General features: G+C 39.6%; 1 protein-coding gene across 3 annotated transcripts; it reads right to left on the reverse strand.

The window, feature by feature from the left end:
* Positions 1-775: 775 nt before the first annotated feature.
* EGFL6 (EGF like domain multiple 6) lies at positions 776-41970 on the reverse strand. Of its 3 annotated transcripts, none has more exons than XM_086740403.1 (12): positions 41832-41970; positions 35872-35984; positions 33633-33725; positions 30606-30725; positions 26749-26868; positions 25494-25628; positions 23636-23758; positions 14480-14809; positions 5547-5627; positions 4315-4401; positions 2655-2920; positions 776-1424 (listed from the first exon to the last, which is right to left on the reverse strand). In XM_086740403.1, exons 1-12 carry the CDS (start codon positions 41897-41899, stop codon positions 1326-1328), a joined length of 1635 nt encoding a protein of 544 aa, XP_086596529.1. In that variant the 5' UTR covers positions 41900-41970; the 3' UTR covers positions 776-1325. The 3 variants fall into 3 exon arrangements, with proteins under 3 accessions (XP_086596529.1, XP_086596519.1, XP_086596537.1); XM_086740393.1 differs by having other exon boundaries at positions 5547-5651; XM_086740411.1 differs by lacking the exon at positions 30606-30725 and having other exon boundaries at positions 5547-5651.
* Between the last annotated feature and the right edge of the window lie 30119 nt (positions 41971-72089).

The raw sequence follows: 72089 nt of genomic DNA on the forward strand, positions 1-72089 counted from the left end.
GTCTAGAAAAATACTTGTTTCACTTTTCATCTCTGACCAGATCCTTCAGGCATCCTGAGATCACAGTCACCATTCAATCCACCACTGAGAGAACTTTCACCTTGCTTTGAAACTCCTCAATTGTATTTTGCATCACTTTTTTTTGTGTGTATGCTTTTATCATAATCTTTATTATTATTCCCTTAGTTTTCTGTCCTATTAAACTTTCTTTATCTCAACACACGAGTTTTACATTTTTTCCGATTCTCTCCCTCATCGCACCAGGGCCAGAGGGTGAGCAAACGACTGTGTGGTGTTTAACTGCCTGCCAAGTTAAACAATAACAATGGGCAAGCGTGGCAGGGGGTGGCAGGGTGGCAACTCCTAGTTTGTGGGAGAGGTTCTGCTCACCTCCCTGCTTCTGGTGGTGGCAGATAGTCTTCATCCCTTTTGCTGAAATTTGAAGGGGCAAGGAGGGACTCTCAGCAAAAATCTTTTTGCTTCAGTTGTGTAAGGAGGAGCATTATTGTCTGGCCACTAGACTATACTGTCCGCTGGAAAATGAAAACCATTCTTTCACACCTCTGTGGGGTAGAGTATACCTGCAATCTAACAGGAATGAATTTGTCCCTGAAGGGTTAGTACATAATGCGAAGTTTCTTAAGTGCTAATGATTTTTTCAGTGCCAGTTGGCAACATGATCTGTTAATGATGAACATTGCATGCTTATAAAACTATAAAGGGATAATTTCTAAACAGCGATTTGTGTGACTTAAAGATACTGATGACAAAGAAGGTATTTTACAGACTTTATTAGTAATGAAAATATTCCTCAAAGACATGACTCCACTTACAATTTGCATAGCTCCATCAAGATGGAAATGTTCTCTCACTTGTTGAAGAGATTGAATATCTACACGCTAAGTACAAAGTTAAAATTATGTCACCAGAAGTAGTAAAATAATCTTAAATACTGCATTATGTTCTTGTAGTGTGTAAGAAATGACAAAGAATACTTAAGAATAGCCTTGAATAGGACTTCAGGGAATAAGCACATGTAGAATTTGTAAAAAAGTTAGACAAATAATACTATAGAAACCCTGACCTTGAATTATAAAATACAGTAGTGCTACACTCAAAGCATGTATTAGAATTACAGTAACTCATAGAAACTTGTACTCTGCATCTTGCACATGTCAGTTTTTCTGTCTGCATTGCTGCATTAAGTTCAAGGCACAGTTTTTATGATTTGGGTTTTTTTTTAATGAACAAAATGATATAAAAATACACTATTAGTAAGGCAAATATTAAAAAGTAGGATTAAATACAGTACGCTCAAATATCCATTATCGGATATCTTCTGGGCATAGACCAGAAATTAGTATAACATTGTCTACTCCAGTTTCTCCAGTTTTGCCCTTCCCACGTTCTGATTCAAAAGTGACCTGCCATAAGAAAAGAGATGTATTAACAGTGAAAATGTAGTTTATGCAACCATTTAGCAACTCTTAATGTTCTTTAGTTATAATGGTATATCTGAGGAGTGTTTTGTCATAATAGAGGACTTAATTACTTAAATCTTTGCAGTTTTTTGAGTTTCTGTGTATTATTTGAACTAAACTGATAATCCTCTGCACAGATTTACCATACCAAATGGATTCCTTTAATAAGATTACTTATTTTTATTGTACAAAGAAAATGCAAATTGAGTGAAATCCTATTATAATAATATAGTTTTATCACACTATGTGATGTTATTGCACTCCTTTTCTTGAAGGCATTACAACTGTTCATATTAAATCTATTTGGATCCTTAGTTTTGGGCTATATGTACTACATATGTAGTGTATATACTATATACATTTACTCTTTCTATATATAGTATGTGTATGTATATATAGTATGGTATGTATACTACATATAGAGAGTAGGTTCATTTTTATGAATATGATGTCTGGGTTTTTATTTTATAATCTGACTTTCATTTATGTAAGGGCTTTTCTACATCATTCCGGCAGTGCAAAGAACCTTGAAAAGAGCTTGCATTTCATTCATACTCAGAGTATTCAGTTATACAATAAAAGCCTTTACATAGCACTGAAAACAGTCACATAAATGAAAACTAGGCCCTCAAACTTCAAGGAGAAAGATGCTGAAGCCCTGATTCAGGTGGTTTTCAGACATACCTCACTGCACAGTGTTCCCTGTTGGCTAGCACGTCCTGCTCCTAGATGGATTGCCTGTCCTTGATTATACATGATGTCTCGTTTTTTACTAATTATCTGATTTAGTTTGGTTTGAGAGCATCCTCTTCTATGAAACAGGGATCATTTTCATTTTTTTTTCCAGCAATATATATGTATGCTTCCGTTGCATGAGATATTAAGCTGAGATCTTAATTGTTTGTGTTAATTTATGATCTGATGCAGTTTTTACAAAGTGACAGCATTACTGGAGTCAGTGTTCTTACCAACTGGGGTAATTCAGTTCTGAAATTACAACCAGATAGAACTTTTCTGCCTCCTGAAATCTGTGCTCCTGTTTCCCATTTCAGATAAGCCTTTCAATTGCCAGTAGGCAATGCCTATAAAACAGCTGGTGGAGTACTTGAGTATTAGGAAATTAAGCTGTTATGTTGATTATGGTAGTTGGCTTATAAATTGTCTTGTACTTACACTGTTGGTTGTTTCAGCCCCTTGAAATATATCTATTTTTCCAGTTCTCCACCTTTCATCTCTTCCTTTGTTCTGCTCCCAGACAGGAGTGTTTTTTTTGTTTGCCAGGAACACTCTAAGTTTCCCCACTCTCTCGCCAGCAAGTCGATAACTGAAAATCAAGCAGTAGCTGCTCTTTGGTTTGAGGTCGGTGAGGAGAAGTTTTAGACGCCCCATATCCTTCTTGTGCCCCACAAAAGCTGGAACTGCCATGTAGTACCCATCGCCTTGTGATAAAAAAAGAAAATGCATCTTTGAGTGTTGACTAAGCAGGTGGCTTTTGCTAAATGCGTATCTCAATTTTTGAAGGTTCCACCACCCATTGCTCTCAGATACCGTGTTATTTATTACCAAATTGAATACATATTTGCTAAGAAAATATGTGGAAGCTATGTTACTTGAATAATTTAAAATCAAGCCGGAGAAAAGCAGCAGGGAGTATGCTTTATAAGGAATAAGCTTGTGCTGTTGGAAGTCAGTTTATAGAGGAGATGAGTTCATATTTCACTGGCAATTACAGTCATTCTTCAGGTTTTCAAATGCAAGTCTGAAACATGCTGCTGTGCTTCTATGGTCAGATCGTTTCTGGTACTAGAGCTAGCTCAATACTCTCTTCGCTGTTCTTGCAGTGATGACAAACTCATAAAGAAACTGATAGCTTATTTCCCAAATACTGGAGGACCAATGTAAATGACAGAGACGCACAAAGTGATAAAGGGATAAAACATCAGGGCCCATAAATAAAGTTGTAATCAGCAGATATAAGTTCGGGGAGATGGGGTAAGGTTGGGATAAAGTCTTCCTGGAAGTGACATCACAGAGAAGTGACTTGGGGAAAAGGAAATATATGGAGCAGAGGAGGAAGGATTGGTGAAGAAAGACTGGGACAGAAAGACTGTGAGGGAAGAGGGAGAGAATGTGTGTGTAGGAACTTGAGCAAGTGTCCTGCAGGATCTGCAGGATCCACTGGTCCATACTGCAGCAGCTTCTGCAACATTTGCTGTGCCACAGGGGAAGAGACATCCTTTCAAACAAGTTTCTTCAGCCACACCTTTTGATATACACCAGCACAGCAGTCACACATTGCACTCATGGAGCTCTTTCTCAGGTTTTAGCAGGCCTGCCATTGGTACCAAGTCAGGTATCGGTTGTTCCTGAATAGCTCCCTGCCCTTGGCTCGTTCTGAGGAATGCCGTCACTAGTTTGTCTGGCAGAGTTTGAGATTTCTAAGCAGTTGTCACAGTGCTGTCTAAGCCATGTGAGTGACTACGTTGCCACATCCATTTAGACGGCAGATGTGTGGTTAAATGCTCTACCAATAAGTAACTAATAAGATTTCCATTGCCTTGTACCTTGCCATTCTGAACAGTTATATTCTAATCCTTTCTCTCATCTTTTCATTTGTCTGTGTTGAAATATGGTGCTGATTACCAGTTGCTACTGGATATTTCAAAGAAACAATTTCCACTCCCAGCATTGTCTGCCTTCTTTTTTCTTTTATAAAAATAACCCACTGATAGAAAAGTTAATTCTTGACTGTATTTTCCCCTTGGTGGCCCTTTTTTTTGAGGGAGTGAGCCATCAAATCAAAGCATAGCTAGAAGACAGGTTATTTAAATACCTCTATCTCGATCAGCAGGATTCCAGTCAAAGTCATCATCAGCATCTTGTTTCCAGACGCAGACCCCTCGACTGAAGCTACAATCAACTGGAAAAAAACATTGGCAATGGAGACTCAGCGATAAGAGAAGCACTATATCATAAATACTGATAAAAAATTTGTTCTTTATTCACCTATTTATGAATGCATAGGTCACTCTAAAATTATGTACAATCTGAGTTCAGATACTGTTGATTAAATTGCAAAAAAAAAGCAAACCATTAGAATTTATGTAGTAATTCTTTCTTTAACTCACAGGAAAATCTGTTATGTCTTTTTACTGCCAATTTCCCATCTGCAGATGAGTTTATATGCTGTAACTTCTGTATAGTGAGTGCCTGCTGATCACCACATATAGTTGGAAGTGTTAGTTTTGAACTCTAGCATTGTAACTGGTTTGGATCTACCAACTTTAGAGCTTTCCTCTCTCCATTTGTTGTACTGCTTGATATTCATGCTCCAGTTCTATCCATTTAAAGAGGGAAGCTGGCCTCCCATGGAAGGAATCCTTTATGTCAGCACTTGATACTTATGCTACATAGGGCTGGGAATAGCCCAAATCAGTTGACCTTTAGAGCACACTGAGAAAGTGTGTCACCCAGAGCACACCACAATTTTCAGGACTGTGCAGGTGAAAAGCATTACATACACAAAGAAACAAAGACTGTGCAATGCGTGACAGACCAGATTAGGAATAATATGTCAGCCATCTGAATTTGCTCTGAAAGAGGCATCCTTCTTGTTCTTTTCATGTATTTTGTCATGAGACAGAGGAGCGCAGTACATGGCACTTAGAGAGCTTTACTCTATAAATCCATTGTTTCCAAGAGTACTGCTTTCTGAATTGGAAAACTCCAATCTCTGTTTATTTTGTTTTGTTTTGTTTTCTTTAAGATTTGGAAACATTTGTGGATTGTTTGTGGGTGAAACCCACATTGTTGTTAAAATAATCTCAGCTAGAGCCAATCCCAGCATTTCAGCCCCTGCCCACTTGGCTGGTGACTCCTCAGGAGGATGCTGCTGCCCTGTAAATGCATCAGCTCAATACAATCTCTCAGTTCCCCACATTTGGATTCTGCTTTTTTCTATGGCTGTCATAAGCAGGTCCTTATAGTCAGCCTCATGATTCTGTCCATCACAGGGAAGTTGTTTTGCACCAGGAAAATAAACATTATAGAATAAAAATAATCTACCTTCTTGCTCTGGTCTCGACACTGGAACTTTCCTCTGTGCCAGGAGAGGGCCAAAGGCAGCAGCTTCTTTCACCATGGGAACTAGGGAGAACAACTTGTCAAGTGCTGACTCATCAGGGGAACAGAAAATGGAACTTTATTCCTTTATACCAGTTGCCATCATTCATTTAAATAACTCAATGTATGTGTTTTCCACTCCACCACCAAACTCACATTCCTAACCCCAGTTAGATACTAACTCTGAATTTTAAAACTTTGTTTAAATTGCTCTTTTCCACAGCACTGGGCCTTCTGAGCTGTGGGCAATAGAGCTGCAAGATTCATTAGGTCATAAAATGCTGAACATAATCTTTCTTTGGCATAGTGATCTGCTTTCTTGCTACAAAACTTCAACTAATCATCGGAGTACCTGAACTCTACCAGACAGAGAAGACAGCAACTCAGCAGCTTGGCAGCACTTCGCCAACAGCAGCCTCAAAAAAGGGGTCATGTCAGAGACTTTGTAAAAGCCATAAACTTTGGGGGATCAAAGGCCCACAGCTCTGTAGTTAGGTAAGTAATAGCTGGTGCTGCTGTAACAGAAGCCCCAGGAAATCATTTTTCTGAAGCCATACTCTCTGCTGGGGTACATGTTCTCCTGCAAACCTGATCAGCTCTGCTGTCTGTTGGGAGGGAAGGGCACAGCGACTGCCCTGCCTCTTCCTCACCCTCCTTGCAACAGCCGGCAAGCAAAGCCTGATGATTTGATAACCAGTCCCAAACAAATTATTTCGTAAACATTTTTTGACATGTATTGTGCCGAATTGGAAGAGTCAGTACAGCAGCACAGTCAATGAACGTTAGGTGCATTCTCCAAGATACTGGCCTAAAGGGGGCAGTTACTCAAGAAGCACTATTTTTCAGCAGCAGCTTGAAGAGACCAAGGCAAAACCTCTCCTGTCTGATAAGCTACAAAGATACAGAAGCTTGCAAACTCTTATTTACTCTAAGTAATACTCTAAAATTCTCTAGGTATTTTTCAAGTTCTGTGGTTAAGCTTCTTTTGTACTATTTTAAGTGATTAATAGAGAAAATGCACTCGCTAAAAAAAAATTATAGTCTGAACTTCTTTGTTCAGAGCCAGTGTAAGTAACTAATCACACATGAGATAAGGGGAAGATCTGCTTTCACTGGCAGATGATTCTATCCTTTGCAAACATATATGCAGATGATACCTATGAAATATACATACACAGCTATGAAAACAGGAGGATCTTAAATGTGCCATTTTAGAGGAGGAGGGAGGATCCTTTGGATTAACTGCTTACAGAAATCATCAGTGGAAAGCCTGACAGACTGAAGTTCACTTTTCAGCCACACCACGCAGGCAGCAGCGCTAAGAAAAGCTCAGACTTCCTCAACAGTGCCAGATGATAGGAGCTATGGAAATGGGAATTACTTTTCCTTACTCAACATTGTTTCATACATGTTATTAGAAAGTCGAAATATTTTAAGAGTCATTACTTTCACATGCACACACGTTTATTCACAGAGGACATTGTTCCCATGAGTTCCAATGAGCTAGGGCTTTCCATTAAAATACTCCAGCACACTCACAGGCATAAACACATACTCAATTTTAAGAATATACTTACAACCCACTGCAATCCAGAGCCTCCTAGCACCATAAAGACCATGCCATCTACTTAACCTTTCTTTTCCTTCAAAACTGGCAAAAATTGCCCTGTGTGTACTCCAGGGGAAACATACACTAATGAAGAGGCCCTGGAGGCACTTCTAGAGGTGCTGAATTGAGCCAAGAAAGGAGACTCATGCAATCTTACGAGCTTTCTGATGAATTGCCAGGAGCGTGTCCTCTCTTGTTGCCCTTGCAGCCTTCTCCTCACCCAGAGCATTGCTTAAATAACTTGGATAATATTCTTACTTAAGGCAAGGATTAATATATCTTTCTCCAAATTAATGTATGTATACTTATACACATTTACGAACAGGCACATAGAGATTAGGTGTTAAGTTTACTGTCATGGCATAAACTTGGCCTTGTACTTAGTGAAAGAGGCTCAGACTGTGAAAACCCTTGCCAAAAATGAAGAGAGCAATTAAATATGATCAGTTCTGGAAAGGCTGGAGTGATTTAACAAAAGACAACAGCTGCCAGAATGATTTATTTACCCAGTTATTGAATTACACTTGAATTCACTTGAGGGCTATACATGCAGGTGTAGCTGTGTGCTGCAGATGCTTCAAGTGAAGAACTGTCATGCACATAAAAATAGCCAAATTTTGTATCCAAATCTATTTTTGTTTTCAGTGTCAGGCATTACATTCAGGTTCTCCACTTATTGGAAGGTATTACTTGCGTATTATGAGAAACTGTAAGCTTCAGCTTACAAAAAGGTTTCCAAGAAACCGTACTTCTTGGAATGTGCCTACATTTTACATCAGACCATCACTGGACATAGCCAGGATCCAAAGTTTACCCCTTCCTAAGTACTAAGCAGGAGTCAGGATTGCTCTTTTCAGCTCTTACTGCTGTCAAGTGGTGCTTGCAGAAAGGCAGTCCTTGTCTCAGCTGTTCCCTAAGAACACACTGTCACCAACAAAAGCCACACACGTCCCACTTCAGGCACAGCAGAGTCAACCCTTCTTTCTGTACGGCTGGTGTCCACCCATATACTTATCTGCAGCACTAGCTACTGTATAATCTCTGCATATGAAACCCTTCAGATCATGGTGCCACACATTGATAACTGTTGATGTCATCATGATACTCTCATGAGGTAAGATGGGTTGATCTTACAAGCAGGAATTAGTGGCAGACAGAACTAATGCCCAGGTCTTCAGAGGTACCTATGTAACTAACTATCACCAATTTCCACAGGAGTTGTGTCTGTGAATGTCTGTGATGAGCTGGGCGTAAGTAACTTAGTGACATTCTGGTCCTGAGAACAGCCATCTTGTTGCTGATACAGGTTCTTGCATCTGCAAGAAATTCGGTGTTTCTGTTTGTGACATGTATCTGAGTATCGCCCCTGTTCTGAGGAGGGGGAATCTCTCTGAGTCATGTTAGATGCAGTTTGTCAATTGTATTCTACATTGGGAACTGCAGCAAGGAAAAAGACCTTCTGCAAAACAGAATAGCCCCAGGCAGCTCTATCTGGCTGAAAGTACTTCCCTGAAAAATAACAGGACTCACATAAAACAACTCTGAAACTACTGAGGATGTCTGCGATCACAGAAACGCTTCTTAGCAATAACCTCAGAAAATTAGAAAGTCATGCTGAAAAGAAGCATCGAGACATTGTTTTAGTATACACGTGCCTAAATAGAGTGCCATGAAAGGGATTTAGAATCAAGTTTATATAGGGAACACTTTAAAAACACGAGGCTTGCGGGAGGTGCTGCACATAATGAAATAGATGAGGGTTGAGAGCCACCTCCTAGCCATCCCCCTGTCCGGGGACCTTTAGCTAAGTAGAAAGATAACAGACTGCCACTAGGAGCTATAGCAAAAAAGCTAGTTAGCTTCAGGCATATCCTTTCATACAGTGCAGAGCAGTATTGTCCTAGAAGTGCAGGCAGACAGCAGTTCACTCTGTCTGTCAAACAGGTGTATTAGCACTGATCTGCCAGTTGCCCCAGCTCCGACTACATTACTTCTTGGTTGGAGCTGGTTTGCGCTTGGCTTGCTTGCAGCACAACTGAAGTCAGCTCAGGTCTGCCTGAAGAAGTATCATGCAGACAGACCCTCAAGTCAGTCTGTAATTCAAAAAAGGGGCAACGAGATCACAAAAGCAATAGGGAGCTTCAGGGGTACTTCTGGAAAAGCACTGCTTGGACTAAGCTGCAATATTAAAAGGTTCAAAGTGAAAAAAGGAAAAAAAGAAAAAAACAGAGAAGCCAAACACCCAAACCTAACAAGCAGAAGCTCAGTAGAATAGGTCTGTGGAGCACTTTTTTATGGGTACCCTTCAGAAACAGTACAAAAGCACAGGTAAGTGACTGGTAAGTGAGTCCATGGTGCTAAAAGAGCTTACCGAAAACACTGACAGATTTTCCTTTATGTGCACTTGGTTTTACCCCTCTGCTTTGCCAACTGCTGTATATAAAATTACTTATAGTGCATTTGGAAATGACTTTTTTGTCTGAAAAAATATGGCTTGGTTTATAGCTTGGAAGAAATTTTCTATGTGTCTGCAGTAATGCATGTGCCATCCTTAAAGCTTTAATTCCTTTTTTTTTTTTCTGGTTAATGAGACTGTATTTCTTATAAATCATCTGTGGCATCACATTGAGCTCTTGCTGAGGCAGCTGTAATGGAGGAACATATATATATATATATATCTCAGAGTTGAAGCACCCATGTATTTAATGTGCTAGTTGTGGGCAACGTAGTATATTTTTATTTCTTGTTATGGCCATTTGATTTTTCTGTCCTCTGGAAAATGCCTATGTCTAGTTTTGCCTAGGTAGTCTAGTTAGTCTAAAAGTAGAATTAACACACAAAATTTGGGAAAAGTAAGTCACTGTTGGTAACAGTGCCTGAAACTGCAGCAAGTGGGAAATCTCACAAAAATGGTACTTGCTGTCTTTCTGACATTGCTCTGTGATGTTCAAAGCCCATTAAAAAAAAACCCAGAAAACCATAGCAGGCACTGTAAAAAAAATCAAGCAGAATATAAGAGGTAGTAAAATGGAGACTAGCTTCCTATATATACAGTATATCACTATGTCGGACTGAAATGAATACGCCACAGCTCTGCTACCACATCCTCCTCTGAACGAATGACATGCGCCAGATGTCTGACATCTCTTGCCTTTTATCTATAGCTGTGGTGTGAGCTGTGATCTCAGCATTATTTGCTCACCAAGTGGCCGAATTATCAGAAAAGAGTAAGATTAAGAGCAAACATCCTGATTAACTGAGAGAGTGCTCTTTTTCAGAATTAAGAGCCCAGAACCCATAAGGGAAACAGCCCACTTTTCATATTGCCAAACCAACCAGAAAACCAAAACCTCTATCATTCTTGGTGCTATCAAAGGAAGCGGCTCTGTAATTAACACAGCTGGCAACATGATACTATGGGAGTGTATTAAGCATTATATGAGTTTCATAAATTCCTAAAGTACAGAATATGGAATTTAGTTGCTGGTAGCAATACCATTCTGGATGATGAATGGTACATGAAAAGCATTGAAACGTTAGAAAATTACAGAATTAAGGTTGGGCACTAGAAGTTCACCTCTAGCTTGAGTGTAGCATCTGTAGAGTCATTGCTTATACAAACAAGCACTTTGGTCTGCCTCTCTCTAGTTTTCAAGAAGGTCTTGTATTTTGATATTTGGCCTATTTTAATACTTTCAATCTCCATATACTGTCCTGGTTTTGGCAGGGATGGAGTTAATTTTTCCTCTCAGTAGCTGGTATGTTTTGGATTTTGTGTGTGAAGAATGTTCATAAACACCCTGATGATACCAGTTGTTGTGAATGAGACCAAGGACACCGTCCTGCTTTCCGAGTCTCGCTAATGTGCAGATGCAGGAAGCTGGGAGAAAGACAGACAGCATAATTGATCCAAACAGGCCAAAGAGAGTATTCCATGCCATAAACGTCATGCTCAGTATATAAGTGGGGGCAGGCGAGGGTGGGTATCTGCCTTCCTGGCATCCATCCTTCCTGCTTGTTTTGGCTGGCATCGTTCCCCCTACCTTGCTGGCTCCCTTTTGCTCCTTTGCTTGCTGCTCGGGTTTGTTTCCGTGATCGCTGCTCGGGACGGGCTGTATCGGTCATTGGGACATCGGGTGGTGAGAAAACACATATTGTTCACTTTGTATATTTTTTAATATCCTTATATTCTGTTATTATTGTAGTTTTCCCTTTTATTTTAGTAAATTGTCTTCATCTCAACCCACGAGTTCTCCTTCCTTCCCAATTCTCTCCCCCATCCCCCTGGGGAGGGGGAGAGTGAGCGAGAAGCTGTGTGGTGATTTGGGCTAAACCATCACAGTCATTTTGGCGCCCAACGTGGGGCTCGAAGGGTTGAGGTAAGGACAGATCTGACTAGAGTGTGTGAAAGTTGTTACAAGTGCTCATTATTTTATTTGAATCCCTGGTCACAATGTTGTACTACGTGTTCACATGGTTGTGTTATGTCTGTCCTAAGTTGCATCACATATTTCCTTTGGTGCTGTTTATCATTTCTCGGAAATGGATGAGAATTCTCATTTTGATTTACTGGGCTCTACTGGCTTATGATATGGTATCATCACTGGTCATTAAACTAATCTGGTCCTTGTTTTCGGCATTGCTGGCAACTCCGTACTTTGGATGCCATTTGGTAAGAATTATTAATAATCACACATTTTTCTTTTTCTCCCTGGAGAACCAATCTATGGGGAAGTCAGAGGAGGGTACCTTCCCATACTCCTTTACCTTCCCTTTTTCTTTTGAGCGAGTCACATCAGCTCTCGAGAATTTTGAATATCCTTGGGATGTGCAAGCCAGCATACTCCTATTGCTCTGTGTCCTAAATGGGTTTCAGATGTTGTTTAGGATTAAACAATTATTTACAAAATTCACCCGGAGATCTACCTTGAGGTTGGAGGGGCAGGGGTGGCATGGTATGTGGGAGAAGACAGGCAGGTACCTAGAAAACTTCTCACCTCCAATGGTCTGGAACTTCACTCCCGAACAACTACAGAATCCAGATGAAGTGATTGAATATTTGAAAGAAAAATGCCATAGCTATTCTAAAGAGGCAAAGCTTACCGCTTTGTGCTGGGCACTGGCTAGTATCTACCAAACACTGCTTAACGTGCAGCACCCTCAGGAAGAAGGGAGAAAAAATCAACCGACCGATACCCTGGCTACTCCAGCCCCGGCTACCGGCCCTGCGGCTACTCCCTGCCCCTACCGGCCCCTACCGGCCGATACCCTGCCCCTACTCCGGCCCCTACCGGCCCTGCGGCTACTCCCTGCCAAAACCAGGACAATATAGTAGTTCCTTTTTTTCCCTACAGTATTTTTCTGTGTCTCCCTCTCTCTCTCTATATATATATTATGTAGTAAAACTACTATGATAAAATAATACATATATTTTAAAATAACAATTACGATCTCTGAAAAGTGTGACCTGCCCAGTTTTCCTGATTAAATCCTCTTCCTGGAAGACAAACAATACTAATATTAATAATACAAAAGGCAGATGCAATGTGAATACTTGAGGGGATTATATGGAGGAACTTAATGTGGTAGTAAAAGAATCACTGCTGAATAGACATCAGCAGAGGAGGAAAAAAAAATGTGTAAATTTACCAGCTTTAATTTTGAGCTAATCATGTACTCCAAAGGGTCATTCAATATCATTAAAAATGAAAATGTTTTTAAAGCCAAAATTTCAAACAGTTAAGTGCCTGAATCATGACTGAGTTTTTATAACAAAGATCAAGTATAGCACATGAAAATGTAAAAGGAAAGGAAACACAGTTAACATATGCAACCCATCCTGAAAGAAAAATGCAAATCGCACAATGCCTTAAGTCCTGTACCTAGTTGGTATCAAACGAGAAAGCCATAAATATTACAAGTTCACATCCTTAATGAAACTACATCTTGGGCATACTAGTGTCCCTGTATAAAGAGGCACACCAACCTTTGGCCAGCATCCTCTGGCAAAATAAAATCTCTCTCGCATGTTCAGCATATAAATCCCTTATAATAATAATGGAAAATTCCAGCCAAATTGGACTGGAACAAAGACAATATAGGCAAAAATACAGATAAAACAGTGCTTTAATAATTTCAAGCAATAATATTCATCGTCACTGCTGTCAGTTGTAGTGGCAATTTTGTAGAGATAAGGAGTCTCTGCCTAGCCAGGTTTATGGTGTTCAAATGTCCTGGTTTGGTTGAGAAAGCTTTTGAAAATGAATCTCACCAAACATCACAACAAAAATATATTGCGTATTATTTTGACTTCGCTTTTCCTGTGGACAAAGGATCTTCCGTGTGTGCCCTCACTCAAACTGAAATCTGAGAAATGAGTCTATTCCAAATAGTGTAGCATCGAGTACTCAACAGGAAGAGTTGAGTTACACGATCCACCCTTTGCAACTGCATCAAGTCACGTAGCCCAGTACAGGAGAGCCCTTGTAACACCAGGCACAGAGAACAGAGCCCTTTGTCATTTTAACCAAAAAAGATGGTGACCCTACCCTGGGACACTGCTTCTGGCAATCCTTCCTGACCTGTCCAAGCAGGTTACAGAAGAAACTTGCTGAGATGTCTGAGCTATCTCCCCCAATCCATGAATCCTTGCAGGGAGGCTGGACTACATGACCTTTAAAGGTCCCTTCCAACCCTAACTACTCTATGATTCTATGAAATGCTTTGTCTTAATTCAGATAAACTATCACATTTAAACAAAAGGGATAAAAAAACCCCTCTGTGAATCACGTTGTTACTTTTCTGTTGGGAATGACATGAGCAACAGTTGTGCCTATTATATGGTCTATATTATGTGAAACACAAGGACACCAAAGTCTATGTTTTTCCTCTGAACAATGCACACTACCTAGGATGTAGTGAATCAAAACTAATTATTGTGTTACTTGTAATGAAGCAGCACACTATCTTGTTTTGCTGGGGCTTCTGTGAAGAAAATGGGGAAAAACTATGTGCTATGTCTAAACTTCTTGGAAAGCCCAGCCTGCAGAGCGGCTTTCAGGACAGCGCACTCCTCCTCTGCTCACATTGGCTGCAAACAGATTCCCCTAAAAGGGTACCTTAACCTCACCAGTAGGTATGTTAGGTTGCTTTTCATTTTCCACAGGTAGATTTGATAAAATGGCTGTAATTTTTCACCATGTTTTTGTTAGTGTTTATATATATTTTTACATTGAAACCAGATATTTTAAAAAATGAATAAACTTACAAAAGACATCTCCTCTAAGGCTTCGCTCATAGTCAATTTGATTCTCAAAATCATCCTTCTCCTCTTCCTCTGACTCTTCTGCCTCCTCTTCTGCAGTAGCTTCAGTTTCTTTCTCTTCCTCAGTGTAGCTCCCACCAAGATGAATGCCACCTTCATGGTCCAGTAACTGCAAGTGAGTCTTAGAAGTCGGTGTCATGGCTGCTTCTGGGATCGCATTCCTGATCGTTTCATGCTTTTTAACACTTTTTTTATGTGCAAGGAGTTTCTTAATCGTGTCCTTAGATGTTCCAGAGATTCTTGCAATTTCCTTCACTGACTTTTCAGGGATAACTAGAACCAAGAAGAAAATATTAAACACTAATGTAAGGAATCATTCAGCAATGACAACATTTACAAATGACACCATGGTGTCCTTTACAATATCCAGAGGCCCATACAGCCAAATACTCTACTGTGAGATATAAATTCAGCTCTACACAGAACTGAATTCACATACACGTTTTTATCTCTGTTGTATAGACAACCCTCTGTTTGCATTACAGTGAAAAGACCAAAACAACCCTCTGTCACAAACTCTTTTGGACTCCTGTGTAACACAGGTCATATAGCTCCTTACATTAATTATTTTTACACTGGAATTTGGCTTAAAAAAATTACCCTTCTTCAATTTGTGGACTACTAAAAATTGTCCAATCATGCAGGTTAATTCCCTGCATAGCAAATGTCAGCCTACTAGCAATGAACATTTTTCTTAGTTATCTTTTGTGAACTTCTCTGGCCTAACTTTTCTTGGACCAGAGGCTGAAAGGCACTGAAATTGAATGTATTTTGAGAGGAGCTATATCAAGCTGCTCTGTCCCATTTAATTTAGCTCTAAGGGATATTTAGTTCTAAGGGGTAAACCCCAAAACTTCAGAGAGGCAGCCAAGAATGCCAAATTATTATCTGCTTGCAATTACAAGGTGGACTAGAACATAAATGTAAAATTTCCTGAGATTTTTACTATTTTATGATTCCTCTTGGTCACAAAATATTAAAAGGCTAACTAGCCTTGTAGTATCTTGCAACTTTAGATCTGATCAGAAATACAAAGGCTGCCAGAAGTGAAAAACTTAAAACTGGAGTAAAAGTCAATTGGCATTGTTCAAGTCTGGAAAAAAAAAAAAAAGAATTTGGGGTTTTCCCTATTACGAGGTATAATAAAGTTAAATATCCTCTATATACAGGTAAAAACTTCAAAACATTCATTGGTAAGAGGATATTTTTACATTTACATGGCAGCCCCAATTTTCAAATCATGCTTTCCTTGTCAATGTATTGAGTTTCAAGACACAAGCCTTTTATTTCTTTCAAAATCTAATTTTTCTTGCTCTACAATCATCAAACTATGATTGGATGCTTGAATGAGGGACATTTTTCATAGAAACCCATTTGAAGGTGCATTTCTAGGGATGTGGGGAGGCAGAATTGATTTTCCAACAGTGGTGGGATCCAGCAGCAGCACAAAGGGCTCCTGTGAGACAATATGTTGGCCAGCTGTCCTCCATGTTCTCTTAAGATAGGAAAATTATCAGGTTACATAAAATGAGGAGAGATTTTAGTTATACGTTATGAAAAACTTGCTTATTATCCTTGCTATAGGATAGTAAACCACAGGGGCAAGCCACTTAGATTATTTGAACTGTATCACTAGAAGTTTTAAAAAATTGTTAGGCTACGATCTGTCATTAATATGCTGGACATGATCCGCCTCAGAGCAAAAGAACAGACTAACAACTGATCTTTTTTAGTCCCTTCCAGATGTACTCTTCTGTCATCTGACAAAGACTGATGGCTCTTTGTGCTGATGGTCAAGCCATAAGTGAGGGTTAAAGCCAGGACTACTTTGGATCAGTTTGTTTAAGGTATGTGTACAGTACAAAGCAAATTGAAAGGAAAAATTACGGCAATATTGTGGTTGTTGCTTTTTATCCGCAACATCAGTCAAGGAACACCACTGTGCCAAAACGAGGTCTGGAATGGTTTGTGTGACAAACATGCATGTCTTAGAGAAGACACAAATCTGAGGAGTTCTAGTTTATGAGATGATCCCATCACACCGTAAGGATTCCACTAGAGTTAATCAAGTCCCTGCCTATCGTGGTACCAGAGCTACTGAGGAAGAGAGTGACCTTGGGATTTAAAGTCCATAGCAATGGACTTTGAGGTTTGAGACAATGAGGCTTTTGAATCAACTCAGGATTTCATGACTGCTATGACATGACCAGTCAGTATGCAATTATATACTCAGCCCTCTAGTATTGGCCACAGCCTTAATCTGTGTGGGTGAGGAAGGAGGACTGGTAAGTAGGATGGCACAACCACATAAAAAGCTGACAGCCTTCTGCAGTTTGAGTCCTTTATTTAAAGTACTGAGGAAATAATGAGAGCTCAGCAGTATCAGCGTGCCGTAGATGGAGACTATTTCCACCAATGGCTCCGAATAGCCTTATATACTGCTTCCTATCTTTGATTCTCCATCAGTATTTATGCTGTAGTGCCTACAGTCTTTTGGGACTGCAAATGGTGGGGAAGTCGGCTATTTTTATCTCCCTCTGCTTTTTCTGTCTAGTGATTGCATTATCAGGGAATGAATATGTTCCTATTTTGCTCCTCACTTTGTAATAATAAAAACTTTATAGTAGTATTTTGGGATAGATGGATTGGACTTGTAACCTTGGGTAGTATTTTTTTCTGTGTGCTTCTTTTCACAGCAACATAGCAGAAGAAAGAAACACCAGTTAATAAAATAGAACTGTAGTCTAGTAGGAAAAGGGGAAAGTTCCCTGAATTTATATTCACTCGTGGAAAATACAATCCTATCACTGTGAATTCATCACATTTTATTTATGGCAAATGCAACTACATGCTATTTGGTATCCCAGGAATAAAATCAAACTCTCGTGTGCTCACTGGAGCATTCAGATTTTCTGAAGCTGCAGCTGGAGTAAATGGATGCCAATAAAAAATAAATCAAAATTGAGGATTTTGTTTGTCTTTTCCTTTGGATAAAACTTGTAGTCTTGCTTGTCAGATACTTGCAAGTTAACTCTTTACTAATACTAAGTGAGCATTTCCTCTGGAGGATGATGTCATGAAGTATCTAAGGTTCTCTGGGTCTAAACTCAGAATGCAACAATAAAAATTAACAGGAAAACTTAATTCCAAACAAATTTCCTCTTGACAGTCAGTAACAAGAAACTTCAGACTGTTAATAAAGAGGCTATGGAGGTTTTCAAGCCAGGACTGACTGCTCAGCAAACCTGAACATCTGCTTTTAGTTTCTGCTTTGAAGTCTTCCTAGTGAAATGAAAACTTCTTACAGCTCAACATAACAACTTCTGTGGTGTCAGAAAACCAATCTCCTTGTATGTGCAAAACTAAGCAGTGCAGAAAATCAACTGACAGGAATGACAAAAGTAGGAGGATAAAAATGCATAATCCCCACGTGCTTGCGGACTCCAGTTTGCTGCTGCAGTATGAAAATCTGCATGCTCATGGGGACAAAGAGGGACTAGAGACCAAGGATATTTTAGGATATATCACTGGTATCCCTCTAATCTGCATTGAGCTTTAGAGTAACCGGAGGTGTGGATTTAAGGCTTTTTATGTCTACCCACAAATTGCAGGAGGAATAATCCAGTGTAAGGATAGACCACCTTAAACTCAGGCTGTTCTGTTGAATCCACTGCCTGTGGACTTGCCTGAATGAACAGCTCACCTTCTGTAACAATCTGGGGTGCTACCACTGAGGCAGTGATTTTTCAGGACCCTTCGCCCCAAGACATATCTATAAATGTACAGGTGTTGCTCACAAACATTAGTGCATCTATCCATCCACGTGACTGCATAGAGAATTTTAGAAAGTGAAAATAAATGGAGTGCATTTCATCCCAGCTCTTCTATATGCACCTTCCATCAAGAAGCATGTTAACGCGTCCTGCCCTTATACCGTTTGTGTTTATTGCCTGAGTATGAAAATATCTCAACTTTCAAAGGTATTTTATTTCTTTGAATTAGAAAGAATTAAAGCAAGAAGTGGAAAAACAAAGGCAAACAGTGGCTGAGGGCTAAAAGTAAATCTTTTCTGTCAACAGTTGCTGTACAAGATTATAAGACCACAGAAATGGCTTGGTGTAGAATGTCTTAATGACCAAGCTGTGAAAGTTGCGTTGGAAAAAATACAGAGACCAGATGCTGACCTCCTGTCTCTGTGCTGTGTTGTGTAGAGGGAAGTACTCTGGGGATGATACAGGAGAGGGACAGACAGTCATCCATTTTCCTCCCACATACCCTGTCACCGCAGCTGGTGCTGGCTGGGGCTCTGAACATAAGAAGGCGACAGCTTGTCCTGCACTCCAGCAGGCACCACACTGCTTCCACCTTCACACCTAGCAATATATTTAAAACCTGGTGGGAGACAAGCCTAGGAGATTGCCTTACAAGTCCTTTGGTATCTCCCTTTGTGGCTTCTGCATATAAAAGTTAGAGAGGAGATGAGGAATACAGACAACAATTTACCATGTTTAAGGGGAGTCTGTAGATGTGGGTAAGGATTAGATCAGCAGGACATGGTTCCAGAAAGAATTGTAAAAGTTTTCAACCTCTGTTGAATAGTCTTAAGAGAGTCTGAAAGCTTTCATAGTAGGCTAAAAGACAGATTCTAGACTATTAGTCTCGTTTACGCACCAGGGAATATAATGTAGCAATATGTATTTCTAGCCTGCTTCGTTTCTAAAATTCTTACCATCTTATTTAGAGAAGGATGCTTTGAGAAATCAGGGCAAGGTCATCATGCTGGACTGTGCTTAATACAGAACTAAACCAGCCAGCAATGCTTCCAGTAGTATGTGGTATGACAAAAGCTTAAGTGTTATTCATTAAAGAATGACAGCAGTATTTGGCTCCACACCGAACTGCATTGTAAGCATCTCACCAGTGGTATGACCAGAATTGCTTTATAAGCTTTGAAATTTTATTTTGCCAAATCCAACTTTTCTCAGGCCTGGCAAGTTAATAAGAAAGCAAATTCATATATGGGTTTTAGGGGTTAGCCTACATGCAAAAAAAAAAAGAAACCTGAGTAATACAAGAGGGACAAAGGGAGTTGTCATGACTCTGTATTGCCATTTGGATACCCAGTAAAGCATAATGAAGAATAGTAACCTCTGCCTCCAGCCAGGCAAAAACAAGAGTGCCATTGTTGAGCTCCGTAAAGTGACATCTGAAGGTTGTAGGCTTTACATTGGTATTGCTTTTTCCTGTTATTTCATAGTTTCCTACCAAAAAAAAGTGAATTTAAAATAGGTTCATTTTCCCCCCAGGAACCTTAATTGCTTGTGGAACCTCTGAGACTCTATTCTTAAATAAAAGCTGAAATACACATAGAAGCATGTGGTGAGGGAAATGTGGTTTTTCAATGTACAATAGGAAATCAGGAAACACATGAACCCGAGACCAGCAACAGATTGCAGCACGACAGAGGCCAGATGTGGAAATGGCTAGGACCCTTTTAGGGAGCATTTGAAAGGCTACACCTCTATGGATTCTCAAATGAAATGTATGCTAGAGATAGTTCAGAAGCAGCCTCCAACATTTCATGCGTATAGGAGTGTTGAATGGCAAAAGGGTGCCTGAACAACCACAGGTCATATCCTTAAAAGCAGCACTGTTTGCAGTCTCATGTTTCAGCAGGTTTCTCCTAAGTTAGTATCTTGGCATACAAACTAAAATGAAAGATTTTCCCCCACCTTCTGTGCAAAGGTGAATTTTACATTACCTCAATTACTAGGTTTTTTGGTAGCATGAGGAGATGTAGCCATAGAAGTTTCATTATAAACAATGTGCTTAGTTACTCTTATTTCATTAAGCTCATTAAGCTAGATATTAAAATGTTTTTCATTTGTTATAAAAAGCTAGTACTGCTGCCATGGTAGCCAGTTTGTTATATACGAGAGACAATTGCTATAAAGAATTAATGCTTCCCTGTGAAAACGAGATTCTCACCCTATGGGAATAATTATGTGGAGTACTGAGGACATATTTAAGAAGTCTTTTGTTTAGCTGCAGGTCCATCTGTTGGGAGCTGGGATGGCTGCAGGAGCTGCAGCCACTGCTGCCAAAAGAAATGTGAAGCCACAGCCTCCAGCCCTCAAATTCCCAGGATGGTGTTGTCATTCTATTAAACGCAATAGCAAAACTTTCCCAGGTTTCAGTAAAGCCAAAGTTTTTCCACAACTGCCATATGACATGGAGAACACTTAGTGTTTCAGTGTAGGCTAGTACATCTAATTGGTGTTTGTGTCAGTGTTTGAAAACACATTTTCCCAAATAGGAAAACACGTGTCCTGCCCCCATCAGTTACGCTGATCAGACTTTTTTGAGGATTGCAGAAAAATCAACTACTGAAACATTCAAGGTTAAAATAACTGCCTCTTCTTCCCTTAAAAAAAAAAGGAGCTGTATGTGTGGGAATTACCACCAGAGAAACTCGTCTGTTTTCAGCACAGCTGCTTTTCAAGTTTTACCTATCACTGACTCTGTTCCCCCCCACCCCCGCCTTTATTGTTGTATACATCTTTCAAGAGAGACCCTTGCCTTTTGCCCATCTGCCTATGGCTCTGATTTCTCTCATTACTGTGTGTTATTCCTCTATCCTCTCTTGCATTAAATCTTTTTTCCATTTAGTGTGTTCTACTAAGTTTATGAAAGCACAGCTTCTGCCTCTCCTAAAAAACTAATGGACTTCAGTAACTGGAAATGACATGAGGAGATACGCAGAGAGAGAGCAAACAATTTAATAGAAACACCAGTGAAAAGATAGAAATAATCTATCTTCAACATGGATTTTTTTTCACATTAGACATTAAAAAATGTGTCATAGCCTCTCCACAAGCAAACATATTTCCTTTGTTCATATTTAAGAAAGCATTCCTGTTGAATTATTTCTGCTTGAGGAAAGAATATTTTATACATAGACTTGGTCAAAAAGAGATTTTCCTTTGAAATTTTCAGCTTCTTGTTAGAAAGAAAAAAAAAACAAACCCAGATCCTTTTGATCAGAAATGTATTTGTTTAACATTTCATCTGTGGAACATTTTGTTTTAACAGACCCATATCAAGATGTGTCAAGTCAGTCTGCTTTGATATTCAGTCAGGTCTCCAGCCCCGTTGCATCTTTCCATTGGAGTAAGCTGCAGTGACATATCACAAGGGATAGGTCTAGCAGGGAAACTGGCTCCTAACATTGAATTTGAGCATAAAGAACCTTCCAAACAGCTCTGCTTAGGCAATCGGTGTCCAAATCAACCCTTTCAGTACCAGTCAGGTTTTTTTTTGTGTGTTTAGTTCTTCTCATTAAAAGTCAACATTTTTCACTGGAAGTAACAAAAGTTTAACTTAGGAGAAATCATGTGGTTTTTTATTTCACTAAGTATAGTTTTAACCCTACTAATGTATTGAGTTGCTTTGGCTTTGTATTTAAGGTATTTTAACATGCCTGGATTATAGTTATAGGTATAGTAATAATTTCAGATTATAATGTTGAAAACTCTTCACTGGGTTTATTATTCGGTCTGCTTTTCACTGGAATATCCCTTTCTTTAGAACAAATTTGCGCTTGAAAAGCGACATTTGCATAACTCCAGAAAAATTTATGTAACATTTAAGTTGTGTTTCAATGCTTCACCAAAGGCATGACAATGCACAGGAGATATTATAACAAAGCCACCATGCTTTGAATGAATAATAAATTAATAATACTTTTATGTCTGGAAGAGTGCAATATATTTTGCTACGAGTTCCAGCAGTATAGAGTATGAGAAACATCATACATATACATGCATTTATGTCATATATATACACAAACACACATATATATACATATATTTGTATGTATACATACAATTTTAGCATAGCACTGCTACATTCTTAACAACCTGACTGAAATCAGATGTTTGGGGTTGACCCTGGCAAGGATCTTAATGAGTTTTAGATATTAAGTACATTCTTGGAGTATAAAAACATTAAATGTTGTAAAATAAAAATAACTCGTATCTGAGATCCAAAGGGTACAAATGGCTTTGGAGTTCGAACCATTGATTTCAAACCAGTGCCTGTACTGAGTGAATATATTTAATATTAAGTGCAGACAGGATAATGGCTGATAAACTATCATACAGATAAGCACTATTCCAAATGCAGTAAGTGTCAATATCGATGTGATATTGAAGGTTTCAATTACCATTATAATGGGAGTAGGAATATGAATAATACAGAACATATCATGGAACTCATAGAACATCTGCAACCATGAAGTATAATCATAATACATATCTGATCAAGGATAACTTGAAAAATACTCAGGAGAAAAGGTTAATCTGCTATGTAGACTTAATCTGCTATGGACAAGAACTTTTAAAATGTTTTCACAATGTCTTTTGTTCAAAAAATTTGAGCAGGACTCAGATGCCCTTCTGAGGAAAACATCTCTAATAACATTGTGGGGGAAATCCCTGCCAGGTTTAATAAAGGAATTAAATACAAAAGGTTCATTTTAAATATAAAAACAAGAGCAACCTTTTCTTTCTTTTTTCTTGGAGCTTCATATTCAGTTACAACCGGGCAGTGACATCTTTATAGGAAGACTTTAATATTCAATAGACAAACAAAAGCAAAACTGTAAGTGAAAAAGGTTTAGCACAAAAGTTACAGCTTTGCTCCCTTCTCTCACTTTTTGCTAAGTTTGCTTAAAACTCTTCTGGAAGGGACTGCACAGCCCTCTAAGGGGCTAGTCATGGGAGCTCAAGGAAAATACACAGTAGACAATTTAAAGCTCTTTTATCTCTTTCTTCAGGCCAAATTATCTTCTCTCTTCTACTTGTGATTCCTACTGTTACTATGAGACTTGAGGACTCATAGGTGAAATTAATTTGAGCTAATAATACTTGTATCAACCATGCAATGACTTATATAATAAATATATTATTTCATGGAGAGATTTGCCTTGGTTGGTATTGCAGCACAGGTCAGCAAAATCTTTCCTAGAAAATGCCTTATAACCATCAATTATTGGAGAAAAATAATACAGCACTATTCATGACATCCAATGGCACTCACCAGCACAATCGAATCCATTTCCTCGGTAGCCCTGTTTACATTTGCATTTGAAGGATCCTTTGGTGTTGAGGCACTCTGCATGGAGGTTACACCTGTGTGTATCTGTCACACATTCATTTACATCTAGAGAAAGATATAAATGGTTTATATGAAAACTGTGTTGAAACTCAAGCTTCATGACAGCCTGTTTGTGCTGGCCACCTGTTTCCAGGTATTGTAACCACCAGTATTAGACCACAACGGTCCAGAGACCACTGGAGGCAGAAGAATTCACACTAAAGTCAACTCCAACTGCACAACCACTGGCATATACATCCACAGAAAACAGCATTCCAGTAAAGACAAAGTGAATGTAGTGATTTTCTGACTGAGAACAGGATTCAACCTACAGGTTGTACACATGGTTCTATTAACAAAATGCAAAAGGCACCAAGAGAATGTGTGACATCAACAACAACAACAAAAAATCACCACATCTTCCCCACTCTTTCACTCACTCTAGAAGAAATGTAACTGAAAGCAAAACTGAGCATGCCAAGATGTTGAGATCTTCTATCTACCTCTAACATTCCAGCATACACATCATGCTGTATGGGAAAAATATAATTAGGAAAAATTTAGTAGAAAATACTATGTTCAACTGACAGCAAAACGTACAGGCATCAAGTAACTGATTTTACTCTCTTTTTCCATTATGTTACTACATCACAAAGGTGTTCCTGACTTCTCCCACGTGAGGGAGCCAACTTATTGCACACATTTTTGCACCACTTGCATTTTATCCAGACTGCTTAGTTTTTAGCAGCTGACAGGTCCTCTCATAATGTAGGTCAGCTAGGAGATAAGTAGCAGGAAGACTGATTAAAAAATATGGTATGTCTGAGAGTGAGATTCAGGTTTGCAGATAGAATCCTGACTACTGAGACCTCTCCAGTTTTTCACCCGTGTACACATAATTTATGAAAAAAGTAATTTTTTTCCACTTTAAAACTCCCAGGGTTTGCATACAAGAAGAAATATAAACTTCAATCTCCAAAATTTTCCTTATGATCTGCCTCCCACCCCTAACTCCCAATCGCAAGCAAACAAAAGAAAAAAAACTTGAATTCTCTTCTGTATGCACTTGTTGTAGTAGTTCCAGCCCTTCTCAGTAGTCAACTTCTTGAACAATACTGCTGAAGTGCCTGCTGCAGTAAGTGAAACTTTGCTGTTATTCCACCATTCAGCTAATGGATTGAAACAGAAGACAAGGTGTTTTGACACTTGCTTTAACACCTGGACATGCCAAGAAATTTTTTGCCTGTATTTATTTTTGTTTGGGAGAAACTTAGACACGCAAGAGAGACCTGAAAAGTAATTAAAACCTACCACTTTGATACTTTTATGTTCTGAACTGTCCATCCAAACAACTGCTTTTACAGTCGTGAAGGCACTTGATTCACATTGTTCATTAATGACATTAAAAAAGGAAAGAAAAAAAAAGATGGTGGAACTGCTTGTTCACCAGTTTGAAAGGCAAGAGGACAAAAAAAATGGCTCTTTAACTAAAGCTGTACCAGAATTAGCACTTATTTGTAGTCAACTGTTGCTAACATACTACAAGCCCTTCTACATCTTGACTGAGTGCAATGAGGCAATTTAATTTGCAAGTGCCAGTAATTAAGTTTTTCATAAGGCCACAGAGAAAACTCAAAGAAAAGTTCAAAGTGTCACCAAGAATATTCTAAGTGACATCTTTTATCCATTTCTAAGGCAATATCCCCAAACCAGGCCAACATGCTTCAGGCAATGACAGGAAAGATGCATGGTGTGGGAATGAAAAAGAATTAAGGAGAAAAATTCATGGGCTAAATCTTACCTACACAGTCATAATGGCCATTGATGTATTTCAGTTCATAACCAAGCTGGCACTTGCAGTAGTAGCTTCCAAACGTGTTGACGCATCTGCGGTTGTAAGAGCAAACAGCTTTGCCAGTGGAGCATTCATCAACGTCTAGAGCAGGAGAAGGGATGCTAGTCAGATCCATGAGAAGGTAAAATGGAAAAATAAGAACTAGTTGGGATCTGCACGGGAATGATTTAGTCTTGACAATCACAAGTTGATTAATAAACAAGTCCTATAATTTCACACTTGCAGATGGTTTTCGCATGTGCTCATATGAATGAAGCAGCAAAATGTAAACTAACTTTATGGAAGATTTAAGACCTGGCATGGTAAAAGCAAGGGTAACTGGCAGTGGGGGTCCTTGCTACTGGGGACAATGATTTGCCCTAAGGTCATGGAGCAGGGTCGGGAGGAACTCCACAAATTCCATTCTTTCCCTGAGAAAGGAAATGTCAGAAAACAGTTTAAGAGAAATCCCCAGAAACAGGAAACAGAGAGCAGCAAGGAGCAGCAGCAGCTCTTCTGCTGAGCTTTCCTAGCACCTCCTCTTGCTGGGCTAAGTCAAGACATAGCAGAGAGAGAGCACTATTATGTTTTTCCTTCACCTATGCACGTGCAGAAGAGGAAAAGTGAAGCCCATCAATGTGCTGCTTAGGAGGATTAAGCTAAGACTAATAGCCAGGGATCTTCAAATGCTTACCTGTTTATAGTGTTTCTGTGAGTAATACCAGACTATTAGAGTATCTTACAACACCAAGTGTTGTAAGTAATGCTTTCTTCATCACACAGGAAACCTCCAGGTAAAGTGATGTTGAGACTTCCAGAGAAAAATCCAGAAGTTTATATTGTGGGTCATCATAATAAAAGAAAAATCTATCCACACATAAACCCCAAATCCTCTAATGCAATATATCAGTAGGACAGCTTCCTGAAGGCAAAACATTGTAGATCTCAGAGCAACACGGAGAAACTGAATCTGTTACTGACTCCAAATTATATCAAAACACTTAATTATTTATTGGGGATGGGACTTACCCAAAGAATTATATGGCAAATATTATGAGAACAGTTTTTAAAAAAGCATGCAAGCTTTACATCACACTGCAAGTAACAAGAAGCGTTATTCAAGACAGTGAAGAGAGCTAAGTACTTATTAACCTTTCTCCGCACTCTTAAGTTTTTTGGGATCAAACAGAAAAGAAGTTGAGAGTGAGCTCTCTAACCATACCAATGCACGTCCTTCCATTCGGTCCCAACTGAAGGCCACCTGATGGACAAAGACACTGTACCTCTCCTTTGACTTCTTCACACCCATACTGGCAATTCACCATGGCACATGTCCTAGAACCTGGAAACAGTATTTAAAATAACAAAAAGAGCAAAATTCTAGGCTGGGATCACACACTTAATTTTAAGTTAGATCTGGATGGATGCAGAAAATTAATCAGAACAACAAAATTCCATTCATCGTTAATCAAGATGATTAACACATTAACAGTTCAGGAGTCCATGAGACTGAGACAGATCTTACATTCCCCCTCCCCTCCACTTTGTTCTTTCCTTATTTGCCCTTCTTTTATTCCTTCTTTTTTTTTCTGTGATTGCACTTCTGTGACTTCTTATCTTTTAGATACAGAGACAAAACTGCTCAGAGTAGACAAAAGGCTTTTAACATTTTCCATTGTGACAGTGCTACCATACAGAAAACTGCTATTCAGTGGTGAAGTGTTTTTATTGCTTACAGTTGAATATGCTTCTAGAATAGAATTTGTTTTTTAAAACATTTAGTCTGGGGCTTAGGAACTACCCTTTATTTTGGACCCATTATGGAACAGATACCTGAATCTAACAAGGCAGTAGCCAGAACACAAATCTTGGTTGCCGTAGGTTGGTTAGAAGTGTGAATTATTTGAGATGACTGTGATTAGTCTCTAAATAGATATTTAGGGGTCCAGTTCTTGTCTGAGAAACCTATGAGGCTAGAAAAGTAGGAGAAATTTATTAAGAATGTAGTAGACATTTCTAAAAACCTGAAGATATCCAGGAAGCATTAGTGTTAGGATGTTAAGGAGAGAAGTAGTATTTGGAAGTGTTTGCTGGAAGAAGCAGAGGTGTGTGCTAAAAAAGTATTTCCAGCTGCTCCACTCTGGTAGTGTTCAGGGAAACAGAACTGTATGTAGGTTCTTTGTAAGTGAAAAGCAAGAAAGAGTTGTCAATTTATTAGAGACAGAAACCAACTGCAAGAACTTGAAAAGTGGCTACTGCTTAAGTAGAAAAAGATATGAATTTTATTCTAAAATGCAATATGTTTATTGTCAGATGAACCAGGACTTTCAGAGAAAAAAAAGTGATGTGTGCAGGTGCATATATAGCTACAGCCTATTATTTGTGATCTGAATATAAAATATAATGCATATTAGTTCTGTGTGATATTAAAACTAATCTCTGCTAAGATTATTTTTCTTAGGCTGGTTGGTTTAGACTCTGTGGCTAAGTGATAAGCATTCAAACCCAAGAATTCCCTGTATTTGCAAAAGCATTTTACTTCTATATGAATGAGAACATACACAGTAGCCAGAGGTAAGAGTTAAAAAAAAGACAGACTGTAAATCATACTACTTTGTCACATTATCTACTTCCTGAGTGGCAATAAAGAAACTTACTAAATGTTATTCGTCTCTAATTGGCAAGTATCTGTTTTCTCTTTTGTTTGAAGGTCCTGTTCCTGTCTTTGGTTAGACATAATATTGGCTCAGATGAACTGATCTATTATAGTAATTCCTGCAGAGTTGGGGTGATTTTGTCTTAGATATTAACCTAACCATTTTAAGCAATGGTTCTCTGTGGCCCAAAGCCACATTCTTCTGATACTCTTCTTCCAGTTCCGTGGTCCCTTTGTGTGGTTGCAGATAAGCCTGACTGTTCAGAGTAGGTGGACTTTGTGATATAACAACATGGAGAACTCGATTCAAAAGGAGCAATAATACGCTCAAAATACGCTGAGGTTCTACAGTTGGTTAAATAACCTAGCATTTCAGCTGAGCACAAGCTTAAGTTAGCATCAAAGGAAATGAGAGGCTAGTAGACTTAACCAAGAAAAACTTCTACTTGAGTAAATAATTTACTACTTCATTTCATAATCATACTTTCCGCTTAAGAAAATAAAGGCTCTTTGGAACTGGAAGGCAGCAGACGGTTGGTTAATGAAGCACAAGACAGATGAACATAAAGGTTTTTGCCTCCTTATCTAGTGCTCTGAAGAATGAAGACTTCTGTTCTGTGGGAAACCTTTTTTCTGCCCTGAAATTTGGTTTCATTCTGTGTCAGTGTTTGTTGGGGTTCCACTGAGAAATAACATTTACTTGTGCCAAAGTGAAATGGATGCTTCAGAGCTCACAGCTGCTCGGGCCATTTTTTCCATATAAACTCAACACTGGCCACTACTGCTGCTGAGAAATTCAGCGTTTTGTGCTGGCTCAAGTAAGGGATGGTGCAACTGTGCATTTGATACAAATGCAGAGTTTCTTAAATCAGGAAACCAGTTCTGAACCAAGACTGGCTTAAAAATAATCCAGCAGAAATGGTTAGTAACACCCTGGATGTAGTTTTCTGACATTGGTTCGGAAGCGTGGCTGCAGCAAACATTTGTGGTCAGAGCAGGGGGTGAGGGATGGACGGGACAAAGCTGCTGCTGGGCTCAAAGGGAGGCGAGACAGGACAGTTTCTTGTGACTGTAATTCTAGCTTCTGCCAACGTCAGCTGTCCGTAAAACAGCGGCCTTCCTGAAAACTGCTCCGTGTATGATGTCATCAGACATACAAATTGTCTTAGAAGAAACAGAAGGAATACATATCCATTTCTCAGGGATCGCAGGGCCCCACAGCTGTTGTCTGCTGGTGATACCCAGCATGTTTAGTAATGCAGAGGCACAACTCTGAGCTGTGACCCAGGGAAGGGAAACCCTCCAAAAGCTCAGGCCCCAGGCACCTTTCACAGCAATTTCAGTCTTCCTGCCCTAAGAGAGAGTAAGAGCTCTGGTTTTTCTACCTGCCACAGAGCTGCAGACCCTGCACTCCTGTGAGTGTTTGCCAAGGCTGGGTACTTTTCCAGTTATCCCAAGACTGACAGTAAACTCACCAGATGGACACCCTGCCTGGTGAATGGTTGTCTCCAAGGTTTGGAGATCAAGTCCTTTCAGCGCTTATGGTTGTCTGTCATATCCATGGGAACGGTTGTGCTGCACCCCATACAGCTAGGTCCATTGGTTTAGGATAGACTTCTCAAGCAGGTTGTTCCACTGCTGAGACCAACAAGCTTCCTTGTCCACCTGATGCATCTGCTTCAGTCCAGTGGACTCCAGAAAGGGCTGTCACCATGTTACCTAGGATTTTGTTAAAATCAAAGCCAAAATACCTATATGGAACAGCTCAGGTGAAGAAAAAAAGTGTGTTCTACAGACAAAATGGTGTCATTGAAAAATAAGAATCTTCCTTAGGTCTGAAAAATTGGGTTGTCTAATCAAGCAGAATGCTTTCCATTACATGCTTGCTTAAAGACAATGAAAATAGGTAGAAATACAGTTTAGATAAGCCTTAGTTCAGTGAACAAATATTTGCAAGAATGTGGTGGCAACCGTGGGAAGCACATCAACACTCAGACAAAATAAATTAGTCAGGGAACACAGAAAGGTAAAGCAAGGAGTAATGACATGAAATTCAGCACAACAGAAAGTAGCCTGTGTTGGTGCTTTGCTTGGATAGATTCATTCATCCTTATTCAACAGATGAACTGGTAGGACTATGCACCAAGTTTATACTAGCTATCCTTCATTTGAAGTAATGCTGCCAAAGATTTTTACTTCTAGCAGGACACCTCTGAACACCAAAAATACAAGTATGACCTAGTTTACTTAATCCGTCTACTGACAAATAGAAAGTCTCTTTCAGCTGCTGACAATACCAGAGAGCTGAGGCAACGATCCTACCCTGAATAAGCTAAATCCATTCATCACAAGAAGAAAATCTGCTGGGATCAAATGTGATTAGATGATTTTGGTGTGCCTGCCCTACCAGCTCTATTACTTACTTGCGCACGTGCCATCTGGCATAAGCATGTACCCGTTGAGACAATAGCACTTGTAGCTGCCATGTGTATTCATGCATCTGTGCTCACAGGGACGTGGTTTCAGTCCACATTCATTCAGATCTGCAGAAGTCATTGGAATGAAGTTGAGTGCTGGGTTTATATACATATATTCATACATACATATTGCCTAATGCCTTGAATTCCCCACAGTAATGCCTGGATTGAAAATGAGCCAGCCCCTTGCAAGATGAGGGTTTAGCAGACCATCTGGCTGAGAGACTGCTAACAAAACTAACATACACAGGCTTCTAAAACTGATGCAAACTCTGGCCACATCTGGCAGCTTGTTAGGAAGAGGTGGAGCGGTGGGGAAAGAATTGCAGTTAGTCTCTTTTCTGGGAGTTATTTTTCTGGATTTCTCTGATTCTAGCTGGAGATTTTAGCTCTCCAGTTGACCTCTGTGCTAGAAAGGCAAAAAAGAACAAGAACAAAATAGAAAAAAAAAAAAAAGAGAACAAGACAAAGAACAGCAAATCAGCTTGAGATAAAGTGAAACAAATATTTTTTTTTTTCCCTGAGATACATATTGGCACTAAGGTTATCAGTAGTAGAAACTAAGTACAATATATGATAAGAATTATGTGAGTTTAAGAATAAAAGGACAAATCTCAAAAACCTCAAAATCCTGAGAATAAAAGCATCCTAAATCCTTCTCAAAATCCAGGATTTAGAAGGTTTTGCAGAAAATAAATTAATTTCAAATTCCCAATAGCTATCCTTCACAGGGAGAAAATCAGAATCCTAAAAAGTTTAATTTGTGTGGTATAGGCAGAGCAGCGCTGACAATGGTATTGGTCCTATGACAAGGGGACCACATCTGTGCTTGTGACTTCTGTGAACTGGCACCTCTACCTCTCGTATTTTGAAACCTGATTAGTAAACAGACAGAACTCATTAATAGAATGCACCAGTATACACAGCCCATTCAACATGTGTTTAATGGCACATATGACCAATAATATAATTTCAGTAAAGATGCAACTCTCCAAGCAAGCACTGAGCTTGTGCAGCTCCACTTGTAATGAGAGAAGCATCTGTTCTCATGTCTATGCACCCTGCAGACCACAGGAAAAACTCCAGACCATTCAAAGCATAAACTTTGTGGGGGTTATACATGTGCAGAAGTGTTTGCTACAGCTCAGTCCAGGGAATAAAAAGCGGGTTGCATTCTATTATTTAAACATAGGACCTGTTTGAAAAAAGGACAACCTATCAGCTTGCAAATCACATTGTGTTTTTGTGCTACTTTGGCTCCACTAAATAACCAAGAATCTCATGACAAAGAAACTAGAGAACAAAAGTTAGTCCACTTAGACCATACATTTTCAAAAGTGCATAGCTGCACCTATCTTGCACAATGCACTGTAATGCACAGATAGTGCACAAAGCTCTAAAAGAGAACCTATGGAGATAAGGCTAATTTAGCTCAGACTCGGTGGCAGACTCATACATGTCCCTTATCTCTGTTATTTTAGTTAGCTCATGTTAAGCTTGCTTAGCAGGGCATTCTGCTGTAAGGACAGACCAAGGCTACATCTGCCAGTAAGTTAAAAGTGGCTCTGAGCATTCCTGGCTGCTGGACCATGATCACTATATGGCTACACTAGCAAAATAGCTCCGGGACATTTCTGGCCTGTGCCAACCACCACTTTACTCAAAAATTCCTGGCCATGCTTCAGAAGGTAGAACAGCCCACGGAGCTAACATTTAGATCTGTGCAATGCTTCCCCCAAGCCTCAGACTCTGAATCTACTGCGAGCGTGCTGAACTGATCTGCTTGCCTACGGAGGGCACACCAAATCCAGCTGGAGCTACTGCACAGAAAGCATCTAAAAGCCGGGGTTTATCTGTTGCCTTTTGTTAACATTTAAGCTGCTCAATCGTTTTTGAGGTCAAATTTGTGTGTTTAGAGAATGAAGTTGTAAGTGGTACCTACGTATCTATTACACACAACCATGGCTGCTGTTTCACTTTCCTCTCTAGTGGAACTGAGGAATTGACTTCTTTCCCCACAAGCAACATCAAAAGTGCAAAGATGGAGTTTTCTAAAATACTTAACAGTATAGCTTTATAGCATATTGTTTAAAAGATACTGTGTAACAAATTAGTTGTTTTGACTCTGAAAAATGTGTGTTTAGTATGTCAATGCAACGTTTTCAAGCAAAGACTGCAAGTGCTTAGGAAGGTAGCAAGGACAGACCCATCCATTCGTGTGGCCTTTATGTCCTCTTCCCTCACACACTTGCAGTTCACTCATTTGCACTGCAGTAGGACGACCCCTCCGAAAGCACAGAGACCCGCTCCTTTTATCTGATCCAACACAAGGTTCTGATATACTGGAACAGGAAAAAAAAAAAAAAAAAAGCTGAGTTCTCACCAATGTGTTAGCTGAAATATTTCCATGTCTAATTGCACGTTTATGGAGAGAAAGTGGTGCATTCAAAGTTTCTGAATATGTGATTCTAAAGACTCCCAACTCTGTGCTCTCAAAAATACCAATCACCATATGCAAACAGATGGCATTGGCCCAGGCAGCTTGAGAAACTACATGTCAGGCATATAATGGTATGTCTTTCTGATAAGGAACTTAAGAAAATAACATGAGTTGCTAGTTAAGAAAATAACATAGGTTCTACATTTGAATTCCAGCTTTTCTAATAATTTCCTGTATAATCTCTCCATGCCATAATCCTTTGACTATAAATATGACAGTTGGCCCTTGTCATCAGCCCCCAGGAGATACATGGTATGGGTTCAAACTTCTGTGTGCTGAAGGAGGCTTAGAGCTTGCCTGGGATGCTGAAGATGCAACAGCCTTAAACTCTAAGGTCTTTTATGTAAACAAGAAAATATTTTGTTCTACTGTTTTGGAAGATGACACAATCCATCAAGATACATCTCCTACAAAATAAGGAGACAGAATATCAACAGTCTGCTTTCTGAAGTAATATCCCCATGTGCACAAACCTTGATTACAGGTTTTCCCTGTAAATCCAGGAAAACACTTGCATTTGTTTGGTCCCATGCACTCGCCATACTTGCAGCCATGTCCACAGATAGCTGGGGGAGTCAGGCAGAGAAAGGAGAGAGAAAAAGAAAAAGTTAGAAATACTCTATTTGAGAACTTTTGCCCTGCTTAGTTGACTAAAAACTTGTTGCACAAGTTCAACATGCTCCATACCTCTCCCTCTAGTTTGGGCATGGCAGCTACTGATCAGCACTTTTATTCTGCTGGAGAAAAGTGACACTGGCACAGATTACATGAGTGTGTGCTTTTCCAGGTTTGTAAAGACCTGGAAAAGAAGGGTCTCCTTTTAGCTCTCTTCTTCATGCCTTTTCTGTCATACTTACAATTCACGTTTGGTTTTGTACTCTTGCCGTTTTCCTGTTTTTGAGAAGCCTATGTGAGAAGCAGCTAGCCAGTAGCTTGACTGGCTACGCTTGGCATCTGGAGTAGGAAAGAGGCAACAGCACTCCTGCAGCCACAAGAGACATATTACCCTACAGCAGTTTTCCACTCTTGGATCTCCTCGCTTACAGCTGAGGAACATGTCCACCACATGGTGGAACATGTGGAGCACATATGTCAAATCATCAGGCCACTATCCTTATCACAGTTCCCAATAAGTATAATTGCATCAGGTTTAAAATTATTCGAAAGGGCTGTGCTTAGCCTGGATGCACTAAAAATTAAAGGTTTTCTAACTCTCAGCTCTCTGTATCATTAGCCAGAAATTAAATGCTGAATTTTGTAAGGCTTAAGGCTCCTACAGTCAATGTGATTGTCAACATGAAGGTTATCCAGGAGAAGTAAACCAAATATGCATTTAAATCAGGATTAGCTCTAGAAAAACAGCAAGAGTATGCACCAGGATGCACATCTTGCTACCTTGTGTAATTAAGCTGCTATGCAAACCATACGAAAATAGGAAAGTCACAGTCTTAGCTACTATATAGTAAAATTCTTAATCAAAATTCACACTGCTGAATTAAAGTATCTTCCCTACGTTTAAAGAGTCATTCAGAAGTACTAATCCACTAACTGCAGATTGAGGCACATTTCAACACTACTCCTATCCCTGAATGCAACGTGGCAGCCGAGTATCAGCACTAAAGCAGAGAACACCACTGCACCTAGATTTACAATGCAGAATTACATTACAGTGAGCTTAAAGGAATCTGCCAAAGAATCATAAAAGTTTATGAAAACCAAATCTTATTAAGAAAGCACTCTATTGCTTTACAACGAGACAACTTACTCCACTGGCTGATCAAAGTTACATTTGCCAGTTGTCCCTCAAAGTATTCATTTGCATCAAAACTAAAGTGCTATTAAGCAATGCATAAATATTCATAAAGGTATTAATCAGTTTTTCCTTTTTTAAACTGTCATGCTATATATAGAGAGGAGAGACTTTTTGGCATCTTTCCCTTTTAGACATCAGTGTGTTGTTTTTCAGCAATGAATAACCCTGAGCCTCTGTACAAATTCACCAGATAGACAATGCCAAACTCTCTGGGACAACAGGTGCAACATCTGAGAAAGATTCCTAAAACATGTATTTTATGACTTTGTTGTGTTTTGCCCTAGTACAGCTAGAGTGAGATTCCACATCACCTTCTCTTTGGGATCTGTTGACCTTCAACAAATTAGAAATGTCTTAGGAGTCATCAACTCTTCATTAAGCCAATGATCCACAGACCAGAACACTGGCTGGCTGCCCAAGCACAAGTCAGGTGCACTTATTGCTTGGGCTTTATTTATACTTTTAGAAAGTTAAAACGTTGTGGTTCTCAAAGGCTATGTGCTTCTGAAGATAAGGGATACCAATTGATGAATAAACACTCCAGGGATCCATATGTAGCATCAGAAGACACATCATTTTTGGCACTTACTTGACAGCTGTATCAGTATAGGCATTGACCAGGGCTGTGCAGGAGGTTAGAACAGATGTTCCCTTCTGGACCTAAGAATTTTTGAATATATATTTTATTGTTTGGTGTTATTTACCCAAAGCTCAGCTATTTTTTTTTTTTTGAGGAGATTGTCTCTAAAACATGTTTTATTCACTGTCTCATAGAGTTAAGAGATTTCTCTCCTCAAGAGTTTTCTTCCTGTAACTTCTGGCAGACATATAAAAAATCCCTTTACTCCTACCAAGTACACAGCCCTGGAGAGGAAACAAGTGTAAAGTGTTAATGTTACCTTCGCAGCGGCCCTTGTTGTTCTTTTTCCAGCCGTAACAGCAATCCAACCTAGAGCCATAGCGACACACCCCAGGCTGGCTCACAGTCACCAGCTGCCCACGAGCTCTCGAGCTGTGTAAGGAAGGACAAACACTAGCTCCAGCAGGGAAATGCACTTTAATCCATTGCTCCGTACACTCCGTTATACAATTCCCTCATGTTTTATCCACCATCAGGCACTTTCATTTCACTGAATCTAGGGCAGTGCTCCTGGACAGGAATGCAAAGTTGTATTTGGTTGGAGAAACATGGGAGATAGGAACACTTAATCTGCAATAAATTAACTGTGCAACATAAATCCTTTCTAATGAGAAACATGGCAATGGCAAAAAACGCAGCTAGCTCCCCTGTGAGAATGAGTCATTTTTAGTATCGGTGAAGTCAATGGGGCTACTCCAGCTTGCGTCATGTGAAGAATCTGGATCGCATATATGATACCGTACCTGACAGCACTATTGCTTTGGATGATGAAATACTGGTTCTACAGAAAAGCAGCTTTCTGAACATCAGTCAGCCCCCAAAAAAGCTAGTGACTTGCAGGCTCATAGCCACTGCATATGTGCAGATTGATTGTGTAAGTGTGGACAAGTCCTGTGCATTCGGGTTGCACAGGACTCCGTGACCATACAAATTAAAGTTATTTTAATCTGCCAATAAGCCCAGCAGGTCCAAAATCACTGTGCTGATCAACAGCTGCAAGAGTTGGAAACCTTGCAACATTAGTGGCCAAAATTATAAATGTGATGGAAATGCACAACCGTGTAAGTCTTCTAGACCTATTCTATGCTGCAATGGCTGCTGTGACTCCGGTTCTCTTCTCCCTCTGCTTGCTGTTACTTAAGTTCTCCGTTACCACACACCTGTTCCCTTTACAAAATGCTCTTCTTACTCCAAAATCCTCTGTCCCCACTGCTTTTTCCAGGTCATAATTTAAAATGCACTTTCTTCAAAGAATCCAAAGTGTTGACACAGAAAATACCTTATCTGCAAGAGCTTTGTAGCAAGTGATTTGGGGTATTGAGAGTGGAAATACATAGCAACAAACAACTCCATGGTGGGGAAAAAAAAAGAAATCAACAAGCCAGAAACTTTTACATTTTTTAGTCTGAAGCATAGCAATGACACTGCTTTATCACCTTACAGCAGTGCTTTGCACATATCCTCCTGTGCTTATCTGTAATGGTTGCACTCTTACTGGAACAGTTACTACAGGCATCACTAAGGCAGACTAGTGAAATAAATACATGCATACACTTCAAGATGTTACTTCTGAGTTTTCTTCAGTAGCAGAACCACTGGAGAGAGAAAGGAGTTCAGAGGGAATTCACAAGCTCATGTATCTGAGAATGCCCTGAATGAAGAGATGGTTCTCATATCACCTGGCAGGTAAAAAGCCTTTGGTGTTGGAATAAATTGTTCAGAAGTCACCCAGCCTTTGCCGTTAACCCAGTGATGCAGTTTACAGGAGTACATCTTCAGACCGCAGAAAAAGCATATTGAAGTGTCTACTAGAAAGCAGCACCCTGCCTGTGGATTTATAGACAATGAAATAACCTTTTTCCATTTTATTCATCCAAATGCTGTTGGCTTACATCACTTGCAAGTATACAAGTTCAAGAACATATGTTCTGCTTATGTGATAGAAAGTGCCCTTGAATTCACCTGGATAGTAAATGTACATTGTGCTTAGACCCCAGAAAATCCCCTTGAATGCAGCTGGATAGTGCTGTGACTTCCCTGGAAGGTTAAAAAGCCTAAAGCTTGGAGGATGCAGGATCTCATTACTTTCCAAAAGATGCTAATTTCCACAGGAAGACAAGCTCATTCAGTAATGTTTTATTTAATAACTCACTTCACAATCAAATAATGAAAGTATCTTTACAGTGTATACAATATCTCACAAGATTTCAGTGCAAACTTCTTTTAAAACTGGGAAATGTTCCATAAAAGTGCAAATAAAATGAACATAGCTGGACTTTACAGATACTGCCCTGGACAAGGTCTTTCACTTGTTCTGACTTCCACACAAGCATAATTTAAAGCCTACCTTTGGCAGTGGGAAACGTCTAGCAGATCATTGGGACCCCATCTGGATCTCAAAATCTGGGAGGAAAACCAGTTTGGGCAGGTTAGTCCCTCAGAGCCATAAAGAACCACCAGCCATGAGCTCAGCTATTGCTGTCAGGAATTCAGCAATTTGTGCAAAAGAAAGAACATGTAGAAAGAGGAGATCCTTTCAGGCAGGCAGATCCTTTCCGGGAAAATGTCGCATGGAGCCTCCTGGATGTTGGGGGAGAAGTAATGCAGACTGGAAATGTCTTATGCTTCTGATCCCTCTCTATATGACATTCCTATAGGATTTCACAGGGAGTACCTAGAGGCCTGAGTGGTATTGCTCTGCTTGTCACTGTCTGCTCAGTGTGCAAAAAAAAATGCCACCTGCAGCCTGAATAGGTGATTGAAGAAGAAAGCAAGACAAGGTGGACTGTGAGGGTCGGATCACTGTGCAGGTGAGTGGCAAAAGCAATCTCCGCATTTCTAGTGAAGAACTCTCTCCTCCGAGAGTTAGCAGCTTACGGCACCGGTGCTAAAGGTAACAAGTGGCAGACTGAGCCTGTCCAGGGTGCCCAGGCAGCGGAGAAGAAACTGATTTTATGTGGCTGTGACATTCCTGACACCAGTAGGATGGCATTTAGCAAAGAACATTGAAGATGAATGATAACAACTTCTACAATAAGCCAGGGCCTCCTTTGTTGAGGTGACAGAAAGAAAGAGTTGGCTGTATTAGGTGTCACAAGATCACTGTGAGCCACTAGCACCATTATAAAGTAGGCGGGACCCTCAGGTGTTCCAGTGAAAATTCCAGAAGTTTTACTGCTGCCATATCAGGTCATATGATGTACAGTTCTTAACATTCATGATGAAGAAATATGAATTATATACGGTATATATGATGATAAAACCTATGAAGAATGACATGTTTACAGAGGATGAGAAGAACTTGGCTTCAGTTGAACAAACGAAAAGCTGAGAGGGGATCTGATCGCTTCCTACTACGTCAGGCAGCTCCAAAAGAGAAAGGGAACAGCTTGTTAAGAGACCAATTTATATCCTTTTGCTCTTGTGCTACTGTCCATTAATACTCTGAGGGGGAATACAAGACTACAAACACAGCCTGGAGAGGATAAGAATACGGAAGAGCACTGAAGAACCAGGAGAACAGCTCCTGTGTAGATACATAGTCTCTTCCACAAACTGAGAAAGATCGAAAGTTGCCTGTAATGATAGGCATGAATGAAGTTACATCCCATTTACTCAGCTGCTGCTGAAAAAAAATTTGTTCCTCTCTGGAATAATAAGAATATTATTATTCTATCCCGAAAGAAGACAGATCAATTCAGAGCAAAGCATTCAGATACTGGCCAGGACCAGGTAAGTATATAACTCGGTACCTACAGCAGCATGAGCAGCAGACAAAATAAATTGGGTGTGTGATGTGAGAACAGACCTTAAACTACTACATGGTACCTTTGACTTCTTGCAGTGATTTACTTAATTTGATAGTTTAAAAAATAAAACTAATGTATTTACAATAAAATATGTTCAGAAAGTTCACTTGCTCCACAGTGGAAGGTAGAGCTTTCAGCGGAGCGAGGTTGATTGATATGGTAGGACTGATATTCCAATAGCTTAAATACACAAACAACTACAAAGGAAAATATTACAAATACAATAATGGGTGAAAGAGGGGGAAATAAAGCACACTTGAATGTTGGGACTTGCTTGTCCAATAGACTCCTCCTGCTACCCTCTACCCCCTTTGTTGTTGTTTAATTCTATAAAATCAGAAAAAAAATTTACATTGGCAATAACAGTTGTAGAGTATAAGTGAGCAAGACAACAAAAGTTAGGTGTGGTTTGAGTTAATATAGTTGTTTGTTTTCAGGTCCTACAAATATTCTGTCTTTTACTAAAGTTTTCTCTGGAAAGGAACATTATGAGCTTTTAACTTTTTTTTTCCTCTTTGCTTCAAGACACAGCTGCTGAATAGATTTAGTGCATTGTTTCCATGAGATCTCTACAGGATGCTTTTGGTCAGCTCTTGTGCACACAATAGCTCCTTGCTGCTGGCGTTTGGAGTGGGGGGGCGAGGTCTCAATTATATTATTAGCAGCTTCAAGTCAACTTCAGAGACAGGATATTATCCCTTTCTTTAATTTTCCTCTAAAAAAAAAAAATCTGGACATTGTTGCTAGCAAAAAAAACCAACAACTAGCACCAAACCTAAAATTTTGATCAACTGATATATTCAGAAGGACAAAAAGATGGTATCTTACAACTTCGCAATTTGAAATAAATTCCTAAAGTTTATTATAAGTTTATATCATGCAGAGATAAATTTGAACATTTTGCCAAATGAAGGCAAAGAGGGTTTCTGTTGTGGTGGTTGTGGGTTTTTTGGGGGTTTTTGTTTGTTTGTTTGTTTGTTTTTGCACAAGTTTATTGAAGGGTGACTTCCTTCTAGAAAACGTCCACCTACAGTTATATTAAATAAAACCAAAAAAGTGTCACCTATTATGTTTTAATAACTGTATGTTAGATATCTCTTCAGCTAGTCTCAGGCACTCAGCATGACAACAGTCCTGCTTCACTGCGAGTCCCTCCCAAAACACCAAATGAAGTTTTGTTTGGGCTTGCAGAAGTTTCTTTAAGGCTTCCATGTGCCTTAAAGGCAGTGCTCTGAGCAGAGAAGTCCAGACAGAAAAGCCACACTTCTAAAAGAAAAAAATAATCATAATTAATTCATTTTTTCCAAACTGATTCTATTTTTTACTATTTCCTGTTCCTTCTTCCTAGCTGTTCAGAGCCAATAGGATTTCTTTGTCCTCTTAAACTAGAATACCTCGTCACCTGAGACGTCCATCAAGGTGTTTGAAAATCTCTTCATTCCCTTCCCTCCCAATGGAAAAAGCAGAATGTCAGTCTTGGTAGAAAAGAGAGGTGCCAGCACCATCACCCAACATCAGCTTGAAGAAGACAGGCTGTAGAGCACTCAGGCTTAGGTAAATTGTAGGTTTCCCATAGGTTTTCAGGACTTTCTGTCAAATAACGTCGTTTTTACTGATCACATCCCTCTTTGCTTCAGCTAACTTTCAAGCCATACTTTCTTCTGGAAGAAGAGAATGCTCTTATTTTGCAGTTTTAAACCTTTCAAAGTGTTTGAAATGCACAACATCAAGAAATAACTAACCTGAGCATGGAAACACCGCTCTGCTTTGGGAACAAATGTGTTTTCTGTACGAGCGGGTCTGAAGTTTACAAACACCCGGTTCCCCAGGAGCTGACCTCTCAATAGCCCTGCAACAGCAACCTAATCGCAAACCTTCCCACTCATAAACCTGATGCTAAACAAACCACACAACATCTGGGAGACCCCATCCCCAGCTGCTGTGAATTCGCCTTTGCTGTGGCATTCCTGCTTTTCCCTTGTATTCTAGAGAACCGGGAGGAGGGGGAAACACTGGAATGGCTTAATCTGGAATAAACAGCTTTATTTATCCTTTCTCAAAAATCTCGTTCTGTTTCTGGAGCGTGCCTGTCTGCAGAATGTCACGACTGCCACGGCAGGTTGATTTTAAAGCCCGTGTTCGTAGAAGCCAACCAAAGCCCGGAGCGGCTCACACCTGTGAAGAAGCCCCACGGCTCCGGCGTGGCTGCTTCAAGGGAAGCGGCACGACTCCCCTCAACGGCGAGCCCCACGGACACGAGTGGAGGAGAGATCCGCTTCCTCGCACGACAGGCAGCGCACGCTGCCCGGTCTGGCCACCCGCGAAGCCGCCGGCCGATGACCCGGACCTGGACCCAGCCCCGCCTCGCAAGGACCCCCCGTCCCCGTCCCCAGCCGCCGCCCCCGCTCACCTGCCCGCGGCGGCCACCCCGGCGGCGAGGAGGGCGGCGAGCAGGGCACCCCCGGGCGCCAGCACCATCGCCCGGCGGCGGGGAGGCGGCCCCAGCCCCGCGGCGGTGAGTTGGCGGCTGGCGGGCCCTCGGCGGCGGCGGCGGCGGCGGGGCGGGAGGAGCGGAGAGCGGGCGGGCGGCGGGCCGGGGCTGTATAACCTGGCGGGGCGGGGCAGGCCCGCCTCCGGCCGCGCTCCCCTCACGCGTCCCGCAGGGCCCCGGGAGAGGGGGACCGGACCGGGGCGGTGCGGGGAGAAGCGGGGTCGGCCCAGCCGGGAGGAGGGCAGGCGGGGAGCCCGAGAGACCCTGCCCCGCGGGCACGGAGCCACGGCCGTGATCCCCCTCAGGGACACCCGCTATGTCAGCCTGGCTGGGCGGTGCGGGTCCCAGACCAGGGCCGGCCGTGGGTCCTCTGCGGGGAGTTTCCATCGCAGGGAGACGAGATTTCCACCGAAAGACTCGTGGGTTTTGCCTTTCAGTTGCAGGACCTTCCGTGGCCAAACTTTGCTGAAGCTACTGAGGCTACTGCTGGCCCTGGGAGAAGTTTTAATTTAAGGTGCTCATGCTAATTGGTGAGGTTACTTCTGGCTGGCTCATCCTTCGGCTTTGGCGTTGCTGCTACGGTGCGTGAACTCTCTCACCCCCTTCTATAGCCTCCTAGGGTAACACTTGCATTTGGGGAGTGATGGGTTTCATATTCAGTTTTTTTTTTTTTTCAAGATTAATTAAGAATTCTATCTTTTTGCAGTGATGGGGAAGCTTAGTTAAGATGTGACTGATGTTTGCCAGCAAATCCAACATTTTTTTCAGTGCAATACTGGTAAGCAATCTTCTGCCTGTCTTGTATCCCTTGATGCTTTCCTCATACTACAAAACCACCCAGTAAGAGAAGGATATGTTTGGTGATTTTTTGGTTTTTGGTTTTTTTAATGGTGACACTCACACTAGACTAGTTGCTAAACACATTTTAGTGATAAAGGTTATCCTGTCAAGAAGCATTGACTCTGTTCCCAGTTCCCAGAGCCTTTGATGAACAATTTGCCCAACCTCAAGCTCTGGAGAGTTGTTGCTATTGAAAACAAACTCAGCTCTATCGAGTATATGGAGAGGGCAGCCAGAATCAGCAAGGATAGCATAACACCTGTACAAAGAGGGGGTTATTTAGTCATATTTAATGTTCATATGAAAAGTGTCTGGATGCTCAATTCTGAGCCCATTCATAGTTGGACACATCCAGAACTAGACCAGGGAGCGTAAAGAGCAGCTGTTACAAAGGCCAGCTTGGTGGAAGGTTACAACCTGAGTAATCACAAGGAAGTAGTAATTCATACTGAAAAATCCCAAGTGCTGACAACACATGTGCAATGTAATAGTCACAATTAGTCAGTTAATTCAGAAAGCAGAAATGTTTACAAAAGCAGTGTTGAAACAAATTTGAATGTTTAAGTTGAGAGAGTTCTGACCTACAATGATAATTCTGAAATAAAAGTACCCACCACTACCACCAACCGAGGTTGTTTGCTGGGTAGATTTCTTATGAAATACTTACAGTAGCTCTGATTGCAGTGATAAGGTATCTAACAAAAAAAAAAATAGGGAGAGCTTTTATCACTCTTGGCTGTTTGCATTTGAATCAACCACCCACTTGGCCATCTTGTAGATCCTTGTGAACATGAAGTCAGTCCTGGAACACCGCTGGGAGTTTGAAGGGACTAATTTTCCTTTTTTTTTGACAGAAGGGAAAGCTGAGGAATAAGTGACTTAGCTACGATCACCCAGGAAGTCTGTGGTAAAGGCAGGAAAAGAAAACATCTTCTCACAAGGTCACTTGCTGTGGGTCACCCCACTCAATTCAGCGGGTGTCAACACGCATGCCTCAGCAGATTAGGCTGGGATGGTTGACACAGTCAGCGCCGCTAGCCATCTGCGGCTCCCAGGGACTGCCAGGAATACTGCAGGAGAGTGTTTGTGTGCTGGCATATTGAATTCAGTGTTTGGCTAGCTTTTTCTTCTGTCATCTTTGCCATAGGAATGGGAATGTCCAGGAAACCTGGGACGGCAACTGTTGTAGTCACTCCAGCTTACTCCTCTGCTGAGCAATATCAACACCTACACTCACGAGAGGTGTTTGAAACAGTGGTGCATACATATTTGAATCAGTCTAAAATCTCTGCAAAAAGGTTTTTTGGGAGTTTCCACAATGCTTCTATCAAAACATTTGGAATAAGATAACTTTTCCAATGGTCCTAAAACAATCGGGTGTTTTCTTGTGTTGCCCATCTACTCTTGGTTTTGAGCCTGTGCCAGGCTGTCTTCCGCTGCTGATTTCTTCAGACTCCTGAAACTACAGATATCCCCCCAAAATAGGCTTAAGACACCTTGGAGAGTGGAGCAGTACAAAGTTAGAGCTACCAAAAGATGGCAAACTCAGTCCCAGGATTCAAATGACATCTAATTCTAAAAAAAACCCCATGTGCAATGCTGGTTATGTGCTGTGCAGGACGGTAAAAACACTTTTCTTCTTTTTTTTCAGGCTGCTGGACACAAAAGCCATTGCTGGCTTGCAGCTGTTCTGCTGGCTTTCTGAAGTGCAGTATTACCTTGAGACTCTCCAGCTCTCTTCATGAGACTTGTCTTCCTGTATGGGAGGAGTACGCTTTCTATTTTACTTAAACCAGTGGTGTGTAGAAAGCATTCCAATTACTTAAGTCTGTATTCAAAGGTGCACGGTTTTCATTACGCACATTTATTCCAACAAATAGATACAAATGTATAATTTGATGCTGAGTTTGCTATTAAAATATTGATTGGTTTTCAAGATAAGTTTTATTGGTCAGAAGAGAATTCAGTTCTGAATTATAGTGCATGTAGTCTGTGATGAACTATAAATATTTCCTCAAAAATCTTCTTTTTTTTTTTAATAAAGAGTGCCTTGTGAGTAGATAATAAAATGATTGCCTGAATCTCTGTCCTTGATTTAGAACAACAATTAGAGAAACAATGGATTTCATAGAGCACATTTATACTTGCTAGGATATTAATATTTGCATTCTTGAGCCCCTCTAGCCTGCAAGATACTGAGCTTTCCAGAGATCCCCTGTCACATAGTGTTTTACTTTATGATTCCCAAGGTGAGAAATTCTCAGGTCATGATCCATCCCTGAAAAGATGGGACAGAGTGAAACAGGACACAGCTATTCACACTTACCATTTTAATTTGGTTTTGCTTTAACTATCCAAAAAGTTACGTCACGAAAGAGGTCAAGGCCCCATCTATAACCTCACCTGGTTATAACAGGAATGAAAATTGTAGGAAATCAGCCTGAGCCACAGTGTGTAAACCATGATCTCCATTAGAGTTTAAGCCTGCTGATTTGCCAGTAGGAGAAGCAGATTTATTGGGACACTAGAGAAATTTCAGTCTCACACCTGACACCCTCTCCTCTCCATTCACATTCCTTGGCCATCTATAGAATATGTTTGTTGCAAAATGCTGCAACTTTACAAGAGCAGAAATGGGCTTGCAGAATGCATCACATTTTCAGGTTTTTTCACTCCTCTGGCATAAGCACATTTGTAGATGTATCTCAATGGAGGACATGATCTGACAGCTGTAGAGACAAAATTCTTAAGCCAAGTGGACATAAACCTGCAGAGGTTTTAATTTGACATGTCAATAGCTCCGCTTTGTATTTGCTTAGGTTTTTCCTACTTTTCCTACTTGCTACTTCCTCTCTGAAGGTAACTAAGGAATTACTCTTTAGACTAAGGACCCTGGAGCTCCCACGCAGGGGAAGAGATTAAGTCTCCACAGCATGCTGAGGGACGTGAGGTACAGGCACTGACATGACCCTGGCTGAACCATGCTTTACTATGCTTTTTCCTCCGGGGCAGTAGCGCTTGTACCCAAAGGGACAGAAGGGTGGGATGGAAGGTGGTTTACCGAGGCTACGGAAGAGCTGACCTAGGTTTGCCCCTTTCTTCCCCATGCTTCAAATATCCCTTCCAAGACAAAAGAAGGAGTTACATTTTCAAATTAATGTTGGACTCAGAAAAGTGCTGCAAGTCCCACATGAGGAACACAACACCAATTATCTAATACATAATGCCCCCCATGTGAACCCTTGTTTACCACCTGGCCTATTTTAATTGCTACCTATGCAATCCATGTATCTGTCAGGGATTGCCATTCCCAACAACTTTATGAATGAATATAAGAGATCACTGTGTGTGTTTTTTACTGAGGAATTTTATAAGCATAAATTCCTGGCTTTTGACATGATTTTTTTTTTAGTTTCAGGTGTTCTGCCAAAAAGATTTAGACTTTTTTTTTCCTCATATTATTTCTTTACATACTAAAGCACAGGTCTTTTGCTGCTTGACTACATTAGTCTGTAACAAAAATAATTCAGTCACTGTTGATCCTTTTATATTTAACGCTTTCCATATGGTAGCCCAGTAACATGGTACCGCTGTCTTAGCAATTTGTTTTTTTTTGGTGACAAAAAACCCAGTGATTTAAAAGTTTGTTCAGTAATACTATATTTTAAAAAATGAAAAGCTCATGTAATGTATACCTTTATTTTGTCATATTAGTAAATGTTAAATGTCAGTTGATAGCCCTGTAATTCACTGTTCTAAAGCTTTAAAATTTAACAATTTGTCCTTTTTATTTGCATAATCAAAATGTAACAGTTCAGCACATGTCAAAAGAATTTTAAAAAGTCAGAATTAAACCAGATAGGGCCAGACTGAACTTCTCAAGAGTCCATAGCTGCTGCTTTTCAGCTTTTGCTAGTTTGCTGCTGCCCTTTGAGATTACTGTATGGAGAATGGCAGTAGATTTCTGTTAGCTTGGATAATCAAGATGCGTCTTCATTTGTTTCCCTTGAGGGTCTCAGTACTGGCATGCTCAGTAAAAATGCAAAAATCTTGGCTTAGTGGGGAAGCACAGACCGTCCTCCATGTAAGCTGTGATTTTATAGAACTGAGAGAGGAAGGAGACTGTAGCAATCTGAAATTCCTATGTCTGACATTTTATCTAATTTTTTAAAAACTCGAAACATTTTTAAATAAATTTAAAAATTCTAGGGATTTTCTTGAAAATCTATGGTGATACAACCCTGTTAGGATTGATATTACATTTACAATAATGGTTGTTATCTTTTAACATTTCAGTTGCAGTACTACTTAAAAACCACAGCCATCCGTAAGGTGTTTTACAGACTCCATCATCAGAAGTACTCTTTACCCTAGTCATACCAATTTAAAGATTTAAATTACAAGACAGACTGAAAATCAGTAATGAACTAGGGCTTTTAGAATGAAATAGTCTCTTCAGACAAGAGGTATGGAAAATTATTTTAAAAATTACAGCTACATCTTTTCATAATCACCTGACATTTTAGGGAAACTGTCACGAGGCACCCAGGATGACAGGAGGGAGAAGAACAGGGCAGCTGGGCTCTACATTTACAGGAGGAAGCCAAGGGTCTAAAGACTCTTCTCTGCTTGTATTTTTCTAAACGACTGTATCCAGCTTGGGAGCAGTTATATTTTTGTGAGCCAGGATGCAGAGCTGCTTTGCAGAATTCATCAGGCCCCCTCTGCATGCTAAAGTACTCAGTTCCTAGAGCAGATATTTTCTCGCGTTGCAGCTGAAGTTACTTGTAGACTGAATGGAGGTTTATAGCTGTCAAAACAGTGAAATCCCTTTAGTCCATTGAGATAATTAAGTTATGTGTAAAGACCATCTGCTATGTGTATGGCCATCTAAATATCTTTGGACAGAAAGCTCTCTCTATAGCAGGGTGGTGAGTCTGGTTTGAGAGTGGCCAGAGACTGATTTCCTCATGCAAAGGTGTGTTGCTATTTTTGAATAGCTTTGTGGTTTCACATCACAAAGGCATTTGGTCCTGTATTCTCCGCTGCCAGACTGTTGTAGTTACAATGCTAACTGCCAAGCCAACACTTCTGTTATAATGGGAGCTGCAGGTTCTCTCTGTGTTTTATTATTGGGAGTAGGTGTTGGTTTAAGATTCTAATTTTTCTTCTACTAGAAATATCAATTATCTAATCTCTAATTAGGAGTCACAAAGGACTGATGAAGTTGAAACAGAGATACTTAAGCTAAGACATTTACATTAAGCTTTGGATAGATTGAAAAATAGCTCAGAGCATTAAGGACTGAAATATTGCTATAATAGCAATCCTGACTGTGTCCCTTTTTTTTTAGATTACTGAAGTTTCCATTTGTATTGCCAAGTATTTTCAGATCAAGTAATTTTATAGAGTTTTTGTGCAGTAGAATAAACAGAGGGATAAAAGCAAACCATTTATTTCTTGTTCCCATGAATCATTCTATCTGCTTTAACAGAGTGCTTTGAAATACTAAAAAGTAATCAATGTAACTTCTGAATTGGGTTAGAATCATGCTTATAAAATGAATTGTGCTTATTTTTTGTTTTGACTTGTTGACTGTCAGAAATCATTCATTTAATATTGCTTCAGGCTCTCCAGAGAAACAAAATTAAGTTGAAAGTTGAAATTCTTGCAGCCATTTAACTAGGATCTGAGGCTTTAGGGAAACTATCAAATATCCAGAGATTTATGAGACCTGGTAATATTGCTTCACTGAGACTATGTGCATGAGGAAAAGCTGGCAGACTAGATTGTTAAAGGTAGAGCACCAGTATTAACAAATCTCTGCCACTGGGAAAATTTAGTTGGAACCTCAACATTCTTTTCTAGCTGAAATTATAAAATACCTCCCGAAGTGGGCTGTTTGCATTCCTTTGATATTTGATAACATTTTTCAGATTGGTACCATGGTTAAACTCAACTCTGTAGTTCATGGGGCAATGCTTGCTGACTTCTGTGCAGCTGGGGTATGGATCCATTGACAGGATGGATGATCCCAGATACCCCTAAGAACGGATCAGTATACCTAGCCAAATTCTGGTTTATATGAGGTTTCTGTTCTAGTTTCTCATTTCTGGCCAAAATAAAGGCAAGCATAACAGCTTAATGTTTAAGAAATGCTTTGTATTTTATTATATTTAAATAATTAAAAATCATGCATTCAAGACGGTTGATGGCCTAACACAACATTAAAAAGAGCCTGTTATATCATCAGCAGTAGTTCACTTTTCTAAACCTATAAGTAAGAGGTTTCATATGTTAGGTTTATATTCCACAGTCTGTATTTCCAAGTGAGCTTATAAAGTTATTTGGCAGTAGTGACTGAATTACAGAATATATATGCATATTTGGTGCCTTGTTCAGGAGAACATGAAGAAGAACTCAGTGAAAGCTCACAAAGTTTATTTTGCCAGATAAGACAAAGGTCATTAAATGAAAGGAAGACAAAATGAACGAATGAAAAATCTGAGGGGATTATGGATAAAATGTGTATGGAAATGTCTAGTCAAGGTTTTTGGTTTTCTTTGCTGTAGTCTGGTTCTCTGGCATGGACCTTCATTACTGGTTCAATTGCATCAGGGGTGCTTCTGGAGTGCATCCTGAGGTTTCAGCTAAAATCCATTAAGTCCATTTCACCAGGTCTGTGTGAACCTAAGTATGCCAAACAGAGTCAATCATGAGATTTACTGAAAAAGTGCAATTCTAATTTGAGCTAAGATGCAGATGTAGACACACTCTCTGTGTCTGCATTATGGACAGCACTGGTATTATAATAAAGAAATATGTGCATTTTGGAAAAAATCTTTCCAAAGGGACTCTTTCAAATGCTCAGGTTTTTCATCTGGCCATCTACCCTTGTCTTTATGTGACTCCTATCAGAGGCTCTTTCTTCTTCCCCAGACCTTCATTTTCAATGCTTAAGAATGTGGCTATATAATTATTTCTTAAAAGAATCCCCTTCCTGATATATGCTCCTTAAGGAACTATCTTGTCATATATATCTGTAGAAAGTGTTTTTCACTTTTAGAAATCCTCTATGTGAACATTCTGGTCTGTTTTCACTCTGTGTCACAAAACAGAGAGAGTACACAGTGCCTTCTTCTAGATTACAAATGACTTCTTGCTTTGTTTGCTTCTCTTGTCAGTCTACATAATGTCAATATGGCTTTTGTTGTCAATCTACTCTTAAAAGAAACCTGGCATTTCCAGTAGTGTGTCCTACTTGCAATGAGATTGTACATCCTTTAAGTTTCTGGTAATTTTATATGTCTATAACCTCCTCTGGAATGGGATGTTTCATTCTTTCTGTATTGTTTTCTTCTGGGATATCTAGTTTTTAGCCCTTTGCTTTGAAGTCACCCACTGATCCCACTGTTTCACCCACTGACTCCCTGTTCTTCAAACCCACCGATACACTTCTAGAAACTACACTTGTGATATTAATCTTCTGCCTCTGCACTCAGATTCTTGTAATTTGTTCCTGGTTCTTTTCTGATATTACTGGGGTACAGTAACATCTGGCCAGAGCAAGAAGTGTCAGTGTTTGTGAGATTATATTGGTGCATTGCTCTGATGGGTGCTCAATTCTTTATTTGTATTTATTGTGGGCAGAACAGAAGCCATTGATTAATATTTTGCATGCTTTCTTCTTCTGATTAGGCTCAGAATGACTAAAAAAAAATAAATGAAAAGGGGAAAGCAAGGCAAAAGAAATTATATTTCCAAGTTTCTGGGCTCCTAGGAACTCCTGCAAAAATGTCTCTCAGCCCCTGAGTATGCATTGACTTTCAAGTAAAGGTACTTTGTAGTCCTTCTCATGGCACCTTCTGATGCTTATAAACCTGGCTATAAACTCACCAAACATTCCTGCACCATCCAGAAATTATGAGTTGGAGCAAGACAAAAAGCATGCAAACATATTCTGATTGAAATCATACTTGGAAAGAAATAGCATCGCAGAGATTTTATTGGTTTAATGCTCTAGCCACTGCCTAGCAGCCATGCAGGAATCATTCGGGAGGTGTGCAGTCCAGCTGAGTAAGATACTGAAATGTCCAATGAGAGTTTTGGAGGAGATACTCTTGCTCTTCAGATGAACTTTCTGAATTCCCTCAACATTTGATCGGTTTCCTTTACCTCCTTTTCTCATAAATGTTGTGACTGCTGCTGCCCTCATATAAATCTTAATAGAATCCAGAGAAGATCCAGAAAAATAGAAGCAATGCAAAATGAAGTCAAATAAAAAAATGTCTAAACATGTGATATTTTATAAAACTTTGTTTTTCAGGAATGACTATTCATGATATAGTTTCATATATACAAGTGCACACATTTCATTTTTTGTTGTGTCAGTGCTTTTGAAACTGTTATCATGGGCTTTGGTCCCAGTCTGAGCTCTAGGCAGAAGATCTCTAGTTGTGTTTCGTACAGAATCAGGGCTGTCCTCTTGAAATTGATTTGCTTTCCTGCTCCCAGGGCTAGAAATCTTTGCAGGCTTTTGGAGTTCAAAATTATTAATTTCCTTAGGTAATAGAGACATCTTTCATCACTCATCACTTTTGTACCATGTCACACTGTCTTCCGGAGTGACACTTAATCTTATTGCTGCATTTGCATCGCTGAGTAGACGCTCATCTCTTTGGTCTTAACCACTCTGTCTTGGAAAATTTTGCTCCAACACATATTCCTCTCCTTTAAATTTTGCATGCGAGCCAGTTATTCCTTAAGCCGGTATGTGGAGACGTTATTATTACAGACTTTTTTACAACAAACATCTGTTTAATACGTATCTGTTGCTAATACGCTCGATGTAAAGCTAAGTGTATGCCTTAGGTGCTGCCTGGAAAGTATTTTTGCTGCTTTTTTTTTTTTTCTTCTCATCTGTGTACATACTGTAAATAAATTTGTACTCTGAAGCCATAGTGTTTATGTCCAACTGCCTTTCTCTCTCATCCATCCCTGCTTTCCTTTCCTTAAAGGTGGCTATTCAGAAACATCTGCTTTCTATTACTCTCTGTGTCAAGTAGAAAACAATCACAGTGCTCATTAAGAAGTTTCCATGGTTAACCTTTGCATGGCAGCTTTCAGAGAAAGAGGACCTCCCAGCTTTTTTCTTGAAGAGCCTTGTTATTTTCTCACCATAAACTCTCAAGAAGGCTTTCAGCAGCTCTTCCATGATACTTGGTTGCTTGCCTGGAAGTTTGACCTCCTGAGATATCCCATTCTTAGACTCTTCAATCTTCAAGTCACATTGGGTGGTGTGCCTACCACAGAACTGGAAAATGACTGCTGTTAAATAAACAGCTGTTGTTTTAAAACTTATGCAATATTTCAGAACCTCCTTGTTCACACCATTAACAAGCAGTTTGTTCCCATGGATGCCTAACGTGGTTCTAAATTAACCCAGCCAGCTAATGAAAGCTTGAAAGCAATCAATGTTTCAGCCTGCTTGAAAAGGTGTTCTTTTATTTCATCTACAGTTACTTGTGGTCTGGGTTCAGGAAGATGGAAAAGTTCTTCTCGTTCCCATTGTTCAAGAACTGTTGAGGAATGTGTGTTACAGGAAGAAGTCCTTAATGAAAAAGGAAGTTAATAACATTGTATTGATGAATATTAATTTCTTCAAGACTTTATTGTCTGGTACAAAGGTTGTTGAGCTCTTTCAAATCCTTATAGGACAGGTCACTCCGTGGATCTGGCTGTGCAGGGTTAGTATAGATGCTTATACAGAGAAACTTGTTGGAAACTGCTGTAGCAAAACTCAGTGTCAGATCTGAAGATGTAAGTTATTTGCAAAAGCTCTGAGCAAGCTGATTTTATTAACGCTTATTTTCTCAGTGATTGTCTTCCTTCGCACTCTTACTTCCATGTACTCACAAGCACCAAGCATGTCTGAGTGGTCTGGCATTGTGTGTGACACAAACGACCAGAGGCACTGGCTACTGAGTCCTTGTCACTGCTCCGGGGTTCACAATGATGAGCTAGTTTTTGGACAGATCTCTCGTGTCCATTTAGGAACAGTGTTTTGCCATTATCCTTCTGTTGTGATAAGAGGAGCAAATGGTGTATATGATGTTCTGCAGCCTTGTTGCCATCCATTCTCCTGTTCTTAGAGTGTCTTCTGTTAATGAGTCATTTCTGCTGCCCTCTTATCACACTCCCTGTTGTCTAGGTTTGACACATTCCTTAGTGTGATTGACTGGGAACAGTGTCCTTCATTAGGTTATTTTTTTAACCCTTGTTCTGCTATTTCTTCTGGTGCTTTCTCTCTCACACACATTTCCATTCATATTTGATTTTTGCCAATCTTAATACTTCTGTTACAAGTCTCTGCGTCCTGGTTACATTTCTAGGAAAAACTTAGACTTACAGCCGTGCAGGACTTAGGCAGCACAAATAACTGGTGCTCTCCCCATACCATGAAAAGACAAAAGTGGTATGTGGCTCATTATGAGAACACATTATAGCAAACACAGCAACTCAGAAAGCTATGTAACTCTAAAGCTTGTAGAAAAACAGAATACAACAAAAACCCACACCTGCTCCTACTTACAGCCACATACGAGAAAAAAAAAGTACTAGTGTGAATGCAATATTTGACAAGGAGAAGCCTTCTCTCTGTCCCGTTCAAATACTACCAGGTGATGTGCAATAATACTGAGACTGAGAAAGATTTTAACCTCTAGCTTGAGGATTATCTTTCTTTTGAGGAGAAAAAGAATGATATCATTATCCCTTGAGTATAATGAAATTGTTTTTCTTTTTTCACATTTTCAGCCCTGGCCTGTTTCAGAATTCTTATTCTGTGAAGAAAAATTGATTTATTCCACTGTGTAGGTCCTTCCCCTGTGACTTCATTTGTATCCCTCCGCAATAAACTGTGGGATTTTGATGCCATTATGTTTGAGGCAACCCATACCAAAGACTTGAAGAAAACAGACATTGTAGACTAACAGTGGGAGGCAATACTGACTGATGGTAGGATTGAGTAGACAGCCGTATGTTTATTTGGTAAAGTTGTATCCCACTGCTATCTTTTGTGCTCAAACATGTAAGACTGTTCAGTTTTTCTATTCCTACTGTGGACTGGATACCCTGCTTCTCTAGATGGGAGTTGTTCCATTTTGAAACCTAAAGTACTTCTTCATAGCACGGCATTTAACATTAACTGTTCTGTAATTCAGTACAGATGGATTTATATGCTGTCTGGCCTTTTTTTTTTTTTTTCCCTGTTGCTGGTTTGTCTAAGCAGACAGGTGGAGGTGGATAAGTATGCATGCAGGCTGAATGGATGCCAGATAGAGAAACCGTATGATGTAATCTGCAGAGCTTTTGTGCTAGTGACAAAACCAGACTCACAGCCCTCACATCAGCAGTTACAACAATTGCCCCAGTGTGACGTTAACTGGGCCCCCTGTATTTTGTATATCATCATTCTTGACTGTGCATAGTAACTTCAGATGGTTTATAAGAATGAGTAACGGCTAATCCTGCCATGCTAAAGAAAAATCCAGTTTAGGTTGTGTGGAATTTACAGATTCTTTGTCGCTGCTCTGTAATTGCATTTGGCTGTCATATTGCCTTGTCCTGTGTAATCACAGTTCTCCTGGAAATGGCTGCCTTGTGGGATTGGACACTGGGATTTTCCTTAGCGAACAGATGCATCTTGGATCCGTGTGGCTAAAATACTAGTGTGGAATCAGTGTCATTGTAACAAGCGTTTTCTAATGCTATCTCCTGCATGCCAATAATGCACAGCTTCTAAGCAGATGAATTACACAGATTTCAGGAGCTTTCAGGATGAAACTGAGGACTGAAAATGTTTATTGACTTCAGCTTTCTCTGTGCTTCTTGCAGAATCAATTCTCCTCTCCCACTAAGGGTCTGTGAGTATGTGAAGAAGAAATCAGAAGTGTATCCAAATGACATTTCTAGGTAATTCAAACCTTTATGACAGTGCTTCCCAACTTACCTGCACCTTAGCCACACCTGAGAGGAGTGAGTGTTCTGCACCTCATGGTGCACAAAGGAACCTGTGCAGGACAGCAGAGCCTTTTGCCATGTGTCATCTATAGTGTGCTTCATTAGCACCTCACCAGTGTGACCCCCGTCTCTGGTTGGGAAGTGCTGCGCAAAGGCCTGATCCAGATTTCACAGGCAATACCTGCAGTCCCACTAGTGCCTTGTTCAGTGGTTCCCTTAATCCTCTCCCTTCTGTTAGCAGCTTGGTGGTGTACATTAATTACCAAAACTGTATCACTACAGGAGAAGGACTTTAGTCTTCTGTATAAACAACCTATCTACTCTTCTGATGGAGAAATACAATAGATAATTTCAAAAGCTTCATTCATTTTGAGATCTTTAGAGCTAGCTCTTGATGCTTTTGGAGTGATGCTTGGTCATCTACAGTAAGAAGCAGGTCTATAGCAAAGCACAGATGGAGAACTGGTTATTGTCCAAGTGCTATACTTTTGAAAATACTTGTCTTTTTCAAGGCCAACTTTGTCTGTATTTTCTTCCTGCATTTTACTTTTTAAGTAATGTAGTCACTGTTTTCTGGAAAAATCCACAAGGAGTTCATTCTTTGCCCATTTATTGCATCTTGGCAGAAGTGTTCTGATAGGAGATGGAACAAGAAAACTGCTCATTTCCAGAAAGCCCTATCAGTCATCTAGCTCACTCAATAATATGGAATTTAATTTCTTTATCATTAATTTCAATAAGCACATTGAAGAAATTGAGTTTCTTCTTGGTAGAAGCTGCAGAAACTGATATACCATGGCTGGGGATTGCACTGGCAGCTAGTAAATCCTTCTGTGTCTGTGATTCCGAGGCCACAGGAAGCTGTCTAACATTTTTCAGCAACCTTCCATTTCCAGTACCATTGTTAGGAAAATGGATGTGTTTATTAAACTTAAATGTAAATCATATGATACGCAGTTTATTAAAAAGGAGCGTCTGGCTGATGGGAGGCATCCAATGCATTAGGCAGTGGAGAAACTGAGCTCTGGTGACAGGGGAAGCTGTGCAGATCCTGTGGGCTGTGTAAGCAGCAGAGTGTGAGGAGGAGGAGGACTGCAAGGAAAAAGCTGAGTTGTGGTACAGAACTTCTGACTGCCTAGGGCAGACTTGGCTCCTTGCTCAAAAGCAGGAAGGAATAAGTAAGACCTTTAGAGGATTAAAAAAGTTTTGGTTCAGCTTCTGAGGTAGGCTGTCTTTGTCATTGACCTGTAGGAGACGGGCTTTTCTGTTCTTTAAATGAGTGCTCTTTACAGTGTAAGTCTGAGCAGTCAATAATGTGCAGAGAGGCAACATGTGTTTGCATCTCTTGGAATCAGAAACCAACGCACGGTGCCCTGCTTCTCCCCAGCAATCTGTTTTAGAGAGTTAAATTACTTCTCTGGTCTTGAACAAGAGTGATCTCTGGAGGGAATTTCTCTGGAAACAGAACTGTATGGCTTCAGCGTTCACTGGTTTCTGGAGGAGGATTATAATACTGAATAAATGCCAGTGTCTGTCTGTCTTTTAATGTGCATGTTTGTGCTGGTTGTCTTTATTTAACTGAACATTTATTTCACAGGTGTGCTGCTAATTGATGAAAGAGCTCCCTGTGAGAAAGAATGACAGGAAATAAAAAGTGAAGAAATCCCAGCCATCTCACTGCAAAACCTGTGCTCTTTTGTGTTGCACACAATATGGTGCATTCTTTTTTTTTATTTCCTAACTGTGTGTGTTTTTCTTGCCTAGGATGCAGTTCGTGGTTAGAAGTCAGTAGGTTGGTTCTTGTACCTTGCAGGGCATTCCTGAGAAACTCCAGCCTTTGAGCCCTGGTCTATGACAAGAACTAAATGGCTGAGCATGGATTTTGTGACTCAGGTCCATGCAGGAATGTTATGCTAGATTTCCTGAACAATTAATTTAATGAAGAGGTCACTCATAAGAAAATTTCATTTTTCCTACGTTCTCACTATTTTTTTCCTTTTTGTTCCTTTCTCCTTGAGGACTAGATGGACCTGAACTTCTGGCTCAGAAGGATTTCTGCAGGGAAGGAGAATGTGAAATCCTACTTGTCTCTTCTAACAAGCCTCATGTTAAACAAAAAGCAAAACTAAATCACTGATGAATTCATGTGGCACAAACTCAGTTTGGAAGTTTGATATTTAGGAAGTGTGTACTGCCAGTCTACCAACTGTTCTGGGTGTAAACATTTCACAGGCAATCAAGGTGGGGATAAGTTGGCAGAGAGGTATAAAGACATCCTTAAGTTACCACTTTCTGGTGCAATTACAGCATCTTCAGGCAGGCCAGCAGCAGAAATTCCACCATGACCGTTACTCAGCCATAACATTTTGCTGCTTGCACCAGTCTGGAATTAGGCATGTGAAAATGTGGCAGCACCATCAGGCCAAGGTGAATCTACTGATAGCAAAAAAATAAACAGCCACAACTTTGGAAACACACAGCTTTTTTTTTTTTTTATGATGATGATGACACATTGTTTATGCATATGCTGGATTCCTCTCTTGGGATGGTACTGCTTGATAACGATATTTAGATACTCAGGGTTGGGATGGCAGCATAAACCAGCAGATGTAGTCTGTTCTAGCTTCTAATTTGTTTCTGAGAAGCAGTATTGGTTTAGACTTAGGTTGTGATCACAGACACATGAAAGATTATCGTGGAGCTGTACGTTGCCTTTGGTAGGCAACTTAACCCAAAGTTTATTTATGGTCATGATGACACCAAACTGTCTGTCTGTAGCACACAGATTAATGACACTCCTTACTTAAATATGAAGAGATTGGGTTGCTTATTGTCTTTAATTTGATCCCTTAATGTTACTGTTCCTTTTCTCCACCTTCTGTGATCTAACATAACCTAACTTGGTGATTTTTTCAGTATGATTCTGCAAAGCCTTCCTGTCTTTTCCTGCTGGGACAGTGACATAGTTGTTAGTGACCTAAGAAGAAGAGGAAATAAGTTTTGGTAACTTGTGGAAATTGTCCTCTGGACACCAAAACATTTGATTTAATTTTTGAATTTGTTTCTCTCAAAAGATAGCACGGCACATAGAACAGTGAGTAAATGCCGTAAACTAAACTGGTATAAAAATCAATGCATATCAGTGACTCATAACAAAGAAATCACATATCTCCTATTTGGCACTCCACAGTTCCAAAGGGAATCTTCCCTTACTGTACATTTCAGAATCACCAAATAGGTCACCCTGAACACTATCTCCTTTTCTGTTGCTATGAAAGCTCTGGGTTATTGTTTCTCTTGCCTCATTCTTTTACGAGCGACACAGCAATAAAACTCATTAATCTGGCCTCCCACAACACCCTGCTAACGAGCTGTATAAATCATAAATGATTCCTTTCAAGTACAGTAATTTTTTTTGAGGGAAATAAGGAAAAGGCAAATTAAAATGGGAACCTAGGGAAAAACTGAATATCACTTTTGCATATCTTTAGAGATAATTTTATTATCAGTACTAATAATAATCCCCAGCTTGCATTCTGGAAGAAACCTTCCTCTTCTCACTCCATTCATCCTCAGACCTTGGATATAGGTTGCATCTGTGGGTGTGTATTAATAGTTAATTAGTTAGATAGATAGGCTGATTGATCGATCAATCAGTCTATTGAATCATAAAATAAGTTAAGTTGGAAGGGATCTCTGGAGGTCATTCATTCCACTCCCCTGCTCAAAGCAGCTCTAATTAGATCAGATTACTGAGGGCTGTGCCCTCTCAAGTCTTAAACATTGCCAAGGACGGATATCCTACAGCCTCTCTGGACATCTGTTCCAATATTTGACCCCTCTCATTGAAAACAACAACAAAAAATGCATTCCTTATATCAGATTGGAATTTCCCATGTTCCAAGTTGTGAGTATTGCATCTTGTCTTATTCCAGTGTTCCTCTAAGAAGAAGCCTGACTCCGTCTTTTTTATGTCCTCCAGTCAGGTAGTTGTAAGTCATGAACATGGTGCCCCTTTAACCTTCTCCTGTTAAGGCTGAATAAACTCAGTTCTCTCAGACTTTTCACATATGTTATGTGCTCCAGCCCCCTGATCAGCTTGGTGACTCTCCACTGAATTTGCTCCAGTATGTCAGTTCTTGTACTGGGGAATGTAGAAGTGGACGCACCGCTTCAGACATGGTCTCACAAGTGCTGAATAGAGCGAAATGATCACCTCCTTTGACCTACTGATCACACTCTTGGCTAATGCAGTCAAGGATGCAGTTGGCCTTCTTTCGTGCCAGGGCACACTACTGTCTCTTACCAGCTTGTTGCCCACTGGGACACACAGGTCTTCTGCAAAGCTGCTTCCCAGTCTTCCCCAAACTTGTATTGCTGCATTGTGATATTCCATCCCAGACGCAAAAACTTGCATTCGCTTTTATTGAACTGCATGAGATTCTTCTCAACCCATTTCTCCAGCCTTTTCAGGACCCTTTGAATAGCAACCCTGCCCTCTAGCATACTGACTGCTCATTCCAGTCAAGTGTCATCTGTAAGCCTGCTGAGATTGCACTCTGTCCTGCCATTGATGTTAAGGAGTATGGACCCCAGTATGTATACCTGAGGGATGCCACTGCTACTGGCTTCCAGCTGAACTTTGCAGTACTCATCACAACTCCTTGAGACACCAATCTGTCCAGTTTTCTACCTGCCTTATTTGGTGATAAGGGGACTGTGGCAAAGGCTGTGCTTTGACTAGCCATCAAGGTTAGTCCCCTTTTCATAGAAAACAATCAGGTGGGTTCAGCGTGATTTCTCTCTGCTGTTTGTCACTTGTCCCAAGCCAAACCTCCATGCACTCAAGCCACTCCTTTACATACATCTATGATTATAAATAGATGAATAGATTCACATAAGCACAGCCATGCTTGTATTTGATGTGCTGTATCAGTAGTCTTTGGAGAAAGAGGGCACCTAGGCACAGTTCGTTGCTAGACCGTATTCAAACCTGGCAAAACTTCTTCCTTTCCAAATTCTATCAGTCACACGCTTTTCTTAAAGGATGGAGGTAGCCAAAGCTTTCCAAAAGGTGACAGGATTTTAGAATTAGATTTTAGTTCACTAAATGAGGGAAACTCTGGAGACAGGTTATTTTCTCATTCTGATTTGATTGCATTCATACGGTAGGGCTTCAGAACACCCCAAATCCTGGCCATAATCACTTCAGGCTTCTAGGAGGCTTCTAACATTTGGAGCACTTTTGGAGAGTAATTTGATGTGCATTTTTCTGTCAGCCTTTTTGCTTTGAACGTTTTCCATCTCCATCTGCTCATTTTTGTCCTCAGAGCCATCCTATTGTGCTATTATAATTGTTTGGCAAATATCTGACTGTTTTTTTCCTATGAGATATTGATATGGAGAGAAAGAGAGAGTCAGGTCTCAGTTAGAGAGAGATTAATGAGTTGTCTGCTCAAAGATATTTCTATGCAAGCTTTTGCTTTGTTTATTTTGAATTGAGACTCCCTCGGCTTTGGTACTAAATGATGCAAGGAAAACTGCCAAAAGTGTAAGAAAACTATGTACTTTTACACTTGCATTGCTTCCCTATTACCAACACGGGAGAGAGAAATCTCATGGTACAGAAAAATATAAAGCCTTAATTAACTATCACTACAGTTACATTTTTTTTCCTGTGGCCTGCTTAGTGAGCAAAATGAATACTTATTTTTGTAAATATACTAGCTCCACTTTTATGTTTTTGATAGATTTTAAATAGATACATTTTTCTCATTAACTTCACTTTGGAGAGATGTTGGGGGTGGTTAAGACATAACAGAGACTGAGAAAAGATGGATAACTGTTTTTCCTTTCTTGCTAAAGGGGGAATTATTATTATCTAATTTCTTCCACATCACTCTCAAAAGGGCTTTCTTAAAAGTGCCAGCAGTAACGAAATACACTTGAAATTTGAGAGATACTAAGCTAAATACGTACCTTTTTTCTTTCTTTTTTAATCCTCTGTTCAAATTAATGGTAAAAGTAATAAACAGTGTTGTTTCCTCAGCTTTGAAAATTATCATTAAATCTGTCAAGACGATTATTACAACTACAAAGCAATCACTTGCAAAATGAGTTTGTATAGCAAATGTTGCCTTTGTAGAACTGGAGGCATTTCGTAACATCAAAGTTATAACATTGAAACTGTCAATTTGAGGTACTTTCTGTTAAGTCATGATATAATGTATTGAATATACACTCCACAGTTTGACAGTATGTGTGTAAATCTGCTCCTATGTTGTTGCTTATCTCTGTGTGGATTATTTCTAGAAAGAGCTTTAGGGCTGGAAGAAGGAAACAAAGGGTGGAAACAGATTTTACAGCTCAGCAGGCTCTCTTCCAGATTTGTGGGGAGAACTTAAAAATAGCTTTTTCTTCATATTAGAATTGCCTGCCACAGCAGAGCTGAACCAATGCTATCATGTCATGAACAGAAATCAAAATAAAAAATTCTGACTAGGCAGCTTATAAAAATGGACGTTGAATGGTCTGGATTCAGAGTGAAGGCCCATAAGTTCAGGCCCATATCTAGTTCAGTAAAAGGAGGCAGAGTATTTTACTAAAGCTCTTGTACTGAAATTTGAAATTTTGGGAGGTTTAGAATGTAGCTGTAGCTACATTTTTTCTAGTATGATGTTGGGTAAACCACATGAGAAAATTACCCCTTATGTGGTCACAAAAGTCTGTTCTTTGGTTCAAGAGTTGATAATGGCATGGTTGCACAAATGCATTATGTCTAAACTGATGTTTACATTATTTTATTGCTTTCACAGTGCTAAAATAGTGTTATCTCTGCCTTTTTTGAATTGAAACTAACTTGTCTGTTCTAAGATCTGCTCTTATAGTGTCTCCAGAAAAGCCTTCAGAGGACAGCTTCCAACAAAAAACAAGCTTGGAGACTCTAGTTATAATTAAAAAAAAAAAAAAAACAATAAGAATTTCATGGCCGGAATCATTGCCATTCTTAGCATCCAAAGTATTTTATAGTAAGAATATACTGAAGTTAGTAAATGGTGAATCATGCCTGAAAGTTTCAAAAATTGAGATTATAAGAGACCTTTAGATACGTTTCCTGTCTGAACAAGGACAGCAGAGCAGATCTAATTTTTTTTTTTAATTTGTTAATAAAATGACGTGTTTGGCTATGATTGTTCTAAAGTCTACAAAGTTGTTTGTCTTCTTGTTCTCCAGTAAAAACCAAGTGAGTACCCTTACTACATTTCCTTCAGAATACATGGTGACAGCGGGTCCACAGCACAGTGGGAAATGTCCTGCAGATGATGAGCTAAGCAAAGACCCCATATCTTGTTCTCTGCTTGGCTGGATGATGGATATTTGGCCACAGCACCTGTGTGTTATCGGTTGAGCGACACGTTTCAGGCTGAACCTGACCCAAGTCCTATCAGCTGTTAGCTGTAGGCAGAATTGCTCTATGCTCACTGAGCTTTCTGAGGAGAATGCTACTGTAAAACCGTGTGCAGGGATATACATGTAAAATTGGATATATGGCTGTGTTAATTTTTGCTTCTCCCTGCTCTGTTGGACCACGCAGTCAGGGTTTGCCAGAGCTCTTAACAGGTCTCGTGAACGTAGTCTTTAAACAGAGGAGGATGCTGCTTTCCTCAGCTACAAGAAAACCATGTTTCATGGTAATTCTGAACACATGAGCACATGTTTAATATAACAAATGTCTATGTTTCTGTGTCTCTGTAGTAAAATACAGGTCTCAAGGTAACATTTACCCTCTCTTAAGCACCAGAACAGGAAGGAGCGTGTTTAAAGTATTATTGGGTTGGGGCTATACAAACCAACGGAGACTAGTTCAAATATATTCATGATTTTGTGCAATGCCCATTTCTTGTGATATTACGTTATGATGCTGGTTAAGGGTACCTGCATTTGTATTTTTGTGTGCTCGTTCACCAAATTAGAGGTTAATTTGTAGTAAAGTTTTAAAGTAAGAGAAATGAAACATTTTAATTGAAATGCATTAATTCGGGAAAAGTCTGGCATATAAGTAGGAAACTATGACAGCTAGTAAAGGGTGTTCTGGTTCTAATCCACCCATTAATAGCCACCAGGAGATTGGAAAAGAGAAAAGGATCAGATCCTAATCTGGGATGTATTATGGTTTGTCTTTTCAACGGGAACCAAGTATGTTCATCTAATGGAGGAACTTGGCCCTGCAGCAAGGTTTTTCAGACCTGGCTGTAGGACCAGCCTCCTGAGATGAAAACATAAACTGTATTGTGCCTGTTGTGGGACTACTTGGAAAAAACCCCTGTTTCTCACTCCTATTCTCATCTGTGCAATCATCTGTTCTCCAACTTAGTAAAAAGGGGTTTGAGACACTTCTTTGTCTCTTTTGTCTCTATTGCCTTTTTGTCTCTGTAGTGGTTAGATTTCTTCTGTATTGTTCTGAAACATAAAACCATATTTCTTTTAGCTCTTGAAAATTCATTAATATTTGCCTTCTATTTATTGCCAGGCCTTGTTTTGATATCCCAGAAATCTTAACAGTACTTGTATACTCAAAAGGCTGTTAAAAGGAAACTAATAGACAGTTATTCCTTGGTTTTAGATATATTGTGCACAACAGTTACACTTATTGAAAGAACTTGTAGAAAAGTAGCTCATTACTATTGCAAAGCCATTGTAAGAGGAGATAATTCTTTAATATTTAGAAGTTTTTCTGGAGAGAGCTGACTGAAAGTTGCTACCTGATACTTGTTTTTATCTGGTGGTGCCTCCATGTGCTATGGAATGCAGGTTTGGCTCTGTTAGATTTGTGTTAACTTACAGCATTTAGCTGCAGCTTAATACCTAGAAAATAAATTGGAGTAAGTCAATCACAATCAATGCGATTGCTACTAGGTGCCCTCTTCTAAAATCAGCTCTAAATTCATGAAGCATTTCCTTGAAAATAATTAGAAGCGAATGTTTGCAGCATTGAAGTAGTTTCTCTGCCTCAAATCCTGCAATACTTTGTCAGAATCTGTCTTGAACCTTAGTACTTTGGCCAAAGAGAAAAGGTAATATATCATAAGTGTAATAAGTCTGTGAGCTACTGTACAAAATCTACTGCCAAAGAAAGGGAGCTGATGCTTATTCTCCATGGGGGTGTAGGTCTTACCCTTGGTTTTGGTGATAAACATTTGCCTATTGAATTTCTGTGGTTGAAAAATTCCACTTACATAAAATGAGGGAGCAGTACAGTAATTACTTTCTTCTGTTGGAATGTAAAATAAGGAATAAATAAGGAGCTTTTCATTCATATTGCTTTGGCTTTGAGATTGAATTGCTAACAGCTTATGCATAGTCATGCCTTTAACAAACTTAAAGACAAGATTATTAAGTCAGCGATAGGATAGCTGGAGGAAATCACTGCATAGTGATTGTACAGTCCACTGTACAATAAAGGTTGTAAGTAAAGATGCAGAATCTGAAGATCTTTGAATTTGCTTGCACTGCAACAAGAAGGAGCCTGTCAGAAAGAGACCTTCTGAGCACCTGTTACCCAAATATAGAGAAGCTGAGGTAACTGCTGAATGATTAGATAATAACTTGGATAATTGTCCCGGTTCTGGCTAGGATAGAGTTAATTTTCACCTGAGCTGGGAGAGGAACTGAGCTGGTGGCACCTGTGGCTGGGGGACACAGCTGGGATAGGTTACTTATTAGCCAACAGCTGGGAGAGTTTACCCAAATTGGCCAAAGGGCTGTTCCACACCCTGTGCCATCATGCTCAGTACATAAAATTGGGATGGTGGGGAGGGGCAGATTCTTCTATTTGGGGGACGGAGCTGGGCTTCAGGGTCCAAGGTAAGCTATTGTACTGTAAATTACATGCTTAAGTATTTTCTGTTATTGTTTTTTGTTTGTTTGTTTTCCTATCTATGTTTTCTTTTCTTCTGTTGTTCTCTTAAACTGTTTTTTTTTTCATTTCAACCTGTGAGTTGGGTTCTTTTCTTTACCAGTTCTCCTCCTTAGGAAAGGTGATCTTGGGGAGTACACGTGTAACAAATCTCATTGAACTTTGATTAGGGAACCACTAAATAGTTGCAGCAACCCCTGCAGTGGAAGGAGATGGTGAAAAGCTGAGAGGCAACTTCTGGATTTCAGCTGGGCTGTGCAAGAGTAAAAACAGTTCTTTGAACTGTAGTGTTATATCATCTCATAACTAGAGAAATTATGGTCTTGTGAATGCCGTGCAGTTTGGTGACTGGAAGAACAGCTCTTAGTTTTAACATTTCCTTACTTCTCACTGATTAGCTAGGCAATGTTAATATTTCTACTAAAGCTTTCACATGTAATTCATATGCTGCTGAGAAGTACTTTGACATCATAATTCTATGAGCAAAAACAGATTTAAAAAAATACTTCAGACCATTTTGCAACATGATATCTGAGGATATTTGTGAAGTGTTCTCCTGATAAGAAACTCTCCTGTCTCTACAGAGTCAATTATTCTTTACTGCTGGCTGCTAGCGATGCTAAGTGTCATGAGATTGTAACAGCAAATAAATTTTTTTAGGAACCAAGAAGTACCAAGAACCTCAGAATGACCTGCAATTGTATGCCTTCAACTTATTACTTCTGCAGTAGTAATATTTTGTTAAAGACAGTATGTGACCATAGCCTTTCTCTTAACATAAGTGCGGGAAAATTTAAGCTCATTTATAAGATACCTGAACTATCATTCTCAAGAGTAAACACAGACATGAACATATAGCACACTAAGGGGCAATGAATGAGTCCAGGTTAGCTTACAAGTAAAAGCTTATGAAAGAGGGGCAGAAAAATCAAAGAAGTAAAAGAAGGAGCAAAAAAAAAAAAAGCCCAAAACACTCTGCAAAAGCATTTTGTTTAGGAGCATGACAAAGAAAAGAAAGAACATTTTTGCTCAGTACTGTCAGGAAATGGTGCTTGGAATGATCAGCAAAGCTTTTGAAATTATTTGCAAATACTTCTACAGCATTGCATGGAAGCAACATCTGCCTCTTGGCAGTCTCAATTTCTACCTACACAACCTTGAATATTGTTTTTTGCCTAGCTGGTCTTACCTGAAAGAGGCTTGGGCTTGTGGGAGATTGTCAGCTGAATTTGCTAGTGATAAATAATTCCAACTACAATATTTAAAAGATAATTTTTTACTGAGTGTGCAAAACTATGTCCAAAAAACACGTCATCACATTTCAAATCAAATGCTTCAAGAAGATGTCAGTAGTGCTGAACATTTTTAACAAAGAAAATATGATGGTTTGCATTGCAGAAAAAATAGACTCTGTCTGTCATAACAAAAAGTACCTGTAAAGCACAAAGAATGTATTTCCGGCACTGTACTTGGCAGCATGCTTCAGCTGTGAACCATATCAACCTGTGAAATGCATCTTTGATCCAGCTTAGCATGTTTAGCACAGAAAATGTTGATAAAATATTTTTGCTGAGTTTATAAAGCAGCTGATAATATTTTTGAATTACTGGTCTGAAGGATAAGTCTTAGCTTTGAGGCTCCCTCACTGGTGTGAAATATTTGTAAACATCTGTACATCTCTTCTGAACTGAAATACTTTCATCCTTTCCCACTAGCTTGCTGAGGTAGTGCATGCATGAGTATTCTCAAGAATTATACATTTTAGGGCCTGTTTCCAGTCTAAGTGCAGCAGTCTGCTTTCAGATAAGACACTCAAGTGACCTGGTAAAATGGAATAGTTTTTTTGTTTTACAGCTATAGGTACCTGACCAATTGTTAGAGAGAATTGCGCTTTACAGCGTGTATCCTGTTACTGTGAAACTATGTAAGAAAACAAATATTGCAAAGTAATTGGGATGAGTGAGATTTTATTATTAATCTTTCTTATTATGCTGGTGCCTGCAGACCCACCAAGATTAGGACTCAGTTCTGTGCAAACACACAAAACTGAATATTTTGCCTTTCTTGTATCCTGGACCAGCTGACTGTCATCAGATATGGAGAGATGAACTTTATACTTTTTAAAGGATTATTCCTAACTCCAAGCTGCTTAAAGTCTTGAAAAATCTCCTTGAAGAATGACTCCTACATACATTTAGTTGATTTTGACTTAAGTCTATGATGAAACTGTAGCTTTGTTATTCATGCTCTGAGCTGAAAGCTTCATTGCTGTGAATGTCTTCTCCCAGCCTCCTCCACGCTGCTCTTCCTTGGGATTTGGCACTACTGAAAGCAGCTCACAGGTCATGGGACCTGAAGACACAGAAGTAGTGAATTGGTAACTACCAAATACTGACCTCTGTGACACAGAAACCACCTGTTGCTTAGTTATTCTTGTAAGCTATCTTGGCAATCTGTTTGCCCAGAGTCATGCTCAGACGTATGGATACCAATGACTCTGTGAGATGCTAATGACGCTATCATCAGCATCCAGCGAATAATTGCTAGCATAAAGTGGGGAAGTCATCTCTAAAAATGTACCTGACCATTTTGCATGTAACTAGAAATATCATTGCTAGTTTAACTAGAAAAATGTCATGTAATTTAATTTTCCCACAGCAATCTTTGAATGTCTTCTTTCCTTTACACTGTTGCCTAACTGTGGCTGGATTCCTGAGAGGGGCGAGAATGGACTGCTAAATATTTCACATGCGGGAATATATGGTATATGTTTCAACTCAGGATCCATATATATATGTACATCACTTGCAGACGTAAGGTTAATAGCTGTCAGTTACTCACAGACACATTCATATCTTTTGTCATTATTCACATCATCTTGAAATTTAAAGCCTGGAAAGAATGTATTTTGTAACAGCAGACATCCTTCCAGCTCCAGGTGCAGAGGAGTGTGTCCAGGAATGCTCAAGGCCAAGTGCTTTTGAAACTGCAGTTTTGTTGCCTTGGAAAAAAAAGAACTGACCATTGTTTAAGGGAGTTGGCTAGAAGTTATCTTTGGTTCCTACTCTGCTAAAACACATGGTGTAACTCTGGGCAAGTCACTGGGAACCTGTGTCCTGTGTAGAATATGAGAAAGAAGGGGGAAGTCATAAGTGACTTGTATGACTTCGCTCACTACTAGACCCGGGTAATATTTTAAATTTTTCACAATTTAAAAAATGTTATGATTGGCACTGCTCAAGGCTGTTTTCTCAGCCGGTGTGTAGTTCCAGAGTTAACCAAAAATGTTGTAGGTGTGTCAAAGAAGCAGACTGAGAGAAATGACACATTCACAACACTCAGCTGATGTTAGAGGACCTACCCTGATTTATTCTTGCTGAGTAGCCAGGCAGTTTCTTTGCAATTAGCTTGCATATTGTCTTATCCTAGAAGTAGTGCTATGGAATAAATGAAGTAAGAGTCAGTTGGGTTTTTCTCCTCCCCTCCCACCCGCCCCCCACTTTTTAAAGAGGACAGTAGTGATACTGATTTTTATGATCTACCTTGTTTTCCTGAAACAGAAACTGCATTCATAGTGATTTAATCTGAGAGTATTTTAAAAATATTCTTCTCTTAAAATCATTACATTGCCATGTATAGATAGCAATTTACTGAAATGTTCTGTCATTTACAATAGCAGTTTACATAAGGTTCTGCCTTTTGAGTATCATTTTGACTTTTGCTTTGCAGTCATTGTGACTTCGTAGGTCTCAAAGGATCTTCTTTTACATAATTTCTCTATTCTGTTGCTCTAAGGGCTAAAAATTTTAAACAGCCTAAGAATTTAATTACAAGTAGAAAGAGAGAGAGCTGGAATCCTAGCAGCTATGGTTGAAATAACAGGACTATTTAGAAATTATATGTTAAAACTGGAGTTATATCTAGAAATATTTGTTGGTTCTTACAAGTATTGCCTATCATTTACTAGGGGATGGGGGGAGAAAAAAAACCAAACAACTTGGGTAAGATTAACCCGAGTTATTACTATTGTCTTCTTGACGGAGGTTTTTACCACCAAGTTACAGTATGGCTATAGAAACAGCAACATTGGGATTTGGCACATTTGAGGGTGTGAAGATATCTGCATGAGAAAGAGAAAAAGCAGGTGAGAGTCAAGGGAGCAGGCGGGTACCTGAAGTGGATCTTGGACTAACAGATGAAATCTGAATTCTTTCAGGAAATTATTTGCTGTTGGTGTTTTCTATTTCTGCAGTTGTCCCATGTGTCCAATCCAGTGTGTGCCCTGAGGGAGCAGAAACATCCCGTAAGGGGGAAACAGGTAGTATGGGAATGGCTGAAAATGATCGTCTAAAGGCAAACTGGTGGCCTTTCATGAAAACTACAATTAGGACAAGAGTTTCTTACTTACAGATCCAGTTGAAATTATGTTTTATAACAGAAAAAAATGGTTTCCATGATTCTTTGTAGAGTACTGCTGAAAACCATAGTATCTCTGTCATAGTTCTGAAATATCTTGGATTTGGAGTTTCGGCCCAGAAACTTACTTTTCTTAGAGAATTTAGATGCTTACATTATATTATATATATGTTTGGAAAGGGGCTCGACCAGATCTAATAAGTTTAGTACAGTAGGTTGTATTTATAAAAATGGTTCTTTTAGAAAGCTTAATGTCTCAGGAGAACTGCATATAGTACCATTAACAACCTTCTACCTTCCTCATTTTTTTTCTAAAAAAAAAATTATAATAGTTTAAGTTTTCTAGCTTATATAGGGTACATTCCTGAAGATGAGGGACCTTTTTTTTTTTTGCCTGTAGGAGGTGGCACTGACAACCCTGCTAATTGAAAGTAGAATATGAAAAATAGAAAGTAATATGGACCTAAATTCACCTTTGAAAAGAGCATCAGTCAGTAAGCAGTATCAAATAAATGAAGGCTTGCTTGTGGCCTGCTTTTTTATTTGTGACATCATCTGGAATATTGCACCTTCATCAGAAATTCTTTCATGACCTTGTCAAAAAAAGTAATAAATGGAAATGAGGAGGTAGCATGCCAATATGCCGGTAATTATTTCATGTACTTACATGTAATGCTGATATGCTGACGGTCTGAATCCTATAGCAGCCACAACAGGTCAGAGCAAACCCTGTAACCTATTTTCTGAGCTTTAATGCTCATTTTTCAGACTGGTAGTAGCTCTTACTACATGAAAAGGAAATTGCTGTTTTGCTGATAATTTATTTTTGGTATGATTAATCTTTGATACTTACTTCAGATACTCTTTTGCATTTATCTGCTCTCAGTATATCCTCAGGAATTCTTAAATTAAGGAGCCCACAGTTTATATGAGTCTGTCTGCTTCATCGTCAGATGTTGCCTTTTCCCCCTATTAATGTCTTTTGAAGCTCTTGGTTTCTAGCCAAATATCTGACAGTAAAATCAGTATGATGCTTCTATCCCATTTCTAGAAATAAGTTAATTAGATTCCCTTAGGGCCCCAAAGAAAAGCCTCTTATCTTTTGTCAATTTAATTTCTGCTGTATCTGTTTTTGTTAGTGCTTTGTGAAAGAATACTCCTGTTCTGTTTCTTGTTTGGTTTGCTTATTTCTTCATTTTTGGTTGCTCTTCACAGTCTTCAGAATTTAAGAATTCATTTCAGACCAGTAGTCTCTGAGGAATTAGAAAACAAGATTTTAAAAACTTATTTCTGTTCATATTTCCATCTTTCTCAAATTCATGGTACTGGCTATGTAGGGGCAACTATGACCTATCACAGTGTTAATTATATGAAATTGAAATTGATACGAAGCAGAGAGCATAAAGCCTCCTCCCACTTACTCCTTTGACCTTTTTTCAATCTGTTTTAACAGGAGAGCATGTTGAAAGGAAAAGCTGGAAGAGAAAAAAGAATGATATGAAAGGACTGGGTTGCAAAGAAAGGGAAAATTAAAGTGCATACATAGGATAGTAAATAGCTTGTTTATCAATAGTTCTTTTGTGCATACATGTTGTTCTTATGTCACCTCTAAAACACTGACATGCTAAAATTATGAAAAATTTCCATACGTTCAAAATCATGAGTAAAAGTTTAATTTTGAACTCCACTATTCAAATGGGAATTGTGGGTCTTCTCCCATCGATATCAGTGACAGTTTTATTCATTTGTCAATATGCAGCAGTTTGGGTTCCCAGTTAGGCAACCTGAAAGAGTAAAGCATTGGATTCTCTGGGCGCCAGCTGCTCGTAACATTCTGCAATATTCTTGTCATTAATATGAACCTCTAACATTTGTGAAGACATCGTGAATGAGAAGCAATGTTATGGAACTGGTGAGAAGAAAAAGAAGGGTTAAGCTTGACATGAAGAAAGGTTCAGGGCTTGTTTCTTCTTTGTCACTGTTTTGTCACCGTTCACACAGAGTCCCTAGGTGCTGCTGTTATGGAGCTCAGAGCTGTGTCTTGTCAAGGGATAAACCCCAGCAACTGTTACATGGAGTCACGCTTCTATCAGAGGCAACTGTGAGAGGAAAATTGTGCGAGAATCAAAAAGAATGGGAAGCAAGAGAGAAGGAAGCTCTCACCCACTCAGCTGAGCGTTAGCACATGCTGTCATCTACAAGGATGTGCAATTCAGCTTTCAGAAAGGTCATTTTTCTTGCTTGTATTTATGCAGTTTAAATGAAATGGTCGTTTGCTGAAAATTGATACTGATAAATTTAGTATAATAATGGTTTAAAAAATTTATGAAAGGCAAGTTAATGAAGTTGAGCTGTTCAGTTTCTTCATTCTCAATCACTCTGCACTTAACAGAAAAATGCTTATCTCTAGCTCTGCCTGATCTAGGAAATGTGTGCATTATTGCATTGAAAGATACAGTAATTTTATAAACAGGCATACACCTTGCTATAGTTGCAGTTATCAATCAAGCATATTATGACTATGAATAAAGGAATATACAGTATTACCAGTTACTCCAATAACTTCCTTTAAATAAAAAAAAACCCCTATAATATACAGATATGCATAATCTACCCTTTCGGTATGGTAGTGGATGCATTTCCCATGTCAGCAGTAGTAACAGGACACAGATATGTATGAAAGCAAAAGAAGAGGCACAAGTGGAAACAGGTTTAGAGGATTCATCCTAGTGGCAGTGGTTTGTTTGTCAGTCTTTAAATGGTTTCATACACAGTAATGCAAAGATCAGGAGTCCTCAAAAGTGATTTTGAAAAATACTGCATGTCTAAAAGTCATGGGAAGGACAAGACTTGAAAAAAATTCAGCCAAGAGGAGAATAAACGAATGGACCTTGAAGTACCTGAAAATATATTGAATAAAGAAGAAAGCACAGTAAGGACTCCTCCACTTCACTTTCCCCGCCTCAGCTCCAAAGCATAGCATA

Source organism: Chlamydotis macqueenii, chromosome 1 (assembly GCF_036417535.1).
Source record: "Chlamydotis macqueenii isolate bChlMac1 chromosome 1, bChlMac1.mat, whole genome shotgun sequence".
NCBI lineage: Eukaryota > Metazoa > Chordata > Aves > Otidiformes > Otididae > Chlamydotis > Chlamydotis macqueenii.

Bases quoted from the DNA above. Each gene is read 5' to 3' on its own strand.
- EGFL6 (XM_086740393.1), bottom strand. From the start codon at position 41,899: ATGGTGCTGGCGCCCGGGGGTGCCCTGCTCGCCGCCCTCCTCGCCGCC. The intron at 23,759-25,493 runs GTAAGATTTAGC...ATCTTTCTCTAG, and splicing joins TGGCCATTATGACTGTGTAG to ATGTAAATGAATGTGTGACA. The intron at 4,402-5,546 runs GTAGATTATTTT...GTTTTTTTCCAG, and splicing joins GTCGAGACCAGAGCAAGAAG to TTGATTGTAGCTTCAGTCGA.